Source organism: Triturus cristatus, chromosome 6 (genome assembly GCF_964204655.1).
Source record: "Triturus cristatus chromosome 6, aTriCri1.1, whole genome shotgun sequence".
Classification (NCBI taxonomy): Eukaryota; Metazoa; Chordata; class Amphibia; order Caudata; family Salamandridae; genus Triturus; species Triturus cristatus.
The window spans coordinates 1869503734-1869575822 of NC_140589.1; the positions used below are offsets into that span (position 1 = coordinate 1869503734).

General features: G+C 45.0%; 1 long non-coding RNA gene across 1 annotated transcript; it reads left to right on the forward strand.

Moving 5' to 3' along the window:
• Positions 1-11863: 11863 nt before the first annotated feature.
• On the forward strand, positions 11864-38110 carry LOC146822239 (uncharacterized). The gene is made up of 3 exons (XR_014962825.1): positions 11864-11993; positions 36539-36919; positions 37712-38110. It is a non-coding gene; the product is annotated as an uncharacterized LOC146822239 (long non-coding RNA).
• The last annotated feature ends 33979 nt before the right edge of the window (positions 38111-72089 follow it).

A 72089-nucleotide genomic window follows, 5' to 3' on the forward strand; every position in this document is an offset into this window, starting at 1 on the left:
CTCGACCGCTCCCAAGTTGGCTGGCTGAGCTCTTTGCCAAGGCCAGTTTTGGTTCCCAGTCCGGCCGTGCATCCTCTGTTCTGTTAATTTATCCTGCCCCCATCATAGATGAGGGTCTAGATGAGAAGGCACCCTCCTTCACCGCAAGTGAATTAAAAGCTTATTAGTAAGGGGGTGTCCTCAGCATTATGGACCCTGAAACAAAGTTGAGCCTTGCAGCCTGTGCCCAAATGTTGCAGGACAATATGCTCTGCACGTGGAAGGTAACGTTCTGCATTGCATGTGCACTTACTTCAGATAGGGTTCACAAAGCCTTACCTGCTAGTAACAATGCCACGCAGAGGGCTATATGAATCTCCTTGTATGCCAATGTGACCAAACATTTTTGAATAAAAACATTATATAGCGATGCCTTGCCTTACACCATGCAGCCCTTCAATTGGTACACCGGGTGTGTTCCCATGCATACACCCATCGATTTTGCTACAATCCCAGATTTAAATTTTCATGTCCATCTGCCTTGTCAGCAAGTATTTAATCATCACCAAACTAGGCAGGAGGGAGTAGAAAATATTTATTAATTGACATTATTTGTCATTTGCATTTGTGATGCATTCTGCATAACACACACCAATCCTACTGTTCTTCTACTTTTCTGTTTGCTTCACGGAGGAGCTTCTTCCTGCTGAGACACAATCTTCATCAGGGCATAGGATCACTTCCACCACGGTTCAAGGGTGCCAGCATTGTAGCAACACTGCCACAAGAGCAGCAGCACATAGATGTAGCATATATATAAAACTATCCTTCACAAAAATGTACCTTTGGGTTAAAATCCTTTCACACAATTCAGGAGAGCAAGTTCCCTTGTTGCATTCAGTTATGTAAGGGTATATTATATATGACCCTTGGAGTTTGCCAGAGAAGGTAATATGTAAGAACTGTGTTGTCTGAACCCTTTCGGAGGGCCACAGGGCCCACCCGTGAGGGTTAAGGCCTTTAACCTCTGATGTTCCTGGGTCCAATGTACCATGAATCCTGCTCAACAGGGTCAATTACCCCTTCTGTAATTGATCCTCAGTGGTAGCTGTGGTCGAACTGTTCAAGTCTCCAGCTTCTGCATTGATCATAGAGGCCTGTCTCAGTAGCACAGAGCTTCCAGCGCCTACCAAGCTTCAGTTACAGAGATATGGTTAGGCTCTAATTACTAGAATAAGCATGGAGACATGTATATGGCACAGAGCTCCTTGCTCAATTCCAGCCAAAGATGTTTTTGTAATCTGGTCCCTGTAAAATGGGACAAGATTATAAAAACATGTGTGGCTGGGATTGAGCAGCTGTGATAAACATGAATGGGACCCGGGGGAACCTCGGCGCGAGCCGAGTGTTCCCCTGGGGCGGTTCGCGCGATGGTACAGACCACACAGCGAGATAGGCAGTTAGGTAGGGGGTGGGGCTTAAGGAAATTCGCTCGTCAGGAGGGCGTTTGGGCGGGAATCAGTGGCTGAGGTAACGAGGTGATTGTCTTTTGTGAGCCTCCCTCCCACCCCTTTTTTCTGCTAATGTATTATAAAAAAAAAAAATTAAATAAAAAAAACCAAAAAAACAACAATTTGGATCTTAAGTCATGTTAGGACAGGTGACAGTTTGTTTCATTTCTCATGTGTGTTTTTAGGCGGTTTTTTGAGGGTTTGGATAGTCTCGAGTGGGCTTATCCTTCCCTCTGGGGCATGGGGAGGGTGGAAGAAAAGCTGGACAGGTAAACCAAAATGGTCAAAAAGGAAATGATGCCATTGGGCAGTACATAGGGTATTTTATGGAAAATCTTGGTTTGGATATTTTTGGACTTGTTTGTGGCAAAATATTTGGAAGCATTTTGATAATATGTATATTGTCTCAATAAGTGTGTTCTTGGTTACCTGTCCTAATAAAGTGACCTTTTTTGCTAAGTCAAATTTGTGTGGTCTGTCTTATTGCGCGACATACCTCAGGCATGAAACCAGAATCGTCAGACCTGAATGGCGAGAGGCAGGTTGGGCCAGAAAACCACGCTACAGACCCCAGAACTGCTTGAAAGCTAGAACAAAGCTTCCCAATTAGAGTTGATTATAGGTATTTCGAAAATAAAGACTGCCACGTAGAGAGAGGAGTCATTATTGTTATGATAGTCGTTCTGCAAGTGCAATCTATAAATTAAAGCATAGTGACCACACCGTCATCCGCTCCACTCAACACGTATGCACAGACGTCACCCAAAGATTACACTGACACATTCGTTATGGGTGAAGAACTGCTGTAGGTTTATTTCATACAACATAAGTATGACGATAGAGTGGGTTATCTTACGGGCGATCCAGGGCAAGCAGCCCCTCGCTGCTCCGCCCGCCTTGCGAGCCAGCACGCACGGTGGGTCGATGCCCGGCAGTGCGGCACATTTTTTCAGATCCTCCTTTGGATCACGTGATCTGTCTAATACTCCCGCCCGCTTTTAACGGGGGCGGAGCGTGTTCTGGCACACCCCCGGTTGGTCAGGCCCGAAGGACTAACGGGGCGCCGTCGCGGTCTTCCCAGAACCTCCTTCGGCTCCCGGACCTTGGCTCGGGCACCCTTACTGTGCCGGACAGGGGTACCCTTACTGTACCGACTGTCGCAGAGGTACCCTTACTGTACCCTTCTGCCTCCAGATCACCCTGTAACTCCGCCTGCAACACAAGAAAAAACATTATAACATTCCAGTTGCGCGCTGCCTACGCCGCGCAGGGTAAGCGGAAAGGGTGGGATCTCACGCGGCCAGGAGTGTACACAGGAAGCAGAGGGCGATCTACGGGGGCGGGAGGCATAAATAGGGCCTGGCCCCGCCCAGCCCAGTGGCCCGCCTCCCCCAGCAATGCCCATTGGGGCCTCCCCTCCCCAAGGCGCGGTCTCAAGAGAGAGATGGAACAGGGGGAGGGGAGGCTCCGACGGGTGGCCACTAGAGAGCTGCCCTGCTGATGTCCCCCTGCGTGGGATGCGGGCAGCGGCATAGTGACCACGCCGTCATCCGCTCCACTCAACACATATGCACAGACGTCACCCAAAGATTACACTGACACATTCGTTATGGGTGAAGAACTGCTGCAGGTTTATTTCATACAACATAAGTATGACGATAGAGTGGGTTATCTTACGGGCGATCCAGCCCCTCGCTGCTCCGCCTGCCTTGCGAGCCAGCACGTACGGTGGGTCGATGCCCGGCAGTGCGGCACATTTTTTCAGATCCTCCTTTGGATCACGTGATCTGTCTAATACTCCTGCCCCCTTTTAACGGGGGCGGAGCATGTTATGGCACACCCCCGGTTGGTCAGGCCCCCAAACCGCCCGAAGGACTAACGGGGCACCGTCGCGGTCTTCCCAGAACCTCCTTCGGCTCCCGTACCTTGGCTCGGGCACCCTTACTGTGCCGGACAGGGGTACCCTTACTGTACCGACTGTCGCAGAGGTACCCTTACTGTACCCTTCTGCCTCCAGATCGCCCTGTAACTCCGCCACAGCCCTGGGGAGGCTCCCATCGCTGCCAGAGCCCCCCTTCCTCCCTTCACTGTTATAGGTGCCCTGCCCCTGCGAGCTAGCTTTAGTGGGCTAAATTATGAATCCTGTTCCGTAACCCGTAAATAACATCAATAATTTGCAACTTTACTCAGAACACCAGAGCAGCCTAACAAAGGGGATTTCCACCAAAAGCGAATTGACGCAAGGATGTCTTTTGGCCCCATTGCTGTTCAGCTTATACGTGAATGATGTTCCTAACTTCTTTGCGATGCAACTGCATTGTAGAGCCAGAACTGAACCATAGCTTTTTTTTTTCTTTTTTTTTAAATTCTTCAATCCATCTATACCCTTCGTTCCTTGAACATAATTTTATAAACAATGGAAGAATATGTTCTCTGCAGGGAAGGTGGATGTATTACGGAAAACAGAGTATCTTTCCTGGCACGAAGAAGGTTTAATTTTCCACTTTGTCTAAAAAGGTGATGTATTGATAGTGTTTATGGTTCCCGAATTGCAGCCGCCTCGGGGTTTGCATGATTTCTAGGCAGGGCAACATATTTAAAGCTGACTGCTAACAGATGAGAATTTGCTTCTGAAGGATACATATCTTTCAGCTCGAGGACCAAAATTTGCGAACGTTTCAAACCCCTAGGCTACAAGGAAAGACTGAGCGAAGAAGGCAACACCTAAATCTGTTTCTCAGGCTGGAAAATATGGCATGTGTAACAAGGCATTGAAACTGGCGGTTATGGACATGAAATCCTATTGTGATTTTCAATTGGGCCAAATTAGGGCCCTTTGTGGCTTAGAAGTGTGTTTCCAACAGCTACAGCACAATAAAGCAAGATGAAGGTAACGTGTGAGTTACTGCCTTCCCTACGTTTATCAACACAAGCTGACATCACGGGTATCTAATGATGGGATGGGCACTTAAAAGCTGTGAACATCAGACAGTAGTGGGGCAACAGCCTCTGTCTTTGTACTCTCACCCAGCACACAGGAAACATATGCTCACTGTCCCTGGCTGCTTCATGACACTGTCTCTGAATGGTTAATGCCACCCTTAGCTAGTGACAGCATTCTTGGCAAGTGATTCGTTGAGACAATCTCACCTTCCTACAGTATGCTAATACAAATCAATGAAAAATAGATAAAACTGCTAACTCTGCCGTATTTACCTCTTTGGCCAATGCTCCCTACTTTTGCTTCCTTTCACATTGTATTATTATCCTATTGTTTTACTTCAAATGACCAATATCTCAGCAGCATCTCCTGGTTTTGGCCTCCCTACTGCCAATAATGACCTAGCATTCTGGGGATCTATCTTAACTAACCAGATAATTCGAGTTTTATTGCATATTCTTGCAAATGAAGTTACATTAAATTAGATGCTGGAGTCTTATTCTAGCCTTGTTCTTCAATAGTTCATATAAAATCAAACTAAGATAAATATTATTGAAATATTTCGGTTAATTCCTACTTTTTAATTTCCTTAAAAATAAAGCTTATTTCTTGAAGACGACATGTAATTTGAACTAATATTTATAGAAATCAAATCAGTTTTAATAATTGAATTGGCTCAGCACCTCCTTCCCTAATTCAAAACCTAATGCTAACCACAACAATCGGGAACCTATGTGCAAATGCTTTTTTTTTTTTTTTTTTTTTTTAATACAGGCACTGAAAATATTTACCGTTTGTGTAATGTTTGTTATATAATGTTGTTAGTTAATGTTATTGACTGATACAACTTGAACTGCAATTTTTAGAATTGATTTTGTAAAACGATGTAACCTTATCTCACCTTTAACCATAACTATTAGTCCAAAATATCGTTAAACTTGTTGACTTCCATTTAATTAATTTCAAAATAGTGTAATTTCTTTTTTATTAATTGTTTATTCCAACGGTATGGCTTGCTGTCACCTTGTGAAACATCCTGTGTGGTTCCACAAGCTCTGTTTTCGAATCTCTCAGTTTGTGCAATAAACACATTATGTCCTGCTCCTAAAAGATTATGAAAACCAATCCAACATTTGTTATGTTATGTTATACTAAATTTGTAGGGCACACGTACCAGGTTGGTTTCCTGGCGCTACTCTGAAACCTGTTAGGGTGGTATGTTACTCATGTACCTGTCTAACTAGCCATGTTTTAGGAGTTTGCGGGAAGTCATGAGGTCTGTGCAGGACCTAATCTCTAGAGGTGGGGAGTTCCAATATCTGGGACCTGGCATGATAAACCTTGTTCCACCAAAGTGTTTCCATTTAAAGGATCTCTGGGGAAACCACATGTAGTTTTAATCTTGGGGGTCGCGACGTGGCCAAGGTGAACATTTCACGTCAACACATTAATATCGTAGAATGGATAAAAGAGAGCAGTATTGTTTTTTTTTTTTGGTTTTTTTTTTTTGGATTCCATAACAAAATGACTTTTGAGATTTTGCACCATGACCACTTGATGTGCCATTGGCTTGCCTATTTGGCAATGTCCTTTTCGAAGGAGTACAGCTCTCAGATATCATTCACCCAACACAGGGCATCTTATGAGCGACACCAAATATTTACCGCTCCTTGTGCTTACTAAAATGGACCCGATCCTTAGTTCCCAGAACACAATGCACTTAAATGTCATCTGGCCCTGGTGCCTATCAAACAACTGTGATAGCATCTGCCACCGTCATAAAATAAATAAATGAACTCCAAAAGGTCGCAGAAGAGGCGAGCCATGCTAAGCCTCGGTAGACCATGTCACTCTGGGCTTTACCTTGCCTCCCTGTGGAACAGGGAGAATAACCTTAAAGATGTTATGTCTGACACAAACCCAGGCCTTCCGCTTGTCTCAAAACAGCTCAGGCTGATGACTTTCCTGTATAGACCAAGCTGCCACTATGACTGTGAGTCGAAGAAAACATTACACCAGCTGTTTCCGAATAGCAAGGCTAAAGATGAAAGGCAGCAGCATCTCTTGACTTAAGCGTGGATCTCACAATGATAAATACCTTCAAGATGTTATGTATGACCCACAAACCCGGCCCTCAGCTTGTCTCAAAACCGCTCAGGCTGCTGACTTTTCTGTATAGACTAAGCTGCCACTATGACTGTGATTTGAAAGAAAACATTACACCAGCTGTTTTCGAATAGCAAGGCAAAGATGAAAGACAGCAGCACCTCTTGACTCAAGCGTGGAACTCACAATAATAACCTCGGTATTCCAAATCCAAACCTTTAACCAATATTTGATCACATGTGACTCTCTTAATTACCATCAGCCTGGGCCTACTTCCTTAGTAAAATGGCGAGTGGCCCACAAAAGAGTACATTTGAAATATAAAGCCATGCATTTTCAACATGAAGCCAGGAATCGAAGGAAAGCTTGGGGACAATAGTGTGAATAGTGATGGTGGCCTCTGGTCTAGGGCTTTCAGGAATGAAACATCCGTCAAGTTAAGGGAGACCACTAACTCAACTCGAGCTTGGGAAACTGCCCCATAGGTTGCTTGCATGGATTGTAGTTCCACCAGCGTGTGGGCTGCAATAAGAATTACATTACAGGGACCAATATGAGCATGATGTTTGGACAACAATGCCTAAATATCTTACATCAGACTCTGCAACCCTGCTGTTTTGGCAAGCCGTTATGTTCGAGGAAGTGGTAGTAAAAGTAGCAAGTTTACTGTACCTGCAACTAACAACATGTATCTATACCAATACTTGTCTCATTCAGAATGTTTCCAATACCCCAGCTGTTTCCGAATAGCAAGGCTAAAGATGAAGGCAGCAGCATCTCTTGACTTAAGCGTGGAACTCACAATAATAAATCAGTATTCCGAATCCAAACATTTAACCAATATTTGATCTCATGTGACTATCTTAATCCCCATCAGCCTAGGCCTGCTTCCTTATTAAACCCGCGAGTGGCCGGCAAAGAGTACGTTTGAAATATCAAAGTCATGCATATTCAGCATGAAGCCAGGAATCGAGGAACGCTTGGGGACGATAGTGTGAATAGCGATGGTGGCATCTGGTTCAGGGCTTCCAGGAATGAAACATCCTTCAAGTTAAGAGAGACCACTAACTCAACTCGAGCTTGGGAACTGCCCCATAGGTTGCTTGCATGGATTGTAGTTCCACCAGTGGGTGGGCTGCAATAAGAATTACAGTATAGGGGCCAATATGAGCATGGTGTTTGGACAACAATGCCTATATATCTCACATAAGACTCTGGAACGGCTCCCCCGGCGCAGGGTGTGCGGCTTCTTTGCCGGCCGCACCCCCATCCCTTTATTGTGCTCGCGAGGGCCGCTGCCATCGAAAAGTAAGCCCCGTGGGCAAAAGGCCGCCGGACACCCGATCGATACAGTGTGTAATGAGCGCTTTAGCCTACAAGCGCCTTTTACCTAGTACAGTGTTTACCTTACCCATTCCGGCATTCGGTGGCATCGCATCCATTGCCCAGGACCACGCGGACCGCTGCGTGCCCCCCGCGCCCGCGCAGCCAAGGGGGGAAGGGGGGCAAATGCCTTCTCCCTAAAACAAGCATGAGGAGGCGACACGGGGGTCGGAATTGCCTTTGCACCTGATAAAGAAAGTGCATCTTGCTAGCGTGACTCGCCCGAAGGTGTTGGAGCGTAGTACATAAGCCCCGTGTTTACATAAATATTCAGGCATGGTGGATTATAGATTTGCCGAGAGTCCTCGCCCGAAGGTGTTGGAGCGTAGTACATAAGTCCCGTATTTACATAAATATTCAGGCACGGTGGATTATAGATTTGCCGAGAGTCACAGCGCGACTCAAGCTTAATGATATGCCCCGAGACCCAGCGTGACACGCCCTCAAAGGTATTGGAGCGCCATACATGATCCCATATCTATCTACACGTTCGTGAACTCGACGTTAAGCACGCAGTTCCGGAGCACCGTATTTACATACATCATCGGGCACGGGGAGATCCAGTGATCTGCCCAGGGTTACAGCATGACTCGCCCGAAGATGTTGGAGCGCCGTACATGAGCCCATATCTATCCACACATTCGTGCACTCGATGTTAAGTGCCCATATTCACCGCGCGACTCGACCCGAAGGCATTGGAGCGCAGTACATGAGCTCCGTGTTTACACACATATCCAGGCACGGGGCAGATTAAGTGATTTGCCCAGAGTGCAGTACATAGCGGACTCGGGATTTAATAGATTAGCCCCGGGTCACGGCGCGACTCTCCCGAAGGTATTGGACCGCAGTACACAGAGAATGGCAGCCCTCTCTGTTCGCCGCCAGCTATTGACCTTGCCCCCCCTCCGCCCATGGCAATCCGTGCCACAGGGCCCCGCATCAGCAACCCCCACTTTGACCCAGCTCGAGGCGGAGGGGGGGGCGATTAATTTGCCAGGATCACGCGGCGCGGGGATACTAAATGACTAGCCACAGGGTGGGTGGGCGGCTTCGAAGCCAACCTCACCCAAGGGATTACCTGCTTGCAAAACGTGGGGTGCGGGCATCGATCCCTTTTAGCACGCCATCAGGAGCTCTACCAATCGGGGCTATGTCCCTCACTACACCGATAAATTCGGCCGGCGGACCGCGAAATGATGGGAGCTGCACCTCTTTGAAAGGTTGTGAAGATTGTTGCCTATTTATATAGCGCGAACTCGACCCGAATGTATTGGAGCGCTTTACACGAGCACCGTATTTACATTACGCATTCAGGCATGGGGAGCTTAAATGATTTGGCCGGAATCACAGGATGTGGACGCGACCCGAGATGATTGAACCCTGGTTACCAGCACCAAAATCGGCAGTCCATCCGAGGCCCATCCCTCCGGCTTTCTACCTGACCTGCTCGTTCAAATCCCATGCTAACTGCACTCCCAAACCAATAAACTCTCCATTGGACGATAGGTGCACCCATTTGAGAGGCTGCAAAATTTGCTGCAAATTTATATAGCGCGAGCTTCGACCCGACGGTCTGGAGCGCTATACACGCGCACCGTATTTACCATACGCATTCAGCCATGGGGAGCTTAAATGATTGGGCCGGAATCACAGGATGTGGACGCGACCCGAGCTGATTTAACCCTGGGTTCCAGCACTAAAGTCGGCAGTCTAGCCTAGGCACATCATCCCTTCAACTCTCAATCGGTGCGAGTTCGCCCGCGGTGTGAACCGTATTTATGAGCACCGTATGAGCACCGTATTTATCTATACATCCCGGCACTAAGGCGCCCCTACCATAAGACTGCCTGACTTCGCGTGTGCACGAATGCACCCTCCCCCATTATACTGCATCTTTCCTCGGGCTAACGTTGCATGGGGGGGGGCGGTGCCGGCAACAGTGGCCTGCGAGCGCTGAGGTGCACACACACATCCCCGCACATCAGCTGTACACCGGACCAAGCGGCCCGCATCGCACCCTCGGCGGCACCCGTTGCCCAGGACCACGCGGCCCGCTGAGTGCCCCCCCCTGCCTGCCGCTCCCCTGCTTGCGCGATGTCCGCCGGACCTTAGTGAAAAGTAAGGGAATGCCTGTCACGCTCTACATAGCACCAGTTGCCATACAGCAGACACTGTATTCGTTAAGCGCGAACTTATCACGCCTAGGGGTTTCTACGCGCTGGGGGCCGTCGGGGACATCAAGCGAGCAATTGCCCAAATTCGCAGGTTGCTGGGCTGTGCAGCCCGCCTGTGCTGGAGATCGAACCCCGATCCCCGCGCTCGGGAGTCGGCCGCTACGAATGGGGCACAGCAAAGCCACTGTGAGAGCCTTTGACTCACATGCTTCTGAGTTTTCGCGCCCCTCGCAGTCTCAGCTGGGCGCTGGCTTTATGGCTTTCTAGGGCCTGAGGGGTGCTACGCTCACCGGGTGAATACATTAGTCAGTGTCAGTGGAGGGCCAGTAGTGATACAAATCACGGCGCCTACCGAAAACGAGCTTTGAAACCGTGGCTTTGACGCTGACGAAGCGTCCTACCGAGCCAGAACGGCCCAACTTGCGCCCCCCCCGCCCGTGGCCATCCGAGCCACAGGGCCCCGTCGACCTGGTACTGCCCAGGGACGGGGCCGGGGCGGGAAGGGTAGAGCAAGACTCACCGTTGTTCAAGATGGTGGAAGGGCCGGGATCGCAGCGACGAGGCGAGGACGACGACCGGAGACTGCGACCGATAAAAAGGCGAGGTGGGCGAACTCGCGCGGCCAGGAGTGTACACAGGAAGCAGAGGGCGATCTACGGGGGCGGGAGGCATAAATAGGGCCTGGCCCCGCCCAGCCCAGTGGCCCGCCTCCCCCAGCAATGCCCATTGGGGGCCTCCCCTCCCCAAGGCGCAGTCTCTCTCTCGAGAGAGATGGAATAGGGGGGGGGGTGGGGAGGCTCCGACGGGTGGCCACTAGAGAGCTGCCCTGCTGATGTCCCCCTGCGTGGGACGCGGGCAGCGGCATTTCTCCCTTGGTCACGTGCTCTGCGGTGTCATCAGATCCCCTCAATGACGCCAACAACGGGGTCTCCTCCATTGAGCGTCTCGTCGCAGATCTCAGCAGTCAGTTTGCTCAGGAAGGATCCGCGGCAGCCATGTTGAGGCGTACCTGGATATAATATTTGTAATGAACGAGGCTTTGAAATATTCCAAAACAGAGCGCTTTACTCATCTCACAGCCATAAGTTGTTTATTTTCTTTTTATCTCTCAAGCAAGGCTATAATGCAAAGCAATGTCATACTACAGTACGTAAATAGATGTAAAACAGGCTGTTAGCATATCCCCGTCCCTTTTCCTAACAAAATGGATTTATAACACTTCCCTATCCTCCCCCGACACTGCACAGAGAGCCACTTGAAGCATCGCAGCACTCACTCGCAGAGAGGGAAACAACACAATGTGGGGTTGATTACGAAGAGTCAGGTGCGACCAGCACCTGGCTATTGGGATCTGAAAAGATGAACACACAGAGATAACAGGTTTGTGTTGCGATAATCCGTATGAAGTAGTTCTCTTGCCACTGTGTAGGATTATCACATACTCGCACCTATGGCGAAGTTAAAGGTTTATTAAAGACATCAGAACAATCGGTCTGCCCACGTCCGATGACGCAGGGCATATGTCCTGACAAGTAGCCATGTCAGAATCAGGCAAATAGTTTGCAAGTCATGATCTTCTTTACGATGCCCGATCTTAATTTCACAAAGGGCACTCTGCTGATAATGCAAAAGGTGCACAAGGGGGGAGAAAGAAAGCTAATCACCCAGCAAACATGAACCCCTGCAACACCTACTACAAGCCAGTTAAAACAAGAGATCCGTCGCACAATCAGCGGTAGGAGCCGAGGAGGCGAGGATTTAGTGGTACACAAAGAACCGTTGTGATGACCAACCAAAAGCATCACTAGGCCAACTGCGTGATGTGAAGAATGTGTGGTGATGGACAACCAAAAGCATCACTAGCCCAATACTCCAGTGGAGGAGCAAGACCACGAGAAGGTAGGACATAGAAGCAAATGAGCCACTGAAAAGCAAGCTTTTCTGAGTGACTGTTAAATGAAGAGCTGTAGGCAGTGTTGCGTCAAAGTGGTGTTTTATTCAGGAATAGAATAACACCCACGACCACGGCGTCCAACTGCTGCAGATCCCACCATGAAAAGAAACGTTGCTTCGAAATCCGCAAACAGTGAACCGTCATGGAGGGTGGAACAGAGTCAAACATAAACATGTTTGTACACGAGGAGGTCGCATGCGCGTACAATGAAAGGGTGCATACATCCGACTCGTGCATCACAATGAGAGTAATTTTTTTTTTTTTTGTTTAAATCTGTTTATTATTCTTTATTTTAGTTCAAGAAAACATTAACCAGTGCATTAATTGCATTTATCCTTCAGATACATTAGATCACATCCAGTATTCTACATCGAGCTGAACATCCACCATTCCTGGCAAAAAAAATATTAAGAGTACTAAGAGTATCTTTCTAATACTTATATAACATATGTCAGGAATTAATTCATGCTAGGGTTACGTAAACAATCAGCCTTGCCACAAGAGTCCTATCATATTCACCACTAAATGATAAAAACTATAGAAAAATATTAATTAATAAACATACAAACAATATTTGGAAATGCACTAGGTCTCGCATTTGTTTGATTTTGAGCTTTTGGCGCTGTAAATAGAAATCTTTTTTACCCCTGTGTTATGGAGTTTATGTATGTGGTGTGTAGTGGAATTATGTGGGTTGATTTGGAATTGTTAGTTGTGGAGCAGCATGAAGCATAAGGAAGGAGAGTGAGGAGAAGAGCAGCGTGAGACACAAGGAAGGAGAGTGAGGAGGGGAAGAGCAGCGTGAGGTATAAGGAAGGAGAATGAGGAGAAGAGGAGCGTGAGGCACAAGGAAGGAGAGTGAGGAGGGGAAGAGCAGCGTGAGGGACAAGGAAGGAGAGTGAGGAGGTGAAGAGCAGAGTGAGGTACAAGGAAGAGTTAGGAGAAGAGAGCGTGAGGCAGAAGTAAGGAGAGTGAGAAGGGCAGCGTGAGGCAAAAGAGAGGAGAGTGAGCAGAAGAGTGGTGTGAGGCACAAGGAAGAAGGTTGAGGAGGAGAGCAGAGTAAGGCACAAGGACGGAGAGTGAGGAGGCGAGCAGAGTCAGGCACAAGGAAGAAAAGTAAAAGGAAGAGCAGCGTGAGGCACATGGAATGAGAGTGAGGTGGAAGGCAGAGTGAGGCATGCGGAAGGAGAGTGAGGAGGTGAAGAACAGCATGATGCACAAGTAAGGACAGTGAGAAGAGCAGCTGGAGGAACAAGGGAGAAGAGCGAGGAGAAGTACAGAATGAGGAACAAGGAATGAGAGTGAGAGCAGCATCAAGCACAAGGAAGGAGAGTGAGCAGAAGAGTAGCGTAAGGCACAAGGAAGGAGAGTGAGCAGAAGAGCAGCGTAAGGCACAAGGAAGGAAAGTGAGGAGAAAAGCAGAGTGAGGCACAAGGACGGAGAGTGAGGAGAAAAGCAGAGTGAGGCACAAGGACGGAGAGTGAGGAGAAAAGCAGAGTGAGGCACAAGGACGGAGAGTGAGGAGAAAAGCAGAGTGAGGCACACGGACGGAGAGTGAGGAGAAAAGCAGAGTGAGGCACAAGGACGGAGAGTGAGGAGAAAAGCAGAGTGAGGCACAAGGACGGAGAGTGAGGAGAAAAGCAGAGTGAGGCACAAGGACAGAGAGTGACGAAGAGAAGAGCAGCGTGAGGCACAAGGACGGAGAGTGAGGAGAAGAGAAGCATGAGGCAAAAATAAGTAGTGAGGAAAAGAGCAGCGGGAGGCACAAGGACAGAGAGTGAGGAGAGCAGCATGCAGCACAAGGAAGGAGAGTGAGGAGAAGAGCAACATGAGGCAAAAGGAAGGAGAGGAAGGAAAAAAGAGAGGCAATGTATATATACTCCCGCGAAAGACCTCAGGTTAAAAGAAGCTTCTCCTTGAAACCCATACAAAACACAAAATAGCATAAAATGTATAAGCAAGTATGTGCATTTAACTGCATTTATAGATGTTTCCTCGTACTAGGATTATCATGTGATGAATTGTGCACATTTTAACGGGTTTTTATGTATTGGTAACTTTATGGTTTTATAATGCTAAAACCGCATAAAGTCTTTTGAATTGAATTGTAAAAGTAAGTAAAGCAACTAGCTGCACACATATAATCAAGGAAAAACTCCATTTGTTCTCTTTATAAAAGTAGGAAAAAGAAAACAATATTCAACAGTCATTGAAGAAGGCAGCCCTTCACCTTTCCCATTTTTCGTTTCAAATTACGGCCCCCCTGCTTCTTTAAAAGGAAAAGGTAGGGCCAGAAAACTAGTTTGCTACTGAAACTTCTAACAGCCACATAAGAAGCAAGTAAGTAAAAACATTAGTCCTCGAATATAATGCATAAAAGCGCCCTAACTGGGAATCAGGAATTAAATGTAAGCCACCGCTCCTTCCTGATTCTTGTACCAATGCAGCAATAAATCAGGTTGTAAGGAAAGTTAAGGAATTATGGGTCCTCCAAAGGCAAAACAGCAGGCCGCCTGAACCGCCAAACGCAAAAGAAAAATGCTTCTATTTTCTGCATTTAAGGAAAAAAACAGCCCTCAACCACCATGCTTTTACAATAGAAAACAAGCACAGACATAGCCAATAGGTCTTGCCTTTGGTACTTTATAAGTATTTGGCCATGCAGCATGTTATCCTGGGTGCTACAAAATCTACTGGTTTTTAATGCGGAAGCTTTGACACTAATAGGCACATTATAGCACTGCACTGAGAAGTACTTATTTAAAGGTATTTTTGTGCAACTGGTAGTCTGAACTTGTATATCTGGACGTGCTTTCAAATGAGATAATGAAGAAAAAAAAGAGTTTTCATGAAATAAATAATTTGCCTGATTTTTGAGTAAAAAATAACCACTGAGTAAGGTGTAGCGGGTCCCCCAGGACGTGTGAGCCTAGTGCTGCTTCACCTGTTGCACTCTAGTGCATGTTCTGGTGCACGGACACCAGCCATGGTGTTGGAGGGCTGACTGTCACAGGCACCCCAAGCCCTGGCTGATGTGCATCAGGGGTTCAGGAGTAACAACTGTGGTGAAACACTGCTGGTTATGGTATAAGATGTGGCGTAGGAGTGATGACTGTGGTATAGGAGGGCCCTGACAGTGGTGCACTACCAGAACATTGACTGTGGTGAATGCCGGAGCCCTTAATGTGGTGTAAAAGTGCTGTCAGTGAAGCACAAATGCTCACTGTGGTGGTGCAGGAGTGCTGTGCCACTGGAGCACTGTATCAGCTGTAGAAGACTGTGGCTGTGGTAAATGACTGGGTTGCAGCTTTTGGGTCAGCGCCTCAGCTGTCTGCCATGAGCCCTTCAACTAGATAGGGAGCTCAGATGTTTGAGGCTGCAGGAACTGAGGGGCATATCATCAAGGACCGGCGATAATTATCGCTAACCGCACTTAGCGCTAGGATAATTATCGCCGGCTAACGTGGATTTTTATCGCTGAGATAGCGTGCTATTGGCAACGCTTATCTCAAAAGCGATAAAAATCCTAGCGCTAACTGCCTAACGTGAGATTATGGCTGGCAATCCAGCGATAATCTCATGAAGTGTGGCGTTAGCTTGTTGATAGGGACTCACAAACTTAGCCATGATATCCACCTTCCATAGGATATCATGGCTAAGTCAGTCCTGAAGCAGGCGTAAGGAAAGTAGCGATAACAGGGGTTATCGCTAATTTTCTTACCGCTATGCTTCTTAGCGTGGGGCTTGATGATAGGAGAAATGTCGCTTAGCGACATTTCTCCAGTCATGTCAGGGCAGGAACGCCCACTTTGCATCTCATTAGAGATTCAAAGCTGGGCGTTCAGAATTCAGGCGCTAATGCAAGGTTTCACGCGATAGCGTGACCTTGCTGATTTGGCGATAAAATGATCGACGCTTTTCGCCCGAAAACGGACGCAAAAGCGGCGATCATTTTTTATCGCCTCGTTGAAGATATGACACTGACTTCTTTTCATCACCAGTCTCTGATTCAAAGCAAGACAGAAAAAGGCCAAAGAGGAAGAAAGGACGAGAAAGAATAGGAAAACAACAAGAAAGGGATAAGCATTGATGAAAAAAGAACTTGAAAGCCTGAGATGAAGAGAGAGGATGCATAACGCAGCAGAAGAAAAATGCGTGGGTTGGAGCCAAGACCAGATGGCATTGTTCTTCAATGACGTGCAGTTAATCCTGTTTCTATATTTATGCATTACAGCTTCTTAATATCGGGATTAAATATCACAGTTTTTACGGTTCCTCTAAACATTTTAACAGGGATGGATGATGGCCTAAATCAGCCCTGTCATGTGAGGAATTCTTGAAACTTAAAGAGATCTCCCCGAGTAGGCTCAAACCCACAAAGTCCTCCAGCTTCGCAAGCACTGACTCCGCGTGCCAGCCCGAACATAGCCAAAAACGGCGCAGCCACTATCATGCCAGACCAGCCCCTATGGCTTTGTTCACTTTAGGAGCCCTGAAAATATTCCGCATAGAATCTTGCAACAAACATCACAAAGCTCCTGCACTCAAGTATTGATATGGTAAGTTGTCTTCAAGTTCAAGACCGTGTGTTTCTTTTGACCCACGGAAGCGTTATGCCTTCCTCCAGGGCATGCTGAAATATGCATTAAAATGAGCTTTAACTGACAAGCATTCCTGCCATGTCCCTAGTGGCAATAGTGTAGTGACGAGGATATATATGTATTTCTTTATTCGGATGCAAAGCAACCATAAAAGACACAGTACATCATATAATAAATAAGCAGTCAATTAATACTGATACACAATAAACATTTAAAACAATACAAATTAATAAAAACCAGCTATCCAAAATCAATCGATTCTGTATAGTCTAGATCTATAAGCGGCCCACAAAACAATTAACATGGCACAGGGTTTAAGGGGGTTGGGTAGCAACTGTAAATGCAAGAGGGCCACTTTGGCATGCCTAAACTTCAGGCTTTTTAACAAGGGCCGAAGGAAACGTTTTCTGGGGAATGAAAAATATTTACACAACAGTATAAAATGTAACGTGTCCTGAGGAGATCGAAGATCGCAGCCACAGGGACCTTGTTGATCTGGTGAGAGAAAGAAACCCACCGGGGATGCTAAAAGATGATGGAGCTGAAACGCGTGATTAGAAATCTATCGTGAATACTAGTTAGGGCCAATAAGAACCTATTTTAACATTACATATGCCCTTACTGAGGGTTTACTAAGCTCAAAATGTTATGGTTTGCAGTTAAAAATGTGTGGTGTAGGTCTTTTATGGTTTTAACGTCCACCTCACTTAAAGTGTCATGTGCAAAAAAGATATCTGGCCTGCCTAAAGCCTGAAAAGACTCCTTTACATAATGAACCCAAGGTATTTTGTTACCATGCTCCAATTTCAGGCAATCGGATACAATCATGCAATTTAAATTCTTATGATCGGAAGTCCATACCTTAATCCAGCACACTAAGGGTTTAATTGCCACTTGGTCCGCCAGGAAACCAACCCCTAGCTCTTCATGCACAGACCAAACTGGCGTACCTTGGGGGATTTGTAGGATCCGACGCAAGAATTTATTTTCCGTCACCTGTAACCTGTGTGGGGGCACATACCCCAAGATTTGGCTAACATATACTACTCTCAAGATGCCTTTGGATTTGTACAGTTTTACAATTACCTCCGGGGCCCATGAACCCAATCTGCATGCAAAACTAGTAATGGCTCCCAGGAATTTATTCAACTTGTTCAAGTTCCTTCTAAGAGTGGCTTTCCATTGTATTTTGTTATCAAATAGCACTCCCAAATAGAGAAAGGCCTGGACCTTTCCAAGAATATGATTGCCGGCTTTAAAACTTTTTGTGCGGAGCCCCCGTGGGCCCACCACTAGTACATAGTGTAGGAAGGTGGATTCTGACTGCATGGTTACCCCCACTTTTTGCCTGGTGTTTTGCTGGTTTTTGACTTAGACTGGGGTACTGATTAGCAGGATACCAGTAAAACTATCTGCTTTCTCCATAAATTAGTTGTTCATGTACTTTAGGTACATTCCAGATTGGATTCTGGGGTACCCTTATAAGTCCCTAGTATATGGTATAATACATATTCAGGGAATAGGTACCCCAGAGGCCTCTCAGGGGCTGCAGCATATATTATACTACCCCTGGGAGACCATTCAAAATGACACAATAGGTCTGCTATAGAAGCCTGTGTAAGGTGGTGCATGCACCCCTTACTTAGATATAGGTTCACTATATCTATCCTAATCACTGCACATATAAACCTATCTGTCACCCCTATGGCAGGTCTTATCAATCCTGAAGGCAGTGTGCTGGGTTTTATGTGAGAGGGTGCACATGCATGAGCAGAGCCCCTCTGCAGCTTTCGGAACCTTTATTCCGGGGTTGTCTGTGATGCATCCATACATATACTCTTAAGTACATTATAACCTCGTAGTGAATGCTAAATTTAAAACGACTGCATGGAAACATGTCGTGTTTGGTGTCAAACACCTTGGAATCATACCTCTACACCAGTAACGGGTGTGGGAGGTATGATTCCACCCTACTAGCGGGAGAAATATGACAGAACTGGTACAGCCGGTACCAACTTCACAGACCCTGGCATCACAAAATAGATGCTACCAGCCACAGACACAAGTCTGCCCTCCTGCTGCTGGACGAAACTCTGGCAGGGGAGGCTGGATAATAGGTTTCCTGTCACAGAGAGGTGTGACCACCTCCCAAACAGGCTTTAGTGTGTTGGGGCTGGGTGGGTGCACTCTCAGTGTGCTTTGATGTCTGCACTGAGGGCACATTTGGTGTCCCTGTGCATAGTCCAGCTCAAACCGGTTGCAGAGACTATCAACCGCTGCTCTGGTGTGAAACTGGACAAAGGACATGGGTCTAGCCACCCCTCTGTCCTGACCCTCCCATAGGTGGGTCCCCAGAGTTTTTCCCACCCCTTCCTTGGGTATAAAGTAGGAACCCCTGGCTACAGGACTTTAGATTTACCTAGACGAAACTCTGCTACAGAAACTAAGTACTTCAACTATCTATGCTACGTTGGATGACCGAAGAATCTCCCTTGGAGTAAAGGAGTTACTCCCCGGCAAGGCAGGCACCAAAGACGCATCTGACCGGTTTGCATCTACGCAGCTCCTGAAGGACTCCGAAGATTTTGCAACACAGGAGGTGGGTCCTATGCTTCCCCGAAGCCGACTGGTGCTCTCAGCAAACCTGAGACCCGCAGCCCTCGTGGGGACCGTGCAACCCGAACCCCTGGACACAGTGCACATTTGCAGCAGCATATGATTTTTGGTGGTCCCTGAGGCTGTGCTTTGGGCTACTTGTAGTCCGGATCCTGAGCAGTGATTGCACCGAAGATTACTTGCTAAACGTGTGTTCCGTGGGCTGGTATTTTGTGTTTCCTCTCGAGGTCCCTATGCTACCCCTGGTCTGTTGACCTGTGGGTCCCTGAGAAGGGTACTTTAACTTTCAGTGGGCCTTCCTGGTTGCTCCAGACGTGCCTTGACTCTCCATCACTTGGGGAGTCCCCAGGACCGTGCTGGTCCACACCGAAGTATCTTTTCTCTGACCGCTTGGGTTGCAGTTGCCAAGTCTTGTTGGTCTCCAAACTGGACACTGACCCCCAATACTCGACATCCTTCGTGGTACAGCTCGCCTGCGGACTGACGTCTACTGGTCCCCGTCACTGCAGAGTCAAGCTTCACCTCTTTGCACCTGAAAAACCCGACATCGGTGGGCATTCGTCTACCGAGCCCCTGGCCACCCTGAAGTGACCCAGACTCTGTCCCCTCTGCTTTCAGGTTCTTCTCAGCTCTGATCCAGGCTTGGATCACACCGGACACTTCTCACCTTCACGGCAGCAGCACTTTGTAGCCTCACGCCATTGAAAATGACAAAGATTCCTGACACCATTTGACACCTATGCACCCAGCTTCCCTGGGTTAGGTAACACGAGTACTCCGGTGCTCACATGGGTGCTGGCCTTAGAACCTTCTAAGTTTGAAAGGGTTTGGTCAAAGTCCTCTCCTAAGTGTCCTTAATCTTTAAAATTCCAACCGCAACTTTCCCATAGGATTGTACGGAGCTCGCGGCTGTGTTCTCACACTACACGCATCCCCCGTGGGTCCCCTGTGTCACTACCATGGGTGGTTCCTTGGGGTCCCAGCGATTCTACATGCTCTAGGCACTGTGTCTAGTCAAGTCGTGGTTGTTATACCACTTTCTTAATATATGGTTTGGTCTCCCCCTGGGGCCCACTGTGTATTGTGCTATTTACTGTAGTTCTAGTGCATTAACATTGTGTATCTTGTGTTCTAATCTCATAAAAAGGTTAGTAGAGAGTGTTTAGAAATAAATACATATATTTTATATATACCTTGTGTGGTTCTCCTTTCATTTGGTCATTCAGTAGGTTATGATCTGGTAAACCAAGTGGTTTTACATTCCTTCGAGACTTAACCTGAAGGCTGCTCTCCATAGCTTTCAATAAAGGTTGTCTTTAACCTAATCATCAATAAGGGTCGTTTGGACTGGTGCAAGGTGCCCGCTATAACTAGTGGACAGCATATACCAGGCCAACTTCTCGCACATAGGACTTGGTTTAATTCACCAACAGGTCCAGCCTGTCCATAAATGCCACAAAACCGTGTATTAAGACCTGCATAGAGTAGGCCTGGCAGAACTCTCCTACCTACTCTAGGGGAGTCTGACTGGAGGGCCAAGAGGGCCGCCTCAAGGCCGTTTCTATAGACCGAAAATAAAAAAGGAGCTAAAATGCACCCTTGGCGCACCCCCTCGTAGACAATTAAAATGATTGGAAAGTTCTCCCTCGTGTGAGACTCTCACTGCCGCCGATGTGTGGGCATGGAGTGATATAAGTAGATGTACAATACAAAGATCCACTCCCAATGAGGTTAATATGTCCCAAAACTTAGTCCAGTTTACCCGGTCAAATGCGGACGTAAGGTCCATGAAGGTCAAGTATATGGCGCCTGGTTGGGCCACAGTATATTTGGAAATCTGAAGGTTGAGATTGAGACATTGATCCGATGTTGACAAGCCTTCACGAAAATCATATTGGACTTCCAATAAGATATGGTTATCTGTGGCCCAAAAAGACAGTCTAGATAAAAGTACCCTACCCAGGACCTTAACTAGCATCAATAAGGGAGATTGCCGGTAGGATTGCGGCTTATCCTTATCTCCTTGGCACTATGATGGCAGTGGACCAATAGTGCAATGTCCCCTTCAAGGCCGCCGCATTTAGGATTTGGATTAAAAGGGGAGCCCAGACCTCAAGGTTGTCACAAAAGAGATCCGGGGGAATACCATCAGGGCCTGGGGCCTTATTTGAAGTCAAGAGCTCAATGCTTAAGGTTACTTCCTCCAAAGAGAAACTAAATGGGGGAACCACCACAGAGAAGGGAATGTCTACACTACACTCGTCATTTCAGGCAACATTGTAAACTTTTTCATAGTGGGACACCCACTGATCTGGTGTAAATTGGTGGCATACCGTCGGATTTGTAGGTTCTGCAAAACAGGGACTATTAATAATTTTCCAAAATAAGGAAGACTCCCTCAGTTTGCCTGCTTTAGCTAGATCCTCTCATACCTGCTTTTGGAGATGACTCCTGCACTCTCTTATCGATTCTTTATAAAGGAGTCGACACAAGGACTCTCTAGCTTTCACCTGTGGCACCTGTTTCAGGGCTGCTTTTAGCCTCCTTAAAGCCAGCGAGCACCTCTGGTCAAACCATTAGGGGGCGGCCTGAACCCGCCCCCCAGCCTGTATAGTTAATAGACCAGAAATTCTCCGAGCGATGGAGGAGAACGAGCTTAAAATCTTCTCACTTGGGCTGCTAAGATTCAGACAAGCACCTATCTCGTTCTGAAATGAAGAAAAAAGACTACGATCGAAAGCCTTTACATCAATGCTCGCCCATCTAGTGGCAATATTGTTGTGACTAGAAAGCGAACCCATGTTCCATCCTATGTAGCATAACATTTTAGGCCATTAAATCAAAACAGAGGTTCTTAGACCAGCGCACCACCAGAGCCCAAGCATTTGAAAGTTCCCACCTATTTGAGAAGGGACATGAAATATAGCCTTGCCCAGGATCACACATTTTTGTTGAACAAGGGAGTTGTGACTGATACATGACCTCCTGCAACGCAATGATCAGGGGTATGAAGTGCTGTATCAATGCAAACCCTTTTCCCTCTTCCATCCCTACACTATCCTTCTCAATCCAAATAACTGACTAACATATGGAACACTCAAATGACTTTCATATTTCTCAAAACTAATTTACCATTAATCCTTTATGGGTTCTGGAGTAGCATGCTGCTCGATGGAAAAGGGATCCGATGCCTCATCAGGGGTAGTAAGTGCTATATAAATGCAATTACAATACAATACAACACAAGACAATGTGCAATTAGCCACCAGATGGGTATCTCTTTGGACTGCACATGTCAGGGTTTCTCTCAGGATTACATCAGAGTGAGGGAGACAGGCAGAACCCGCATGTCATCATGATACGTTTCACATATCGGAAGCGCTGCCAAGAGCCATTCACCACAGAAACAGGCTACGTTATATACATATATATTTCAAATACAACTACAACTACTGTGCTACCTGCATTCTTATCTAAATGTGAGGAGCGGAACTTGTGAAGCAATTAGCTGATACAACATTACATCTGTGACGCACATGCTTAAGAGGTTCTGGCGCCAGGCTGGTCAGGCCAATGGTAGCCAGTGTCTATCATCACTTTCACTCCACCAGGATACATCCCTGTTGTTTTTTTTTTTCAGTGTGGGGATGGCTATGCCGTCTTCCAACGGAAAGGAGAAAGGGATTTGAAAGGAAACAGGCAAGGGCCATAGTCTCCTTTCCCCAAATCACTCCGACTGTCTGGAGTTTAAGGACTGCTTTGCAATGGAAACAGACCCAGGCATTTGGAGTGCCTCTGAATGGTTCCCAGAGGCGACATCTCCTTCAGACCCTAATGGCCCCATCCCTGCCCAACAGCCCTACTAACAGTCCCCCGAATTGCTAATTTGCACCTATGGGTTACTGACTAAACCCGGCCGTCCACATGAAATGATATTAATTAATCAAGCATGAATAAAGAGATGAAAATACAGTCCCCCCAATGTGGGGCGGAGGGTGTATGGGGTCTTTCTGCCTGATCCTTGTGTGTATATGTTTGTGTGTGTGTATATATCCTATGTGTGTGAGCATACTGGTGTGATATGTGGGTGTTTGTCTATATTTGACCATGTTTGCATATGTTGCATGTGTGTTTGAGTGCATGTATGTATTTGTGTCTGTATGTATATGAGTATAGGGGTACATGTTTTGTACAAGTGTGGAGCCTGTGAATGCATTTGTACAACAGTGTCTGCATGTGCGTCAATAGACTTATATGGGTGTGCGCATGCGTCAGAGTGTGTATATCTATGTAAGCGAGTATGTGTGTGTGAGTGTACATGTATATGACTGGACTGGGATGTAAGTGGGTATGTGTGTGTACATGTATATGGCTAGACTGGGACATAACATTGTAAGGTGCAGGAAGGGCAGTGAGAGTGGACAGGTATCCTACTGGAAGATTAGCACCAGGGCTGGACTGGCTGTAGCAGGCACTGGACATTTCCCCGGTGGGCCGCCAGGGTGGGGGCCGGTTTTGGGCCCCTGGGAGCCATTTTTGTTACCGGGGCCGTCAATATCGGCCCCCTGTAACAAAATCGGCTGAAACCAGCGCTTGCAAACAGCTCGGCCGCACTCCCTCAGCCCCCCCAGGGGGGCTGGCCGAGCAGTTTACCAGGGCGCGGTTACGGTTCACAGTCCGGCCCTGATTAGCACCCAGAAGGATAACCCTTCAAAGATACTATAATCCATTCTCCTCCTCCGTCCATGCCAGCCCCTAATGCACACGATGAGTTTTGACTGCATTAATTTTTTTTATTGCATCCATTATTTGTAATAATGTCACAGTGTGCTTAATAACACACTTTTATGGCTTCTACATGCTGCACATAAGAGGCAATTACAATGATATGGACCTTGGCTGAAAGAAAGAAAGAGCAGGCCTCGCCAATATTCTAATTTGTAAATTGTGACGTGCAAAATGAAGCCATGTATCTGAAGTAAGCATTCCACTCACGGAACCCCCCTGCTTCGCTTTGTGTGAAATGCGGTGGGGTTATTGACTCCGATGTAGGCGAGTATTGTGGAATCATTGGTTTGTGAATTAATAATTGAGGGCCAGGGGCAGGATAACATATACGACAATTACCAATTTGCTCCCAGCAAATGTATTGAGAAGGCACGGACATCAGTAGGGAGGCAGGGAGGGTGGGGGGTTAACGAGGCATGGACAAGGGGAGGGAGGGTGGGGGGAAGAAGGCATGACAATGGGAGGGGGGTATGAGGCACCAAAACACAAATTTACCTGGTCTGTCTCCTGTGGCAGGATCCGGATCCAAAAGGAAATAGTACACGCCCCGTATAACAATCAAGTAAAGGGGCCAGTTGCCATGGGAGGGTACAAATGACGACATGGCTCTACTAAGGAGGGATATTCCTTGGCTGAAGTATATACAGAATTTATGTTGTAGCATGGGACGGCAAGACCTGTTTACCTCTCATAGCACTGCATTAGCCAGCTCTACTAGGACTCTGAAGTATGCGTTTTTAGAGGGATGGCTGGAGAATAGAATGCAGAGTGCTGTAGACAAACCAATGGTCCAGACCTATATGAGGATTTGTCCAGTTGTAAGTACTGTGCCATAGTTAGTATTGGTGAGAAATTTACACCACAAATTTTTAAAGACGAGACTCTGCACAGTACACTTTCTTGCTGCTTTTCCGTCACAAGGCACGCACTTTCTACAACTTCCTTTATGCCCATGTGATAGTTGCATTTGGTAAGATGAAATATGGGGCTTTATTAGGTGTGAGTCTCTTACCATGTCTTTCGTGCCTAGTGTGACTCCTGCCGGAAAGTACCTGTGGCCCATCTTCTCTCTCTCTCTCTCTTACCTCTCTACTGCTGCTCCCTAGATCCTTGGTCTGTCCATAAAATAAACCTAGATTCCTGAGACCTGATTGGTGGACAGTAGCAGATCCTTCTGAGGCTGTTTTGTCTGAAAATGTTTGGTATTTCTTAAAATACCCTTTTCCTTTATTTATGGATTGTACTTTCTTGGCTTGTTTGTAGTAATTGTCAATAAGTGTATGTCTGAAGTTTGTGTCTTATTTGTTGATATATTTGGCTGGTTTGACCGGCTTATGGTGTTGGGTAAAGTGATTGAATTATGATGTAAATTTCTTTAGGGCAGTGGCATAACAAAACCTTAGCAGGCCCCCCTGTATGAAATGATCAGGGGGTCCTCCACAATGCCCATTCCCACATAGTCCCCAACCACCTTGTAGAAGTACTTCATCTTTACCTGCAACGTCAACATAACATCAGCAGGAGTTTACATGATATGTTCAGCGTCAAAGCGAAAAAATGCATCCTTGTGGGATGAGCATGCTCTAGATACATGCACACTAAAAATTGAGTAATGTCCACATGTGTTAAAATAATGTTATTATTTCTATTAACAAAATGTAACTTTAGGGGCTGAGGGTATGTTCCACTCACTGATGCTTAAATAGTGGAGTGGGTTTGAAAGGGTTATGCAGAGTCAAACAAAATCTAGTCACCAAAAGGTGAAGATTAAGCAAGTTATTTCTATTCCGGCAGAGTACATTAATCTACCATAAATTTGCGGGGCTCTCATTCTATGAGATTGACAGTTCCCCTTTCCATTTAATTCCTTATTCTGAGTTCCAAGGTGTAGCACCAGTTTATCTGTGACTTAATGTGTGCCCCCTCTGAAGTTCTCTTCTAGCGACAGCAATGATAGTCTGGTCAGTGATATTTTAAAAATCACATATAATAAAATGCATAGAGAACATAATGCAAATGTATGTAATGGCCCACGCAGGCATGAGTATTATGGATAATTGCTGTTTTGGGTAATAGGATTTTGTGATTCTGTATCTGGGTGTTTTTCCACATTATTATGCTAATCTGTATATACATTACAAGGATGCTTTTTATTATAAATAAATAAGCATTTCCGGGTGTTAGACAGAGGAGACACTTCTGTTGAGATCAATAGGTCCCTGCATGCTGAAACTTCACCAAGCAGCTGCCGAACATCTTCGTGTGGGGTGTCCAGTTCGTGACCAAGACAGGGCCCTACATTCTGTCCTGCTAGATAATGAGGTTGGATCATCCCGTGGGGTGATTCTTGGCTAGATAGATATACATATCTACACAAACACACAAACCCTAGACACACGTAGAGTAGGGGTTTCATAGAATCAGTATGACTAGTTGCCATATTGTTTTATATGCTTGCATATGTACATTGTGCTTAGCACCATGGTGGAACTGTCATATAGTTCCTAGGACCACCCTGGACCGGCGCGTTTTGGATGACCTAATCTCAAGGCTCAGTGTAAAGACAGACTCTGGGCACCCCCACAGGATGAGTCAGCCATTAGACCTACTAGCTCTACAGTGCCACTACCACCGCCCTGTATTATACAGAGGTATATGTAGTTTCTGGCAACCACTGAACATGACAGGTATCATTTAAACAATACGGTATCTTTCAATCTGTCACTCGTGCTTGTTTTTCTCAGAATACATAGAATGACGATTTGAAACGGTTTCAATAATCATTTAATGGTCAAGCGTCAGTCTAGTATGAAACATGTTAGCTGCGACAATCAAAAGACAGAAGCAGACAAATGTAATCGCTAGTAACAATATCGTAAAAAGTAGATACATTTCTACCATAGTGCTAATAAGATTAATAAAAACATACTATATAAAACTATAGCATTGACGTACTCCTACAATGCGTAGCCTAGCTAAATGTACCTAGCCTAGATATGTAGGTGAATCATGAATGTGTAAGTGCTAGGATATGTCCTAATGGAACCTAACTGAGCCAAGAATTCCCCGGGGAAGTGTTAACTTCTCACCTGAGGGTTCTGAATGAAGGATCCCGTCTCTGCTTCGAGAATGGCACCCCGTAAGGGATATCAAGTCTCTGCCTGTAAAAGGATCAGCCTGCAGAGTCTTGGTCCAGCCTGGAAGGAATTCTCCTCTGTGTAAGGGGGAGTGACGGTTTTTTATACTAAAGTAGTCACTCCAGGGTTTCTCCTAGAATTGATAAGTTTTGAAAATATTCGCTAACCCCATGTTAATCCTTTTCTAAACAAACACGATGATGCACAGCTGGCTGTTGGCCATGGATAAAAAAAAAAGTGGTGGCCCTTATACAGAATAAATCTGCCGTGCCTGGGGACATGTTTATGTACGTCAGGTACAGGGATTAAGATATTCTACCAAGAGCCTGATGTTGGCGAGACAGAAGTAAGCTACTAGGTAAAAGATCACCTGTGTAAGACCGTTATGTCGTGTGGCTGGGACAAAATGTATATAATCGGTATGTATATGATGGGACTAACCTAAAGGACATGACAGAAATGTGCCGGCTATTTACAATTTTGGTGCTTGTAATCACTTTCATATGCTTCTGTCTATTGATTATCGCAGGACATATACTCTATACAAGAATAACTTTGGTTCAATAAATATATTGAATAATGCCCCACTGTGCACTCTCTGCATACTTCTCTGAGAACAAAAGTGTATGAGGGACTGAGAGAAAGGGTTCTAGATCTGTTACTACAATTGCGCTGGATCAGGGTTATCATGTTTAGTGGTTGCCAGAAACCATTCGCTCCCTGTTCAAGATTGGGGGGCATGTGGTGGCACTGTGAGCTAGCTGGTCCTACGACCAACATATACTGTGGTAGTGCATGGAATCAGTTTGAGCAGCTCACCCAAAGTTTATGTTGTCCACGAACGTGCAGAACTTACAGGTTAGTGACAACTAATTGACAAAGTTACACAATTGAAATGGCCCTGGTAATACATTTAAATTAGTTGATAAGGGGTTCACATTCAAATGCAGGGTCTGGTGGCTCAGTGGACTAATGCATCCACTGCAGGAGCCTGTGTTCAACCTCATGGTCACAGGTTCAAATCCCAGCGGCTCCACTCAGCCTTTCATCCATCTGAGGTCGATAAAATTAGTACCATTGAGTTGGGTAACAACAAACATCTGTTATTCAGCGCCAAGATACCCGTAGTGGTGAACGTGCGCTTTACAAATACACCTGTTATGTTATTCAATGTAAAAGATGTGGTCCCATTTTCAATGCATCTCCTTGGATTCAAATTGATCCATGTCCCTAAGAACTCCTCCCATTAGTTTATTGCACATGCAGGGGACAACATGAATACATCTAACTATGTCAAACAGGGCTACCAAGTTTAAGTCAGCTTATGTGTGACATTTCTTGTTTACAACAGCTAAAGTGCAACATTTTAAGGACTCATGTGTGACACTCTGAGTAATACCTTAGGGAAACGTTTGTCTTTGACCCAAGCAGGTTATTTTTATGCACACAAAGCAGGAATTCTCCCTGATGCATGATCAAGGGTAACTCAATGTTAATTTTGTCAAGAAATGTACGTAGCAATGTAATGTGACTTCATTTGGACCTCTCACAATATCATGACTCCCCATTCAGCAATAAATCCCTTAAGGCGGCCTTACACTATCATCACCTGCCCAATAAAATCATGTGCTTGTTCCCCTTTCTTACAGCCCCTTACACACTGCCTTGTATCACTGACTGCCTTCTTATACTCAAGCAAAGGCTTGTATTTTGTAAACTAAAATAACCAATGCTGCTGTACATTCCTGCTATGGGGGCTACCAGGATGAAAACACACACATACTTTGTGGAAATAATTAAAAAAAGGTTTCCAAGCTCCATTTGTCTACAAGAAATTATCAATTAGACCTTACACCGTGAACTCACATTTGTCCATTTCAGCTATGAGTAGTTGATGCATTTCATTCTTCTACTTGAAGTCCTGTTGTTAATGGGAAAAGCAATTTACCAAGAGCCAGGTTTAAAAAACAAGATAGATATGGCAAGAAAGAGATTGAGACCTATGCTCTAGAATCCTGCAACTTGATGTAGATATTGAATTTACAGAATATTTTTATGTAATGCAAAGGCTTCACTTTGGTTTAAAAATAAACAAATACATATATCACTTGTAAATATTTCAGTAAAGCTGGTCACTTTCCTTTTTCAATGCTGTGATGTTATTGGTATATATTTGTCAATTATGTTTATACTATATGTATTGCAGTCCTAATAATCCCTGCCTGATAGTTTAATTAAACAAAGACATAAAGGTGTTGGGATGCACATTTAGCTAGCAATGTACATTGTATGAGGATGGTGTGCTATTTGAATGTGGGAAGATATGGAACTTAGAACGAGGGAGAGTGACAGCTTGCTGGGTGGTGGAAGCAGATCGACGGGTGAGGTGTCCTGCTGTGATTCAAAATAAACTTCACTGACACTTACCTGAAGTCTCTGCGTCACAATATTGGCGAAGAGCTGGCCAACAGCTGGACGTCCCACAAGTGAACAATCAGGCTGTGTAGGCTTTCCTGTGCTGCGACGGACTGAGAAACCTTTTCTGCACTGCAATGGCTTTCTGCATTCAGTGTGGTCCAGGTGGTGCAAATCAGGTGGTCTATTCCATACAGATTTTTTTTCCGACATACTTTATGGGCACAATAAGACACAGCCTTTGTTCCTAGCGCAAGCATGTCCAGTGTTTGGGCGTGCGAACTGGCAAACCTCGCAACTGTGAAGTTACGTCATTTGCGTGCCTCACATCATGTTCTGGCAGCCATTTTCTGTTGGGTTAAATACAAAGGGCCCCATTAGGATGGCGGGCAGACTTTGGTCTGCCCACCACCCTTTGGTCTGCTTGCCACCCTAGCAGTGCTGGGACCAGCAGCCAGGGGTGCAGCGGTCCCACACCGCCAATTAGGATGCAACCGCCACCTTGGCGGTCGCATCCCGCACCTTTGACATTGCAGCGGGTGGTGCTGTAAGGAGCACCCGCCGCAATGCCCAAGAGGCATGTTATGCATTGCCATGCACTACATGACCAGCACCGCGCGGTGCCTGCCACCTTGTGCATGGCAATGAAGGGGGGTATCATAGGTATGCCCCCAGTGCAGCCCCCCACACGCCCTGGGGGTCTGCAATGGGCCCCCAGAGTCTCTGCCATGAAAAGGCATGCCACCGCATATACCATAATATGGATGGCGGTGCCTGCAAGGCACTGCCACCATATTGTGGGCTTTTTTCCGCCTGGCCGGCAATCTCTTATGATTACCAACCGGCGGAAAAGCGGCCAACGGACTTTACGTCCTTCACGGTACCCCCCGCCATAGTAATATGGCGGGGCGTAAATTGTGATGTGATGGCGGCCAGATTGCCACCGGCGGCCGGGCGGTGGCATTCCGCCCACCATCATAATTGCCCCCAAAGTGTGGCGGATATCGTGGCTGTGCAATCACATCATTGGCATGCTGTGCAACTCTAGCTGGCTGCCATTCTTCGTTGGAGGAAAATAAAATGTGCATACATCAGTGATGTGCACACCATTATAACTAAATTAATGCTGGAACACATAATATGCTGCAAATTAGAACTAGTGCATTTCAATCAGTGATACTCACACCCTTATCTGCATTTTAGGACGGTCTTCATCTTTTGAGGCCATGAAATGTGCATTAACCAATGATGTGAACACCATCATTGGCAGAAGTATAATCTGCAATTAGTGTGCTGTTATCAGCATAGACCTGCAATATTTAGTAGGGTACACACCTTGGCAATTCTTCAGTTGGTGATGCGTACAGTTTATATTAGTGTCATTGCATAATTAAGGCACCAGCAATTAAATAACAATCTCCTGCATTTCCAGTGATGTACACACCTCATTTTGAGTGCAAGTGTTGGATTTCATACCATTTGCAAGCGATCAAGAATGTAACCGTCCCCTGCAGTTTGACATAATCTACCATCACCGAAAGCTGATTGGGAGCAGGGGAAAGAAGCATTTGAATTGTATTTAGATGCTCCTGATGCAGAATCATATACACACAAGAAGAAATTCACCCTTTTAAAACACTGCTTGGGCAATGAGGGCCTCAATCATTTTAAACCATATTCCCAGAGAAGTAGTAACTTTAGGGGAAAGACATAGTGGAGAGGATGAATATGCTTCCGACATCAATCCTCCGAGTGTGAGATTTAAGGCATAAAAGAATGTCATAATATGGAAAGACATAAGTTTTACAAAAGAGTGCAAGTTGCAGGTGAATCTGCATTGATTTTTGTTGGAACCTTAAGGATTCTAGCTGTATCTTGTCAGCATAAAGCTTTTGAAGAAGAAATGATTGGAGACCAGATAGTGGAAAAAACTAAAAACAGAAAGCTGCACAAAGCCTTGTTATCCACTTCTAATTTAACTCTACAGAAAGCAACAGACATTGTGGACAGAATTGAAAGTACAAGATCCTAAATTGAACAGATCTATATATCTTGTATTAAGTCACAGTCACTTGGGGGGAATATTATCAAAGACGGCGTCAAAAATTATCGCCGGTTTAGCGGCAGAAAACTGCCGCTAAAGCGGCGATAATGGGCTTTGTTAATATCCTACAGCGAATTCCCATAGAAGCCCATGATCTGGTGTCAACATGGGCTTCTATTGGAATTCTCTGCGGCATATTATCAATCCCATTATCGCCGCCTTAGCGGCAGCTTTCTGCCGCTAAACCGGCGATAATTTTAACGCCGTCCTTGATAATATGCCCCAAGGTGTTTTGTCTGTTAACAATAAATATAACATGGGGAAAAGAAGTATGAGCTAGAGAAGTCGAACAAAAGTGAAAAGGTGAACACAAAATCATACTTTATGCCGTTAGAATGTTACATCTCATCCAAATTATGCTCGTGTGTGCCCAGCCATAGAGAGACTCTGAGCTAAATGCATGAAAATGTGGCATTTTGCAAGGGTGTGTAGGTCAGATTTAAGGCATCCTCGAGCAAGATGCATAAAGTTGAATCAAGCAAACTCAATGAGAATGACACTTCGTCTAGTGAAGAAAGTGAAGTACTAATGATTAGCAAAATGAGTTCAGACCAGCATAAGGAGGATATATGGCGTGTGGCATTATGTGAGACAAAACAAACATTCTACGTGTTAACTATAAATGTTGAGGACATCAGGCTAATGGCAGATTCTGGATCTCCGTTCACACTACTGAGTGAGTAAATGTTTATGTTTATGTTTCGGTAATTTATAGGTTTGTAAAGCGCTCGAATGCCGAGGCGTCTTGGCGCTGAGGTGTGATAGTGGGGAAGCATCAGAGAGTCGCTCATAAGGTGTCAAAAAGGCGAGTTTTTAATCCTTTCCTGAAGGCCTGGAGGTCGGGTTGTAGTCTCATGGCTAGAGGCAGGTTGTTCCACAGGCTAGCCGCACAATATGTTATTGACCGACCCCGCCCAGCGTGACTTTTTGATTTTTGGGACTCTAACAAGCTCCTGCGTAGCTGATCTAAGGGGGCGTTCAGGGACATAGGGTATAAAGAAATTCCCTAGATCCTCTGTAGCGCCGCCATAAATTGCCTTATGCACATAAGTGAGCGCCTTAAATTCCACACGTTGTTTGATGGGCAACCAGTGCAGGGATCTCAATGCTGCTGAGGTTGGTTGTCCTCTGTTAAGACCCAGCAGTAAAGATGGAAGGAAGCATTCAGTGGACGAGCGATTCAACTGAGGAGTTCTGCTTTTCGCCCAGTTGGTTATGGGGGTAAACCCACTGAAGTGTTGGAAGAGTTTAAGGCAGTGCTAGGTTTTAAAAGCAACATTTCACAGAGGAATGTGTATATGGCTAAGGATGATGCTTGTTTGTTGGGGGTTGTATGACCAAGGAAGTGTGGGCATTCTGCTGGATACCAACAATTCTGATCATGTGATTCTTAAGATGGTTCGCTGACAAAATATTGCCTCCAAAAATATCGTGCTACAAAAATATTGGGACATAAATATTGAAGTAAGTAGGAAAATATTCTAAAATAATATCATTGTCACTAATATAGATGTATAAAATATTGTTTAACAAATATATAAATTGAAATTGTAAATATCAAATACATTTAATAATAACATTACTATAATACAAATAAAATACATTTAATATTTATTTAGACAAACTATTACACGTATTTAAAAAAAATAAACACACATATATAGTTCGAAAAGTATTATTAAAAGAATACTTTTAATTTATATTCTAATTCAATATTTTTTTAAATAATTTAATAATATAATTTGTATCAATATAAAATAAACAATAACAATTTACATTTAATACATGCACTATTCCCACTACAATTTATACAAAAGTAGGCAAAGTGATGGACTGAGGAGGGATTCAATTTACTACTTCCACTTCACACAATGCATCTTACAGGGGTAAAATGTACTATTCCCACACCATTCAGTGTAATAGTAGGGTAATTCTTAAATTGCAGACAGGTATCTTTTTTTATTTCTACTACAGTCAGTGCAACAGTAGGGAAAGTATTGGATTGTGGAGGGGTAAAATATACTATTCCCACTCCAGTAAGTCTAACAGTAGAGAAATTGTTGGACTGTGGAGGGGTTAAAATGTACTATTCCCACACCAGTCAATACAACAGTAGGGAAAGTTTGAGATTTACAGAGGAAAACAATTTACTATTCACAGTCCAGTCAGTGCAACAATAGGGAAGTTATTGGATTACGAAGGGGTACAATTTGCTATACCATTCCTACTCCAGTCAGTGCAACAGTAGGGAAAGTAGGGAAAGTGTTGGATTACGGAGGGGTGAAATTCCTCGGACTGCCAGATACGTAATCAGGCTCTTAGAGTTTATAATGTTCAACCCCTCAATTGTCAGCAGTTTATTTGCCTTTTGCATGAACTTTATGAAAGGTGCAGTCACTTTCATGCAGAAAAGTAGAGCATGGCGGCAGGACCTCATGTTATGTTGATTAAAGATGTGCCGCAGCAAGGTCTTATGTTCTGTCAGTAGAACAGGGAATATGGATAGGATCTGAGACAGGGATTCTTAATTCTGATGACAGAGTCGGCATTTCGTTATTGAAGGATGTGGTTGCCATTTTGAGAGGCAGCCATTTGTAGAGAACACCCCAAATCGCAGATAGAGCAGCTTGATTTCATAGAAGTGTTTACATGAGGCTGCTAAGTATTCCTGCGGACGATCATATTTATAGGTGTTGATGGTCTTTATGAAGTAATGCGCGGCTAACTTCACTAAAATTATGTTGTGCTGCTCCATGAAACCCTCTATTTGTTTATTCAGGGATAATTTAAATGAATTATGAGGCAGAACTGTCTCCACATCTGTAGTGCATCTAGATCCTTTAAAGTGGAATCAAAGGCCAGTTGCCAACTGTTCAAATTGGTCTGCCATCCTACTTGTATTTCCTCCCTGGTCAGTAATGACATGAACTTTAGCAGTGAACCTTTTTGTGCTAGACCTTGATTGATGAGACCAAATTCCAAACGAATCTGAGATGGAGGTGCACTTTGTGGAAGGTGAAATAAGAGACAGCAATCTATTTTCATGAAGGAATCATACTTTTCAGAGGTTTCCATTCCAAAGACAATTGTTGGAATATACTTTGCCTTTATAACTTTTACAAGTGGGTACAGAGTTGGGCTGTGGAGTTTACATTGAAAGGACTGGAATGCTGCAATCAATAAAGTGATTCTTGACTTATTAAGTTTGGGTGCAGATGATATGACATATGGTCTTGTAACCAGACCTTAAGGTATTTATAATTTGTACTTCTGAAGACGGGCTTTCCATCCAGGAGCCAACTGCCTTTCTTCTGAATTTTTCTCCCAAACCACTAAGATTGACAACCACCTTGTTTTCTGTGCAATAAGTGTGAAGTTTATTTAATATCCTCTGCAGGCATTGTCCCATTAAATTGATAAGGACCTCAGTGCCCGCATATTGCAAAGAGGACACCTTGCGTTGGCCCAAGCCGGCTGGTTGAGATTTGTCTATGTCCAGATGTAAGGTGATATCTGAAATAAAGAGGTTAACAAGCATTGGATCCTCCTCTTGACGACATCCCTTGCTTCAAGTCGAGTTTGACTTTAGCTCACGTGTTGGAATATTATAGATGGATTGCACATAGCAGTTTGGATGGGATGTTCCAGCTTGCTAACTTTCTCCAGAGATGATTTCTGTTTACTTGGTAGAAGGCCTAAGGGCCAGATGTATCAAGCTATTTTGCAATCACAAACAGTGAAATTCGCAGAATTTGGCAGTTTGCGATTGCAAAATCGCAATGTGCAATGTATGAAAGCCAAACACAATTGCAAAATAAGAAATAGCAAAAATACAATTTCCAAAATTTGCAATTTCTAATTTTGCAAATCTGAACTTTGCGAAGTCAAAATTGCGACTCGCTATTTGTGAAATCGCAAATAAGAAATTGCAAAGAAAGGTATGAATTCATCCAAAATCGCTATTTGCGATTTGCAAATTACCACCAACTCAAGGCAGGTGGTAACCAGGTGCACACTATTTAAACAGGCCCAGAGTGCCTCAGAATCTTTCACAATGGCAGCCTGTATGTCATAGCGAGGAGGATGCGGATACAAGCAGCAGCACAGAGAGGGAGGAGGAGACAGTAACGCATTTACGGAGTGCGCATGACCTAGTTTTGTCAGACAGAAGGAGAAATACATGAGAAGTATAGGCTAGACTCAGCTACTGTACTAGACCTGATAGATGACCTACATCCAATACTGGAGCATCAGACCCGCTGGACCCAAGCCATACCAACACATGTGCAGGTCCTGTGTCCACTGCACCTACTGGCATCAGAGAGTTACAAGGGGGTGATAGGTGTAGCTGGAGGGGTCTCCCAAAGTTGCACTTTTTGAAATTTTTAATTCTTTCCTGGATGCGATGGTTGAGAGAATGCACCATTACATCAGGTTTCCCACTACGCAACTGGAATTGCAGAAGACAAAAATGGATTTCTATCAAATGGCACAATTCCCACATGCCATTGGGTGCATTGATGGGACACATGTCGCAATCTATCCCTCCGCAGCTAATGAGTATGTGTATAGGAACAGGAAATCATTTAATTCCATCAGCGTCCAGGCCATATGTAATGTCTTACACATCGTCACTGACATTGTGGCCAAATGTACGGGTAGTACGCATGACTCTTACATCTTCAGGCACAGTGGAGTATATACACGTCTCACCGGGGGATCATTTGGTGAAGGATACCTGCTAGGTAAATGTATGTCACTCACTCGGACGGGCTCCTTGAGTCCGTTGTAATTGGCCAGTGATTAATGTTTTTTCCTTTCTCATGTAGGTGACAGTGCATATGCAGTGCGTGCATTTATACTCACATCATATCTCAATCCAGCAACCCCAAGTGAAAGGAGATACAATGCTACCCATAGGTTGACAGGCAATGTGGTGGAGCGGAAATTCGGACTGCTGAAGAGTAGCTTCCCTTGCCTTTCACAAAAGTGGAGCTGCAAGGCAGTACAGGCCAGAGATATGTTGTAAAATCATTGTTGCCTGTGCCATGCTACACAACCTAGCAACAACAAATGCCATCCCATTGAACACCACAAATTCTGACTCGGAGGAGGATGAGGACCCACAGCCACCTCGCAGAGCAGCAGGTGGTGTAGGTGCCACAGATGGGAGACACAGACATGATGAGATCGCATGGAACTATTTCTAGGTGAGTAATGAGACAAAGCAAATCATGACTGTTGCACAACTGTGTTTTGTTGACCTTGACATCAGGTAATATGTGTGCACACAGCCTCCAAATCCTCACCACTGTGTGCCTTGAGTTGCTCATCATGACATATATACACTCCATGCACATTTACAACCCTTTTAATCTTATGCCATGGGTTACCTCACCCATTTGCATGCCTCTGCCACAGCACTAACTATTTATTGCGCCGATGCGCAGCACTGGAACGGTCAATGTTCACACTGCCCTCTCTTGATGAGGGTTCTAATGCTGTCCCTTGCCTTACACTCTGCCGTCTGGGCTCAGTTACCGGTGGAGTGATGCTGCTGCAGCTGGAGGCCTCCTCACTGTCCCCAGCACCTAGTCTGCCTGTGCCAGCTATGTTGGCTGTCTGTAGCTGTTTAACAGCATTGGTGACCCGCACCAATCCCTGGCAACATCCTGACTGCAGTGGGCCATTTCCACCTGCATGGACACGGTGCGTCTGGTAAGGGCAGCTGTGGCATTGCACTGATGGTTGACTGCCTTTGTGTACCCATCCATACGGCTAGATAGGCGTTGCTTTTCACTGCTCCTAGAGCCATGTTCCCTCTGCATGGTGGTACATAGCTCTTTGATTGCTACAGTCATGTTCTTGATACTCTCTGAATTAGCCCTATGACCCTCTGCAACAGTTTTGTTCAGCTCCCTATTACCATCCTTGATGTCCGTCATGTTATGATTTAGGAACACCAGCTGACTTTGTATTGATCTCATGCTTTTAAATTGCAGCCGCTGCACCTTTATCATGGTGCCATCCAGCCCAGAGAAGACAGTGGATTCCTCCCCCTGGTCAGCGACATGTTGTGAACTCGCTCTGCGTCTGAGTCTACTGCTGCTGCTACGCTGCACAGGAGACTGATGAGTTTGACGCTGTGCTTGCTCTTTGGGCCTTGACTGTGGATCATCCTGGATGTCTTCCACTCCTCCCTCCAACTCCTGTGGTGGAGCCACAGTGTACCTGCGTGGTCTTGGTGCAGGTGTTTGTGTTCTTGTGTCTGACTCTTCCTCCCTTGCCTGTTGCTGTTGCTCAGGTGCCTCATCAATTTGTGTGTCTTCTGCCTGTGAATACAAGAGAACTATTTACTGTGTGTCCTGGTTTCTGTTATTTTCTATTAAATGTACGTGAGTTGGTATACCAAAATACTGTGCTTAGCTTGCTCATTGACTGGTGTGAGTACACTGCGGATATGTTTCCCTGTGTCACTGCTTTTCTATCTAATGTTTTGGACTGCATTTCCCATGATGCATTTCTAGGTGTTAACAAAATGTGGACTGGAGTGGCAATCTTACTGGGTCATTGGGTCATTTAGGACTGGGCAGTTTGGTGAGTGCTGGCTCAGGGGGAATTTAGCATGCATCTTACCCTTTCTGGTGTTGTCTGTGGCTGAGCTGTCAATATCTGCTATGCCACTGATGGTTTCTGGCTGTAAGGTGGACTCCACCAAGTCCTCCGGGGTGTTTTCGCTGGCTCTGTCGATGGTCCTCCACCAGTTTTCTTTGCGTCCTCAAGCCTTTTTGCCACCTTCTCTTTTGCCCTTGAGCGCAAGTCGTACCAGCGCTTGTGTAGGTCCTCAATTGAGCGCTGTGTGACCCCAATGACATTTACTTTGGCTTATATTGCCAGCCAGATCTTCCTCTTCTCGTACTCTGGTATGTGCCGTGATTTTTTGCTAAAGAGCTGTTCATGGCTCTTCACCATTTCCTCAATGAGGACCTCCAATTCCTTCTCACTGAATTTATGTTTTCTTTTCGTCCTGCAGGCTCCTTTCCCTTCTCTGGTGTGGCCATGATGTGACTTTGTGCCTTTCTTAGCCCTCCTGATGGGCTCCTGAGTGGGGTGCTCCTTCTCTCAGCCTCTCCCACAGCCTCAAACAGCATGGGCAGTCTCCCTTCCTGCTTGTGATGTCATCAGACTGCACCAGAATTGCAGATTTGCTAATTTGCGATTTCTTAATTTGTGAACTCGCAAATACCAAATCTCTAATTGTGATTCAGTATTTGGAATAGCAAATTTTACCGAACCGCTAACTGTTACCAATTTTTTTCCTGCATAGCGTTTTGCGATTCTCAAATAGCGATCAGTAAAAAATGCTATTTAGGAATCGCAATTTGGGTTTTTGATACATCTGGCCCTTAGTGAATTCCACGAAACAGGCACACAGAAGCCTTGTTTTTTGCATGTATTTCTCAATTATCATGGAGAGGGCGACCAAGTGATCCATTGAACTGGACATATCTCTTAACCCTGTTTGATTAAGTGGGATTAAGTTTTCCCTGACTGCCTAATCCCCCTGTTCTGCTTATAGCTAAATTGCAAAGTATTTTCAATCTGTGTCTAGAAGGGCGATCATGCGATAGCTGTCTGGGTTAGCATACAGGCCTTTTTTTATAGATTGTGCAGTCTTGTTTGTAAATAGAAGCTAGTAGCCCAGGGCCTGGTGCAGCATCTCCTCTGCTTTTTTGTATCTTGTCTTCAAACTGTCCCTGTGTAAATTGCAAGGGGAGGGCAGGTTGCGCCCGAGGTGGGATAGAGTCTGAGCTCTAATATAGTTAATGTATATGGTTAAAGAAACTAAGCTCTTGAAAGGCAGCATTTCTAGCTTTCTCCAGTGCAGGAAGAACAATTTGGAACTTGTTCACAGTCACAATCAGAAAATCAGACTTCTAAATGACATGTTCGTACAAACTGAAAACTATTATATTCATGATTATCTACACACTACCTGCTTGTACCCTTGTATCTTGCTATCTATCTTTCTTTTCTAAGCCCCCAGCCCACCCATTGCTGCCCCAAATTATAGGGAATGTTACTTACTTGAACTCCTGATTCTGCATCATAGTGATTGTCACTGAAGTCATGAACTTAGAATGTACCGACCAGCTTAAATGACTCCGGAAGAAGTAAGTCAAAAAATGTTCAATCCCCAAATAAGGATCAAAGCTCCATAACCCTAGCAGGCTTTCATTTTTCACTGAAATCATTGTATCGGACAATTTCCAGGATGGAACTTTAACATTGTGCTGCCAAAATGAATCCTTTACTCATAGGTGAAAGAATTAATTTCCTCTTAAAGTAGCTAGCAACGTCCATCTCCCAGCATGCATTTTAATGTCTGTTGCCTCACAAGCTCAGTTGTTTTTGAGGATTATTGAATATATATTTGTTCTTCAAAATAGGTTGGATTGGGGAGATGAGAGAGTTGTTTATGACTTCAGTGAAGATTCATACAATGGAGAACTAGGATTAAAAGTGAACAACATTTCCTACTGCATCATAGAATCTTCACTGACAGTCACTGATCTCAAAGTAGATTGGCGAAACAATTGAGAAATTTGGAGGTACGCAGAACCCCATCATAAGAGATTCCTTAGATTAGCTTGCCTGACTACCTTATCTGCATCTAGACAAGCATGCAGATAGCTGGTATAAATAGAACTAGAGCTTTCTCAACCATGCAGCCAGCGATGATTGTCCTTCTGTGGAATGAGGCTTTTGTACCCAGAAAAATGGCTTGTAGGCTAGATGATAACATAAGGAAATTCAAAAATCTATCCGCCTGGAATTTGTTTGCATGTGCGAAGCAACTGCAGTTCGAAGCTGACAATAGTTAACAAAGGGATGGTTAAACCATTTATCTCTTTTGTACTAGCTAAATAAATATCCTAACTGCTAAGGTGTGATAGGACCTTTCTGCAGGAAATGTAGGGCTACTGAAGAAAAAAAAATACATGTGTTTGTTACTGTGGAAGGTAGAAACCACTTTTGGCGTGAAGGTGGGATTTGTTCTCATGATCACTCCTTTTCCATGAAAGACATTCTACAGTTCAAACAAAGACAGAGCTTGATGGTCACTCACCCTATGTTTGCAGATGTAATGGTTGTCTAGAAAAGCACATTTCAATGTGAGATGCTGCAATAATGCCCTCTGTATTTGTTCAAAAGAAGGAGCTGTCAGATTGAGGTCCCATGATCATATGGCTGCCCTATAGGTGGATACTTTCTTTTTAACACCTACTGAAATTCTTTAAGGCAGATTGTGAAGAAAGATCTTTGAGCATGGCCCTTGTTCATGCTGTAATAAACAGAAATGCACTTTAATGGGAAAAAATTGAAGATTTGATTGTGCCAGATGATGTAGATATGGAACTATCACATCCTACTCATGTTAGACACTATAGATATCTCTCTCAGAATATTCATGCTTTGCTGGTATGTTATGTTATGTTAAAATTATTTGTAGAGCACATGTACATCGGTTAGTTTCTTGGCGCTAAATATAGGAGTAGCCTGGGTCCTTATAGGTTATTCACATGCCTGGATAAGCAGCCAGGTCTTAAGAAGTCGCCTGAATGTCAAAAGGTCTGTACCGGACCTGAGGTCAAGGTGGAGGGCGTTCTAGATATGAGGGGCCAACACCGCAAATCTACCACCGCCTAGTTTCTTCAGTTTGTAGGCAGGTGTGACCAGGAGGTTCACCAGGAGGTTCAGGTGGACTGATTGTAATTTGCGGACAGGTCTATATCTCTGGATCAGGTTGGAAACACATTTCGGACAGGCGCCATGCAGAGGTTTAAAAATAAGACACCCGATTTTAAAAGCACAGACTTGTGTTATGGGGAGCCAATATAGCTTCCTCTTGGTGGATGGCCGTCATGTTGCCATCTGGGCTGGTGGCCTGATTTTGCACCAGTTGCAGTCTTTTGATGAAATATGACGAAAGACCGAAATAAAGTGAGTTGGCATAATCAATGTGTGAAATGACCAAAGATGAGACAACCTGAACCAGTGCTTACTTGGTGAGGTGAGCTGAGGTTTAGAGTACTACCGTTCCAATCTGGGACTTCATGGATAAGTCACAATTGATTGTAACCCCAAGGCTCTTAGCTGTAGAAGATGGGACTGGGGGAGAGCCCAGCTTAGTTGGCCAGAAATTCGGGCTCCAGGGGTTCTGGACGCTGCCTATCAATATCAGTTCCGTTTAATCTGGATTAAGCTTTAGATGGTTACTGTTCATGCGGTTGTGTATGTGCATCATTGTGGATTGGAAATTGAAAATAGAGCCAGTCATTTTCTCATTGGTAAAAATTGGTTGCAGGTCATCTGCATAGTTAAACATACACATATTTCTTTCTCTTGGGGATAGAATCAGAGGGAGTAGATACAGATTGAACAGGTGCAGCGATAATGAGTACCCGTTTGGCACTCCGCAAGTTGATTTAACATTAGACACTGTAAAGTGAGAGAGGCGGACAGACTGGAAGCGGTCCTCCAAGAAGGACGTGATTCATCTGAGAGTCGAGCCTTTCACTCCTGCATTCTCTGACATGGTCCACTAGAATTCCATGGTTGACCGTGTCAAAGGCTGCGGATAGATCCAAGAGCACTAGGGCCTGAAAGGTGCCCTTGTCGGCTTCCTTTCTTAGTTCGTCCAGCACTGTCAGTATTACTGCCTCAGTAGAATGAGAGGGACGAAAACTTGCTTGGTGGGGATCAAGTAATTGGGACTATTCGGTAAATGAGCAGAGGCATTTCACCACGTGAGATTCCATTACCTTGACCAAGAAGGGGAGCAGAGATATGAGGCAATAGTTCAGTAGGATCAGGGGGTCTGCTGAATTTTTGTTTTTATAAGGGGAACTACAATAGCTTTTTTAAATGCTCTAGGAACACAACCCTGTGTTAATAAATCATTCACAAGGGAGAGAGCAGGGTCAAGGGTTACAGAGAAAGCTTCTCTTAAAATATGAGGGGGACAGCTGTCGGCAGGGGATCCAGACTTAACTCTTATCAATAGTTCCAAAAAGGCTTCTCTGCTGATTACAGGGAATTGATGCAGGGAGTAGGCTTTGTTGTCCATTTTATATTATTTCAGAAGTCATGCTGCTAAATTGAAGGACTCCACACTGAGATTGTGTACTTATTGTTGCATCCAGGTGAAATTTGCTTTGCATGGCAGACTCAAATGACTAGGCTCTGAGAAGCGTCACTGTCTTGACCCTTCTGGGGCAATAATATTCAACCTTGCTTTGCCATACTTGAATTTTACTGGGACTAATTTCAGTAAAATTTCAGTAAAATTGGAAGACATTGTACATACATTTCCCTGACCAATCTATCAAAAGGGGAAGCCCGTAATATCGCTTTGCTGACACTTGCCATTTGCCGGTGTTTCACAGAGGGAGCGGGGTAGGACTACACGTCCCTGACTCCTCGAGGGCTCCAAACCGACGCAGATCCTACGCGCTCGGAGGCGCTTTAAAACAGCAGGAGGGCTCCCGCAGCACGGGACGCGTGCTGGTGTGCCCGGGTCGCGCCCGGGCAAAGCCCAGGCCAAGGGCGGGCCCGCCTGCGCAAGTCGCGGCAGAAGGAGGCTGGGCTGGGCCAGGCCCTTTTTGTTTTTTCCATCGGCTCAACCTACATTCAGGTATATTGCCAGGCTGGAGTGACTCATTAAAGGGCAAGATAAAGGTACTGTGCGTGCTTTCACTGCTTAGGGGATCTACTTTTTATTATTGTGTTTGAACCTTGGCTCATATACTTGGTTATTTTCTTTTGAATCAGGAAGTACATTTTTAGCTATGGTGAAAAGGAAACTGGCCTTAGGACAAGGGGATCCGCAAGGGATTAATGTAGTGGGCTCAGCTGGGACAATAGATTCCTTCCTAACCAAAGCAGCTAATGTAATCAAGAAAGAAATAGCCTTAACTGAGAAAAGGCTGTCCTTGGAGTCTGAGAAATTAGCTCTGGCATCAGCAAGGGAGGGGGACAGAATGAGTGCGACAAGTTTGAGGACTATCGGGGTACTGGCAGGAGAAGGGATTTTGCCTATGTCCCGAATGCCAACGAGAGCAGGACAAAATGCGAGGCGGAAGAGGTGGAAGGACTAATTTGCAACCAGGCACCCGCTTTGACTTTGGACGAGGACTTAGGCTGCCCTCCCACCAAAAGAAAGAGAACTGGCGGCAAGGGAGCACTGAGGAAATCACTGCGGCCCAAAACCATTACACCTCCTCCTAACTGTAACATGGAACTGTTGTTGGACAGTTTTGAATTAAGGCTAGAGAGCTTGACTAAAGACCCGTTAGCACCTTTATTTTTAAAATTGGATGAGATTGAGCTGAAAGTTAATTCCTTTGTTTCCTTGCCCACAATTTGCCCCACTGGAAGCAACACTACAGCTAGGGGTAGGGGGGAATCTGGCCCGGGGTCTGGTGGCGTGACCTTAGTTCCACAGACGAGTGCTTCCCAAGAAGTGACAGCACTAGCGTTAACTAGAAAATCAAACACTAATCATATCAACCTCACTTCTGGGGAATCGATCATTGCACCCACTATTGCCGACACGGAAAGACAGGAAAATTCTAAGGAGAGTCCTCGATCTATATACCCTCCTTCAGCTCCTAATAGGGTTATGGATAAAAATCCTAGTATAATTGATTCCCCCCCCACAATCAGTGCCTTTAATGGCCATTTTAATAGTGGTCCCCACTCTTACATCGGGCTCCAAGGAAACCTCTTTGGATCTCATTCACAAGACCATTCACTGGTGCAACAGCAGTATGATTAACGGTTCTAAGATCTCATCTGATATTATCATGGCTAGAAGTGTGGGGTGGATAGGCCAAGGGACCAGGAAAAAAGTTGAGGGAGACTGTATGATCGTTAACTTTAAGAATTCGACGCAGGCCACAGCACTGACGGGTTGCAAGTTAAGGATGCCATTAGGTCTAGAATCAGAATAGTCCCCCTACAGTTCTTTTACCCACTTAAACGGTCCCTAACAAATCATGAATGGCCGTTTAAGTTGGTTAAGTCCACCCAAGAAAGAAATGTGAATTTAGGGCTATCTCTGAATAATCGCTATCTACCTCTAGCCTGTCCCATGAGCCTTGACGAAAATGATTGACCATCAACGGTGGATGGAAAATCCCAGGTTAAAATGTTATCACCAAACATTTCCATCAAGCTATGCGCATCTGCGCCTATACTTTCAGTACTGCTGGACAATCTTTCTAATTCAATCTCTACCTTGGTCAATCCAGTAGACCCTTTCGTGAAAGTATTGTCCTGGAATATAGCTGGCCTTTGGTCTAAGCAGAGCAATATTTTGTGGGAACAGTTTCTAGGTACACATTACATCATTGCCTTACAGAAAACATGGAAGCCTAACAATTGTTTTTATTTGGATGGTTTTATCACTTTTTCTAAACATGCTATCCCCTCGAACACGGGAAGATTTAGGGGGGGTCTTCTTTTAATGATTTCACTTAAGCTTGCCTATAAAGCCAAACTAATTGAATGCCGGTCACCCAATGTTCTAGCAGTAGAACTTTCATGCAAGAATCTCCCCACTTTGTTAGTGGCTAATTTTTTATAACTCTTTCACTAGATCTCAGGAGACGGAACATTTATTAGCCTTAGAGGATCTTCTAGACAATTTTGGGAAAAGAAGTCAAGTTTATCATGATACATTCATTTTAGGGGATTTTAATATTCATCAGTGCTGTCTCAACTGTACCCCCAAACTGGAGGTGGATGATGGCCCTGATTTGCATAATCACTTTGAGCATACACCAGCGGGCATTTGTTGAGAAAGTCTTCTTTCAGCCTACAATTTGCAATGCCTACAGCAGTCAGACGCCTCGGTCAAGGTTCCCACCTTTACAGGCAGTGGTAGCCCCAGTGTAATTGATTATATGATGTTATCTGCTCTTTTAGTGCCGGCTGTTAACAAGTGTCATTTGGCATAGCTTTAGTGACCATAATCCTCTAATTCTGGACCTCTCGTTGATGGGCGCCATAAAAGGGGGGTCTCGAGCCCAATTTCTAACGCAAATATTTGTACTACACAGCAGGAAAGGAGATTGAAGTGGGAAATGATTATCCGGGAGAGTTTTTAATTTAATTTATACTCTATTTGCGCTCTTGAGTTTCAAGTGTGCATGGATCCTCTCTCACAAGAAAGAGCCACTCTTGAAGCCTTTGAAAGTATAACTAAGTAGGTAGCATCTGATCTAACCTTAAAACAAGAACCATATGCCAAAAAGCCAATAGGTGGTTTGATAATACATGCTGGGTTGCCCATAAGGAACTGAAACAGGCCCTTAAGCAAAACCAAAGGGACGCAACACTAATCAGGAGCCGGAGGAAGGCCTATAAACTAGCGGCCCTGAACAGGAAGAAGCAGATAAGGGAGCAGGCCTGGTAAGCACTCAACCAAGCTAGTGTATTGGCTGATAGTACCAGATTTTGGTTGGTAGTTAACAGCTCGCTTTATTCAGACACCACAAACTCTGGCAGTGACGATACCTGCTGAGCTCTGGGTCCAGTATTTTGGTGACATCTATAGTGACGTAAATTTGGAATTTGCCGTGGGACAATCAGTTCCCCTCTTATCCAGCAATCCTCTCCATTTTAATATAGATGAGGTCTACAATGCTATTATTTCAACCTCAGTAGGCAAGGCACTGGCCCAGATGGGGTACCAGCTGACTTTTATAAGGCGGATCCCAAAATTTGGGCCAAGATATTAACTCATGTTTGTAATGCAGCTTGCACCTATGGCTTCTCTCCCTCCTGGGCCAAGGCAGTTATTATCCCCATATTTAAAAAAGAAGATCGTGCGGATCCCACCTGTTATAGACCAATCTCCCTCTTAGATTCTGCGGCTAAAATATTGGGGAAAGAAATTCTGGATCGCCTAACAGGCTATCTTGACCAGGCTAACATAATTTCTGATCTGCAATATGGCTTCAGGCAGGGGAAAGGGATCCTGGACCACTGTCTTAACTTGCATTTGGTCATCGGGAAGTACACCATCGCCAAGAGTGGAGTCTTACATTCGGCTTTTATGGACTTAACCTCGGCGTTCGACTATGTCAACAGGTCTAAGCTTTGGCTGGTGCTGCATGACCTGGGGATAGAACCAGAGCTGGTCTCTTTTCTGCAAACCGCCCATGAAAACACTACTGCAGCCACAAGGTACAACACAGATGGCAGCCTGACAAGCTCCTGGGATGTAAAAAGGAGTTCGGCAGGAGTGCATTTGCTTGAAGAAATCAAAACCTTCTCAGTGGTTTCACTGATACACCTGGTCCTTTTAAACCAACAAAGAAGAGATTGGCACAGAAGCTGTAATATAAACACAATGCATTTATTAAACCTCACATGAGGGAGATTGTGTCACACAGTACCCTCAAGTCACTGTAGGAGGCATTCTAAGAAGTACAGAGAACAGGGGCCTTATAGACCCACACAGGGGCTCAAAAGAAGGACAAGTACAAGTACACATGAGAAGAGTTACACACATAGATGGTCATACAGAAAATGCACAGTCAACAAGTAGGAGGAGTAATGAGTTGCTGACATCAGTTAGAACAGCCTGACAGTTCTATACTAGGAGCAGGTGCATTCTACTAGCTAGGCCCTTCTGAGCATGTGCGAGGTTCTGGAAGAGGGAGAAAGCAAATGGCTAGCACATAGCTAACTAAAATGGCTGCCAAGTACAAAATGGCTTTCAGCTCATGCTAACAGATCCCTGCAATCTTTAACAGCTTGGTCCTTTTAGCATGAGCTAAAGACATTCCTATGATCTAGTAGGAACATAGAAAATATTTTGCACATTAATATTCATAAATTCATCAATATCCTAATCAATTGCTAGGTGGGCATTTCTCATTCTGAATATTGTTAAGCGGGTATATATAAGGTATAAGCAGGAGTACAAAGGGAACAGAGCATTGGGTCATTCAGATAGCAGGAGAGAGTATTGACTGTTTTCACAAACAGAACTACCAATATTTTTAAACCCTACGCAGAAATCAAATCCTAGAACCATCTAGTCCAATTCTATGTAAAAAACATTTTCAATAGACTTTTCCAGTGTTCTTTTTATGAGGGCTAGAGTATCAATCATTATAGTCAAGGAAAGGGTAAAGTAACATTTCTCAACTGCTCAGATGAACTTTCCTCTCGCAGAATAAACATTATTCCTAATGCAAATATTAAAGCAGTCAGACATATTATTACAAAAACAATCCTGGTTCCAGGGGACCAGGAGGACCACACAGGGCCATGAGAATTAGAACGAGGAGCCGCAAAGGGCTGCTCCTCCTCAAAAATGGGACGACTAAAGGGGGACATTTTTAACAAAAAAGAAGAAGTCCTTGGGAAATTGAAGCCGCTGTACAACCAGCCAGAGGTGAGTCTTCTCCCTGTGTCCGTTTGAGCCTCACAGGCAGGCTCTTGTTGTTCCCACGGTGGAGCTGCACAACTCGCAACTTAGGAATCACTGCCCAGTTTCAAGGGAAAAGTTTCTTCTTTCAGGATAGGGCAATCACCTTCCGGGGCAAATGCCCTCAGAGATCCTGTCCAGTGTCTCAGGCAGTGCACCAGTTTTCTTCACTTCAATCTAACAGGCACCAGAGACACAGCACCTGTACCCTGAACTCAAGTCCTTCCCTAACTCCTGTATTGCTCTGCTGGCACACTGCTCTTTCGTTGGGGCCACAGATTGTATCCAGTGTGCCCAGGTATCTCTTAATCAACAAACAAAGGTGCAGACTTTACAGCCAGCATTCAGGAGCGTGATGCTGAAGTACCTGAAGCAACCCTTGTTTCAAAGGGGGTCACCTCAAGTAAAAACAACCTTGCCGTTCTGGTCGGTCTGTGACTCTCAGCTGGGCAACAAAAACTTGATCCACGATTTCTCCTTTCTGATTTGTGACCCCGTCTTTCGCCCAAAACAGTGGCAGGGGTACACACTTCACATCCCAGTGCTTCCGGCCTTCTACCTACACTGAGGTCCTAGTTGCCAGCAATGCCTGTGCTGGTTACATTCACCTTGGCTTCAAGCTGGACTGGTGCTGACTCCCCAGGCTGGATCTGATGTCCGGGCCCCTCTGGCAATTGTTGTAAGGCAGCAAATATCTATTGGTGGACAGATCAAAAGGTCTTTAGACAAGGCATTCAAATAATGTATCAACAGAGAGGATATTCTCAGAATACTTCCTAGTCCTGGTGCACCCCATATATTGGCAAGGCACCCAAGAACCACTTCTTCTATCTGAGAGTAAAAACCATGGACCTAGTACACTATTCGAAGCAGCTAAGAACATCTCTGTTCATTTACTAACTTCTGAGAAAAAGAGAAAAACAATATAGACATACTCCAAATCCTTACATCTGTGTATTCCTATATTATTCATCTGAAGACCCTCAAGAAAAAAGGAAATGTTCTACACTATTACTCATAGACTTTGCATTACTTGTACAAGACTGCAGACACTTCTAACATGATTTCTCTTAATAAAAGCACCTACATTGTACGCTTAGGACCATGCTCTCATGTTATATGTGCAGCAGGAAAATCTAAAACTGCTAATTTAACAGGGATTCTTATTACATAAAGAACTAAAAACTTCAACATGGTGGGAACATAAATTTCTCCAGCAGAACATGTTGTGACAAACAAACTCCTATAAAACAATATTTTCCTCAAAAATGTTTGCTAAGGATCACATGGGCGTCTTTTCTGCATTCTACTTTTCACGATCCACACTATGCAACATCAGCTCTAGTAAGGACTGTCAGTTTATTTACACAGACTAGCTAATAAAAGACTAGCAATGCCCTTGCAAAACTGTATGTAGCATGAGAATAACATAAACAATAATGGTGTTATCACCTGAGAATTGTAGAACAAAAACTACCCACATCTAGTTCCCCTTAAAGATCAAATAAGGGAACAGCAATCTAGTCTACTCATCCTCTCATAATTTCATCAGACAGGATGGGCAGTAACATAGCATATTTATTTATTCATTTTATTATATTAATGGTAGCAATTTGTAAAACAGTATTACTGAACAACCAATTAAATGTCTCATTGCTATTTCCTAGACAATTTAGACAGGCTAAAAAAAAAGTGAGAAAAAGAGAGAGAAAACATACATTTGCCTACCCTTAATTTGTAGAGAAGCTAGCCTCCTTCCCCCATTTCGACAATAGGAAAACCTGGAACAGGTTTTACTTCTGTCGACACTATCAACTTCTATCTGTGGCAGCTGAGCACAAATACTCTTGTAGGAGGTAAATAGCACATTGAGCTAGCTAAAAAATCATTAATAACCAACCATCAATTCCTTTAGCAAATGTACAAGTGTAACATGAGGGCACATGAATTCAAACTAAATCCCATTGCTTCCTTAACTCAGCCCTAAAAGCATTAGTGCTGTATACATGGCAGAGCCATTCTCTTAATCAGAGTTCACATACACCATTATATTTCCCTCTGTTCATATGAGTGAACAAAAACTTGCTGTTGCCAAAAAAAGTAAGCAAAACTTCTCTTTCTCTCCCTGCCCTGCCATCTCGTCTTTAAAAAAGTTTCAAAGGTCGAAGTGTCAAAGCAAACCTTGCTCTGGGCCTTGCTAGGCTTCTAAATGTAGAACTTGACCTTTAACCCTTTACCAGCTGTCCTATTTTGTGTGCAAGGCAGTTCCATGCGGTTTTTCAATGCAAAGTGACTATGAAGAATCACCACTGAAAGGCAGTCCTGTTAGTCCTGTTTTCCAGTAATTTAGAGGTAAGAGAATAACTTCTGCTGGGTTTTTATATTCATTCATATTTGTAAGCAGTGTGCGGAGTGCTTGTCTAGCAGTATAGATGTCAGCTACTCATTCTATACTTACATGTGTGCATTTACTGGAGCCTAAAAGCAGTTTGAAAGCTGCTCTGAATGGCAGAACTGCTTTTAAATAGTGAATTTTTCCCAATTTTGACTTTGGTGTTTGGGGCACTTAAAAATGAATATCCTACAATTCTTGGGCATATTAGTCATCCCCAGAATGTCCTCTACATATCCCAGAGATGGGGATCAAAAATGTATAAGGTACACCCTTATAAAAATAAGTTTTGTACGCCCGGGTAAAGGGACATTTTCTATATTAGTTGCCCCATTGCTGTAAAACGCTGCATAAAATCAATATTAATGCTAGGAGTTCACAGTATTATTATTAGGCATTATAAAGATTAAAAAACGAATTTAATTCACTTATTTTTAATAACATTTTTTTTATATGATCAAAATTCCCCTTTTTTAATTTTTTTAATAACTCCAACCGTTTTGATGGTTGCACATATGAAAAGCAAGCGTCATTCCTTTCCTAACACATTCATTTAAAACCCTGAACACAGAAGCCTTACTTCAAACATGAAAGTCTGCGCCACTTTTTAAAGGACAATTTATTATTTAACATCAAAACCACGGATGTGCTTATTTAAAAAGGCATTAAGAAAGGAAATCCCTTCTTATCTGTTCTCTGTTATCCAAAATAATGAAACTGTATTTCTAACTTTTAAAACAGCAGTCTGTAATGCAGGCCTTTATACCAGGTTTACACTGACTTAAAATCTAGGCATTTTCCTCTCTGTAGCCTGCAGTCAAAAATGGCCATGTGGTATTGACACAGCTGTTACTTGTGATCAGCAGGCGTCAAATTCTCACGCTTTTCAAGCCAGCACAAATCTATCGTTCTGTACTGTGTGTTTAGTTCAACAACAACCAACTCACTCATATAATGTGAATGCCTTTTAACACCTAACACATAAGGATAAATGTTGTGACATTTTGTATCTTAGTCCAAATTTTTGTAAAGCACACAATTTTGTTTTTTCTTCCTTTCTATGAGGCCTATTTTATTCCTATTGATTGTCAATTTTAATTTGATCTTTAGCATTGTGGCAATTTTCACACATGTATAGTGTCTTACTCTGTCAATTTTAATGATAGCGTGCAGCTATTTAGCATATATTACATAATTCATTGCTGGATTATTTTAAAATATATTTTATTTTAATGATATTTTGCACAACAGAATGATGACAAAAAAAAACACATTGAGCTCATTCCGGACATTTTCAGAAGGGGGTCATACACTCAGAACACACAATATAGCGCGCTTAAGGCTAGACATTCTTACACAAAGAGCGCAATCGCTACTTACACACACAAGTACCACCAATGACAAATCACATAGACATTTAAACACACATTTAACCCACAAATCAACATTTAAGACAGAAACAAAAGACAGCCCACAGACTGTACTGAAACCAAACCATTTGTAAATATTAATTGTAAGTCATATTTACAAACAAAACCTCTCAATAGTAGTTCAAAAACAGCCCAAAAGACTGTTCCATTTTCAAGAAGCCAAAATACACAAAATTCGCCAATTTGGCTGGCAGAACACTAAAAATCGCTCCGCATATCACCAATTATGAATGTTACTAAGTGCACAGACCAGGATCCTTTTTTATGTACATATTTAGTTCCTTGGGGTACTAGTCACCAAGGAAGAAATACGTTTTTATACCTAATCCTAGTTAGGTATCCCCTCTAGGGGAGCCGGCTGATTTCATACAAGTTCCAAAATGGTACCTCCAAGAAAGAAACTCATTCTATGATGTGTGCTAAGAACAGGCATGCCAAGAATATTGCAGCATATACAATATTATACACAAAGTAGCACTTAACTCAAAGTGTGCTGTTCAAGTTTTCAAAAGTTTCTCATTACCTGCCTACATAAATTGCAATTTATATATTTCCAAAGTCCAAATATTGGCCAATTTCCATACAATTCCAAAAAGCATCGCAACAAACGACCTTACCAAGCACAAAAATCTCCAACCTCTCAATGCCAAGCCTGAGTGACCTAACGGTCGTTTTTAGAATACTCACGCCAAAAAGGTTCTCGGTCAGGAGTGGTAAACATTTGGAGGAGTCAAATCAGGAAGACCAGAAATATACTGGGCTTCAGAGATAGAGAATCTCAATGTAGGGTACCTCCTTAATAGAGTCCTGTCCTCGCCTCCTCAGTAGATTCCTGTCTCCCATCAAGACCACTCCCTTGAATAGCCACTTCTCTGATGAGGTCCACGTTGAGCGCCAATTACCTTCTCAGGGGTTTCACTGATACACCTGGTCTTTTTAAACCAGCAAAGAAGAGATTGGCACAGAAGCTGTAATATAAAAACAATGCATTTATTAAACCTCCCATGAGGGAGATTACGTCACACAGTACCCTCAAGTCATTGTAGGAGGCATTCTAAGGAGTACAGAGAACAGGGGCCTTATATACCCACACAGGGGCTCAAAGGAAGGAGGTACAAGTACACATGAGAAGAGTTACACACATAGATGGTCATACAGAAAATGCACAGTCAACAAGTAGGAGGAGTAATGAGTTGCTGACATCAGTTAGAGCAGCCTGACAGTTCTATACTAGGAGCAGGTGCATTCTACTAGCTAGGCCCTTCTGAGCATGTGCGAGGTTCTGGAAGAGGGAGAAAGCAAATGGCTAGCACATAGCTAACTAAAATGGCTGCCAAGTACAAAATGGCTTTCAGCTCATGCTAACAGATCCCTGCAATCTTTAACATGCTATTTACAATATATATTAACAAATTAGGAGAATCCCTCACAGCCTGTTGTAAAGATATACCCAGAGCTAGCTCCAAAATGATTCCAGCACTCCTGTATGCCGATGACGAGGTTCTACTGGCAAGAACCGCATTGGGGCTTCAACGCCTTTTAAATTGTTTTATACATTTTATGGAGTCATTAGATTTAACCACAAACTTCAAGAAATCCAATACTATGACCAAAGGATCTGGAAATGTGGCTAAGGCCAAATTTTATTGCAAGGGCGCTGAGTTAACCAAAGTGCCAACGTTTCCTTACATAGCGGTAGTCTTCGATGATCGAGGATCCTGGTGCCCGCAACCTTTACTTAAAAATAATATCTTAGTGTGAGCCGGGGGGCCACCATCAATTTCACTAAAAGACTTGGGTCAAAGCCTCTTCCGTACTCCTAAAAGTCTATAATGCAAAATGTATGCCGATGGCCATGTATGGGAGTGACATTTGGGGACATAAGGACGTGAAGGGGATTCAGGTGGCTGAGAATAATTTTATGCGAAAACGTCTTGTGGTCCCCACTGCTACCCCTGTATTTAATTTACATGAAGAACTTGGAGTGGGCTATATATCAGACCATATTGCGGTAGCCCCACTGTTGCGCTGGCTCAGAGTTTGGGCAAGTCCAATCCCAAATCTAAATCAACTCATAATTACTGACTTCATTGCATTGGAAGGGGCACTATCAATTCCCTGGCTGAAATACATAATGGAACAGACCAGATGGCTCGGTTGCCCTGATTTATTCCTGAAGCCTGGGGTTTGGGGTAAGTCTGCTATTAGGGATCTTGAGAAGCAGTTTCTGGACAAGCGGCAGAGCCTAGGGGAAGATGTGGAATTAACCAAACCATCTGTGAGAAGATTTGCCATATTGAGCCTGGGCCCACAGATGCAGCCCTATCTATCTTACGTTAACAAAGCACATCACCCTTTGTTCTGACCAGATTTCTTTTGCACCTGGTCCCCTGGTTCCTGGCATTTCCCCAAGGCTATGCCAAACCCGGTTCACTTGGACCCTGCCCCTGTGATAATTTTTCGGAGCAGGACACTCTGCATTTTATGTTCTTCTGCGCCTATTATGATTCCCTGTGCAGAAAATATATCTTACCATTGCTTAGAGACTGCCAGTTTGTCCAAGTTAGGCCGGTCTTGATCTATCTTCAGATGCTATCCTCCCCCATGGTTTGCCGGGGTGTTGCAAGTTTTTTTAACAGCGGCCATTAGACACACGAAAACATTGCCGCCGCTGGGACAGGTCTGTTCTCTTACCTAATGTGCTCTTTATGAGGTATTCTTCATAACCTCTGGTTCTATATTTAGCATCCTTGCACTTTATATTGTTGTACCATCTATAGATTTTTACATGATTGTTGAAATAGTAAAGATAGATGTCTTGTTATTGTTTTATATAGGCATTTTTTTTTTTTAATGAATTGTTTTCCTTTTAAAATGTTTACTTTTATGGCATTTGGCTGCAGAATAAAGTATCTTTGACTTGACTTGCATTGCCGAGTCATCTCAATTGCCAAACTATAGAGAGGAAACCTATGGATTTTTGCCCAACTCACTAATGTAAATATCCCAGCTGAGAGATCTGCACACATAGATCTTCATCTAGGCTTAGGCAGATATCTCTGCATAGATGGAATACATAATTTCCATGTGGATTGCTCCTCCTGGTCGCAGACATATAAGTCTCCATCTCCTCACAAAAGGGGATGGAGTCTCTACAACTGGACTTTAGAATGTAAAGGTATTAATAGTAATAGGTCACAGGTTATGTTCTGCCTTCTTGGTGAAGATATCCAACACTGGGGGGAAGAACGCATGGTTGAGATCTCTGCAGTCACCAAGAAATATACAGTTGGAAGAGAATAGGCAAATACAACACACCTGACCCAAATTACAAACACCTAACACACATTCATTCAGAAAACATATAAATACATACCCCACCCTAGGCTCAGCACTATTCCCCTTGGAATATGTGATTCTTCAGAACGGATCCTGCGTCCAGGATGCAAACCACAACAGTTAAAAGGAAGAGGAACTGCACTTAAGGCCTTATAACAATATTTGCCTAAATGTTTGCCTATGTAGTACAATGCGCAACAATCAATTATTATCTTGCATTCAAGTAGTTTTGAGGAATGCAGACCCCATCCCCTGCATGGTTGAAGCATCTGAAATGCACAATAAGGGTCCTGAAAGTGCATTCAGTGATGATTCATGTACATATTTGCGCCCTTTGAAGAGGCTGTGCTGTTGGACAACAAAAGAGTGCGAGGAGTTGGGGCGAGAGGGCATACCTGACATCAGCTGCAAAAACAATATGATATTTGTTATAAAGATTCTACAAAATACATTCCTGCAGGAAGTCACAAATAGGATTATGTATGCCTATAGCAGTGTAGTGATGTAATTCATTCCTATGTTGAAGATGCCATCTCCTAGATGCACTGTGGTGTTGAAACTTATATATTAGCCACATTTCACCAAAATCCCCAACTAACAACGGCCATGCAATCGGTGACTGATGAACGATTCATTGGCCATGTCTACCCCAGGTACAGCAAGGAAGACATCAGTGAAGCAGACGAAGGAATCACAGACAGCTTGCATGTTGATGGAGTGCCAGCAATGTCAGTTGTGGAAATGCTGTTCCATGTAGTCGGGTGGCTGCAGTGCCACATGTCACAATCGCTGGCACCTGATATCCAAGGAAATGGCAATGACCTAGAATTCCCTTGATATCTGGTGAAGTGACTGCAGCATAGTAAAAAACCTCTGCACTAGGCTGGTGATGCATCTCAATTCTTCTCAGTAGTGTGGAATGCTTGCCTGTGAGCTGCCCATGTTGCCTGCACAGACCCTCTAGAGAAACTCAGTGACCATGAAATGTAGTGCAACCAATATGTCGACATGTGACGGTATGGCCTGAGAGTGGACTGTAGGTAATTCAAGCTCCTGCCCCCAGCCTGTAACCATGTCAAGGATCACTTCAGGTAAGAATCGAATGGTTGCTTCCTTGGAAACATCAGAGACACTGATCCCTCTGTCTATAAATCCTCCCTCCTCCTCAAAATGAGGGTCAAAGCAACACAAATATTTACAGACATAGGGAAACCAAAAAGATTTTTGGGTGTGCAAGTCCATTTCTTTTGTGCCCAGACTCTAACTCGTTGGCTGATGGTGTACTAAAGTACAGGGTCTCTTTTGGCTTACAAAAGTTTCACTGCCAGGACACTTTTGGAGTTCACTGCCCGAGCCTCCCTATCTGCTCGTAAAAATGCTTTTGTTTACATTCACAATGACTAAGGTGCTTCTTGGGAACCCCTTCTCATTTGCAAATGCTTACCACCACTTTTTATTTGGTGGTAACAAAATCATGTTTTTGGTTGCAAAACATTAATACATAAGCTAAAGAATATGTGTTTGGAAGGGACGCCCTTTACACTCCCCTTCCAAATATCAATTCTGTATTTAGTCTAAAACCTAAATTGGGATTAGATAACATGTCACCCAATTGAAGTAGGGGTTCGATACATTTGAAAAAAAGGTTGCAAAAGTTTAAAATGGACCCTTGTCAACGTAAAGTCGCTTAATACATCAGGCCATGGCCCTGTAACAAGGCATTGCATATTACCATATTGCGGGCAACAAAATATATTAAATAAAATGTCAATAGGTACATATATAAATGAAAATGGAACAGCATTAATGTATCTAATTTTTAACATATATGTGAATATGACATGAGTTGTGACTTTTATTAATACATATTTATTTTTGTAATTATTTTAAATGTTGTAAGTTTCCTAAATAGTAAATAGAATGGGTTCATGTTATTAATAATAAGTAATACAAAATATATTTAAAAAAACGTATTGACTAATAGAATATTTCCATATACATCCTTCTGGATCCTTCTGGAACCAATGATTATCTTTAGAATGCCTACAGATGTATGACGGATAGACACTTCCTGGATATTTTGCTACAATATTACCGAAATAGTGAATCCACAATAGCTTGCACCTTGATGGAGTAAATGAGCTTGTAGAGCACATGTTTCATTTGGGGGAAACATCCATTACAAAGCAGTCATTACATCGCACTGCTTTTACAACGCAGCTGTTACAACGCAACTGCCTTTACATCGCATGCAATTACAACGCATGCATTCCAATGCATGTCACTACAATGCATGCCATTACAACGCATACCGTTACAACATATGCCATTACAACGCATTATAAGTTAAGTAATAGGGATTTAGTGTTAGGGTGGGTATGGGTTTTGGGATAGATGGGAATAGTAATTTCCACCCCTACACTATCCAACACTTACCCTACTGTTGCCCTAAAAGTATTATGCGTTGTAATGGTATGCGTTGTAATCATATGCTTTGTAATGGAATGCATTGTAATTTAAAAACTGCATTGTAATGGCATGCGTTGTAAAATCATGCGATGTAATGGAAGTTGCAATGTAAAACTATGTTATAAAAGCATGCATTGTAATTGTTTGCATTGTAATGTCATATATTCACCCTTTAGATGTTTATAGCTCCCAAAACTTGTGGAAATTGTGCAATCTGATAAACTCCTTGCTTGGTGTCAATAGGCTCTGCAAGAGTATTTGGAAAATGAGGAAACAAAGGAGTGATCTTGATAATAACATCTAGTACAGTTGGTAAAAAGAATAAAGTGCACTCTGGGAAATACCAGCTATCCTTACACTAGGGATTTGGCATGATCCAGATTCTAGCAAATTGAGTACTGGCAGTAGCTTCACATGTGGTGGGCTGGCATGTGAACATCCAGTGCTGGATTGTGGAGTGGGACCAGTTTTGTCCAGTGAAGCAAAGATGTTGGTCTGTTATATTTGGTCAATGAGATGCATCCATGTTATAGTCTGTGAGTCTGTGTTATATTTGTAAATCTCATTGCATTGGCTGTGCTAAGGTTTTGCATAGGGACACCCACCTTGCATACATTAAAAATGTTTCAACACAGTGGGTGTGGCTTGGGGTTGAATGGAGGTGGCCATTTGAGGACCAATCTCCTGAGAAGAGTCCACAAAATCAATAATCCTGAACCCCACCTCCCCCTGGGGGCCACCGTTGGTTGTAGCTGGGATACTGCGGAGGAGGACCAGGCCTGTGGGCTGGAATGTACCAGACGGGCCAAGCGGTGCCGGGACCACAAAGGGAAGCAACAGCTGGAGGCAGCCAGGTCAGCTGCAATTTTTGCTAAGTGGTGGTGGCCAAGAAGTCTCCCAGTGGTGAAGGAAAACCAGGGGAGTGGTGGCATGCAGGGTATGAGGTTTATTCCCACTGATTCTCGCAAGCTCGGCTGGGAGATGACTAAGGACAGCCAGGGACATGACGCCAGGCTGGTAGAGGGCCCTGCCCTGAGACCAATGTTGTGTTGGAGGCGACCAGCTCCTCATGCCTAGTGAGGACCAGTGGCCCGAAGGAGACCCACTGAGCTGGGGGCCCAGCAGAGCCAGAGAGAGCTGTGCAGCTGAATGAGAACTGGGAGGACTCCGGCGGGTGATTGTGGTGGAGTTTTGGCAGCCTGAGAGCAGCCATGCTGGCAGCTGCGCATATAGGCTAGACTGTGGCCAACTGGATGCAAGACCGCAGTTCCTCTGCTAGCGTGAGGTCATGCTACATAAATGCCGACAGGACAATCTGGGGACATTTAGATACTACAGGGCAGAGAGACCACCAGCGCAACAGAGAGGATCCAAGCAGGCGCTTTTGCTGAGACATCGATGGCCCCTTGGAAGATTAAATTGAAGGACGGGCCCTCTCACTTCCTGAAACCCTGTGGTCTGCATATGAGGTGTGGGAAACGGCGTGGAAGCTCAGGAGTTTGTTGGGTGCCCTATGCGGCTGAAGATATGGCTCCCTCTGTGACCACCTGTGGTGGACATCATAGACAGACCCTCTCCACAGGTAAACTGGGAAGGAGTGAGCGCACCAGCTCGGTGCACTGTAGAGGTATTGCTTGCACCGAAGGGTTGTACCGTCAATCCAGCCACATACTGAAGGAGACTTTTTACCCCTGATTAAATTCATAGCGGGCTGAGGGCACAAGCCTGTGGAGCCTGTCCATGGCAGCACCTGGGATGGTACACTGTGGCTCACACTAAGACTCCCAAGATGGCGAAGGATAGCACTGCATGCATGGAGGTTCAGGCATTGATAACTTGTCCCCACGGCTGGGCTATGGACATGAATTGCACATGTCTGCTATTTTGGCAACCATAAAAGAGACCAAGAAAAAGACTTACCTGCAGGTCAAATTAGATTCAGTTTCTCAAGAGGTGAATTTACTCAGGGACAATCATAAAAAGCTGTCGGACAGAGTGGCAGAAACTGAAAGCACTGTGGCCCAGGTCCACCCGACGGTGACGGAGAATAGCACCAGCTTGCATACCTTGGAGGTGGCCATTTTTGTGGATACACTGAAAGATTTAAAGGGCTGCTCTCACCACAATAATGTCCGCATAGTGGTGGCTACAGAAAGGATTGGGGGCCCCAATGCTGAACTTCATTTGGAGGAGTAGTTTGGTTCGGTGTTATTGAAGGGGAAAACTTGAAGTGGTTTATGGTGGAGAGGGCTCACAGGGTGTCTGAATGGCTACCTCCTCCTGGGGTCCCAATGCATGCCCTGATGGCCAGATTTCAGAATTTTAGGGACAGCTACATGAAGAACACAATACTGCCGGTGGCAGGGACACAAGGCTCATGGACGGTGCACAGGTGAACATCTTCCCTGGTGACATGACAGTGGTCCTGCGGCAAAGGTAAGCCTTTTGGGCAGTTAAACAACACCTCTTCAAGCTAGTTGTCATATATGCCCTCCTTTTCCCCTGCAAAGTTTTCCATCCTGGATCAAGACGAGACTCGATTTTTCACAGTGTTGGAGGCAGTTAGGGACTGGTTGGAATGGTGGGTATCAGCCACCTGACAAGGGGGACTGGTACCAGATATCAAAAGGGCAGAAACACAAGCAACACCAAAGGGTGCAACAGCGGAGGCCACCAACTACCCCAACAACGGAACAGGCACAAATAGACTAGTAGATTAGTGGCGGACCTTCAGTGTATGATTAGTGGGCCACGAGCCTAATGATCTCTTCGTACTGGAGGGTGGAGAAAAGTGCTACTGGAGATGTTGCTCGGGTTTTTGATTGTGTTGGGCGATGGGCAGATCATGCAGTTGGGTGGTGGCCAGTTGAACGACCACAGCTTGGTAAGGTAGGGTAGGAGGCGATTTGAGTTGTTGTTGTAGTTCTTGTTCCAATATTTGCAGCCATGGTTAAGTGTGAGGGTTGGGACCTCCCAACCCGGAGCTACACCCTCCCAGCATTAAGGAGACTAGTAAGCTGCATAACAAACACACACACCCTCACCAAACTCACATGAAACATTAATCTGCTGGGTAGCGCTATCGAGAGGGGACTAGTGACCAAAGCTCTTACACGCTGCACTGAGTATTTGGCCTTTCTACAGGAGATTTATCTAAAGGAGACCAACTGAGCCCCCTGCGCAGAGGGCGATACACCATTGCATGGTTCTTGGATTAATTATCAAAAAGTATGTTTGGTTGCAGGTGACCCAGACCAATTCAGATAAACGCAGCTGCTATACAGTAGTAGAGGGCATGTGGGAAGGGGAATCATTGGTGCTGATTAATATGTATGTTCCTCCAATACTACAGGCGAAAGCTCTGCACTTCTTGGGCCAACTAATCTTGGACCTTCTGCAGGCACTATCTATCATTGGGGAGACTTCAATATTACAATGCATCCATGGCTAGATAGGTCCACTCCCCTGCATTTCGCCAAACCAAATGTGGGGACACTGTCAGGAGCGGCCTGTGCAGGTAAGAGTGATGGGGCTGGACAGGCGACGATGAGGGAAAATTCATTATTTATTTTATTTTTCCTCATCGTCGTCTGTCGAGTCCCCCCCCAACCCACCACATAACTTTTACCTACAGGGGCCACTCCTGGAAACTGTGAGGATTTGCAAAGGCAATAGGGCTGGGAGACATAAGGCGATCACTGCCTGGTATGGACTGGGGGTACTCCTACTACTCTGGGGCACATAATACTCATTCTCGCCTCGATTACTTTCTGACACCACTGCCGACGCTTCATAGGTTTGTTGAGGTATAGTTTGAGATCATTCCCCATTGAGTATTACTTTGGTAACGGCAAAGCCTAGAGGCAGGACAGAATAGAGAAAGGTATTGTGGCATCTCTTAAATGAGGAGATGGTGGAACACCTGGACAAGGCAATAGAACACTATTTTAAGGAAAACTATGGGGTTCAGACAGATGCACTGATACAATGAAAGGCACACAAGGCTTCCTTGCAGGGGTGATCATTGCTGATCATGTGGGGGAGAGGTGGGAATGGTCCCATAGCCATTTAGAACTGGACAGGAATTATGAACCTGGAGGCAGACTATCATTTAGCATTGTCAGCCTCTATATAGCTGGACAGCTTGACCAAAATGGAGGAATTTTGCTACTTGGTCACAAACGAGGACACAAAGCCAAGCAGTACTGCATTTACGAGACAGGAGATAAGATGGGGAAACTGTTGGCATCGCTGAATGCGGGCGATCGGGAATAGGGTCATATTGGTGGCGTTATTGCAATGGTTGAGTCGACAGTCATAGGTAGTGAAGCCATATCAGACACCATGGCTGCCTATATGGAGAATTTGTATGAAAATCTGATGGGGGTACCAAAGGTGGAAATCAGGAAATTTCTAGGTGCCTCTTGAGTTAGAGGCTGATCTCATGCAAGAGGAAGTACTCATGACTCTTGTTCAGCTGCACGCTGGGAAGGCCCAGGTCCAAAAGGACTCCCGGTGGAATTTTATAAGATGGCAGGGAGGATAGTAGAACTCCTACACAAAACGTGTCTTGTAGCTAATCAAGAGAGGAGTACCCGGTTGATCTGCGCACAGCTGTGATTGTTCTAAGTCCCAAGGCAGGTAAGTACTGAGACCATGGGGACTCGTACAGGCTGATCTCTCTCTTAAACGTGGATACAATAGTTCTGCCCGAGGCCCTGGTGAACAGAATGCAGTGTACTATATCTGATTTGATCCACGGGTACCAGAACAGGTTTGTTCCTCATAGGTCAACCAAATTGAACTTCTGACGCTTATATAATGGCATACCGGCAGCAGATGGGCTGGGGATTCTGTTGGCAATTGCATTCCTGGAGGCTTAAAAAGGCTCCATCCAAGGGCCCTTTCTGTTTGCCATTGTGTAGAAAATATGTTTTAGGTCATGTTCTGTATACTTATTTCAGGGCCGGGATTCGCGGTAAATAGGATCATCTCTCGGGAATTCCTCATCTGCAAGGGAACGCAGCAGTGCTAACCCCTCACGAGGATGTTGTTTTCCATTGCTATAGAGGCATCTGCGGAGTGGATCACAATGGATGTCCAGGTGTGGGGTTGCTGCTGGAGTGATTCATAGGAGGACCAGATATCATTATATCAGACAACATGCTTCTGTATGTAGCTGTTCTGAATTTATCTTTGAGGCGCATACATAAATTGTTCAATAGTTACAGAAATTACTCAGGGTTGAGAATTAATTGGGAGGAATCCCTGTTTTTCCCAATTTGGGGCAGGATGACAGGGGCACTGTTGCCCCTCCCGCTAAAGGTGGAACCTTGGCAATTTAAATACCTAGGCATCGGGGTTTCAAGAGTAGTATGCATTACATGGACAATATAGGCCCCCTGTTGTGGCACTTGGAGACAGATATACATACTGAACGGCCCTACCAATCTCTCTCATGGAAACATCAGCACTGTTCAAGATGATTGTGTTGCTTAGGTTTACCCACACCTTGCAGAATAGCCCCTTTGCTCTCCTCGCCACGTTTTTTTCCAGGAAGCGAATGTTCTGCTGCAGTCTGTGGCTGGATGGTCCAGCTCAGATAGCACTAGCCATGATGCGGAGATCAGTCTTCAAGGGGGTAATTGTGCTGCAGAACATCCTGAAGCATTATGAAGCAGTACAGGTGCATATCATCAGTGGGAGGGTGTGTGCCCCACTGTTGGACCCTGCATATCTGATAGATCAGGAAGTGCTGGGTCAAAGGGGTTACCTTCACATGCTGTATGGGCAGACATTGCCACAGAAAGTCTCTGGCTACAACCACGGTCATTTTTCTGTGGTGCAAAATGACAAGCGAGATGGGGGAGAGTGGTGGTTGACACCCTGCTGGGTTGAGACAAGGCGTTGTCCCGTACTGGACTTAATGGGTTTACAAAATGGGACTTGATTGACCTTTCAGCCCTGGCAGACATGTTGGATGCTAACGAGATGGTCCCATTTGCACATTTACAAAGGGAATATGAAATTGCCCCCTCACAAGTATTTAAGTACTTTCAATTGAAACACTCCCTTCAGGCCAAGATCCAGAGAGATGAGGAAACTATGAAAGACTCCCCAGTGGAAGTACAGGTGTTAGAAGACCACTCGGATACCAAGGCCATTCCACTTATATATGGTACATTGATGAGGCACACACGGGGAGCTCGCATCCAATGATGGAAGGGCAAGATAGGAGAGCAGAAGGACGAGGAATGGGGGGATGCTCTACAATTCCAAACTTTTGACCATCAGGGCCAATTTCTGTCCCATTCAATTGAAACTTTTGCACAGGACACATTATACCTGGGTCCCTCTCCACAAGATTGGTAGGGCTCCAGACGATTGTTGCATTCAACAGTGTAGACAGCAGGGTACTTTCATACGTAAACAGTGGTACTGCCAGATACTTGGGCCCTTTTGGGAAGGGGGTTACATTGTCCCTGGAAGAGGCCGCAGGGGTCCCCTTACCTTCATTCACATTGAGGGGGTGTTGTTGGGGGTCTGGACGGACTCTGAGGTTACCTCTTATACTAAAGAATCGATCAATCTGGGCTATCTCGTGGCTAAGAGGGATATTGCCAGACACTGGGGCAGTCCTCACAGCCCGTGGCTAGGGAAGAGGCAGGAAGAAATTGAACTGTGCAGGGTTAGGGGGGAATGATCTATGAGGGCTGGCATAAATTAGAGAAATTATGGCAGACATGGAGGGGGTCTAGGAGCAACTCGAAGGGAAATATTGCATGCAGGAATTATTGGGTACATGGGGACTGAGGGGGAATCCCTATGGCTAGTGCATAGCTGGTAGTAGGATGGCTGACTAGCGGGGTGACGGGTTATTGTGGTGCAACTAATATGTGTAGGTAAAGTGGGCTTGTCGTGTAGGGGGGAGGTCAGTACCGGGTTGCTCCATGCTGCTGTGTGTGCTTTGTTTTTGTGTTTTGGTTTTAGTTTGGTGTATTCCTTTGCCCATTGGAAAGCCAATAAAATGTGTGGTGCAAAACAACTCCTGCACCACAGTGTGTCTGTAGATATATATATTACCTACTGGCTATAGTTAGGACCAAGTTTCCATAGGAAGAGCATTTTTTGTTTTGCTCATAACTTTGGTGTTGTTTGATGAATCTTCATGACATTTTCCAAGCTAATTCTTTGTTCATATCAGCTCCTACGTTGAAAGCTTTGGGGGTGATTCGTCAATGGGGTGCCGAGAAAAAATGGGGGTCCCAAAACGTGTTCTCTCATGTTAATTTCCATAGGAAACTTCAGACAAGGCTACAGGTCAAACGGGTGAACGGAATTACCCCACATTTGGCAGGGAGAAGGGTCTTAATCTAGAAAGCACGCTTTTGTTTATTTGGTGTAAATCTGTTAAGTAGTTTTTGAGAAATATCGAAATCACAGATATCGATATTTGGGAATTCTGCCATCTGGTTGGCTGAGGCGTTACGAGCACGAGCTTGCTGCTTATTGGTTGTGAGCTCTGCAAGCAGTTGCAACTAGGAAGTGTTGGCCACCATTTTGTGATTCTGTTGAAGCGAGAAAGGGGAAAAAAGGGTGAAAAAGTAGGAAAGAGGAGGGTAGCAGCACTGTAACCTCTGTGGGTTGTTTAGGGTGTGCTATAGAGGGGGTGCGAAGCGAACTACTCATACCTACCGGTCTGAAAGTGCTGGGTACGGAAATTAAGTGAGGTATTGCGTAGAGTCTGATGCTGCTAAGGTGAGCTGCTGCAGGAGTCGGGGATGAAAGCGTGAGCCTAAACTGTGTGTCTTATGGTGTGAAGGCATGTGCCCTGGCCGCTGCAGCACACCTGTGGAAGTAGTGTCAGCATGTGTTTATACCTACTAGGACGAACTACTGACTCCTACTGGTCTGAAAGTCCTGGAGTACGGAAAATATGTGAGGTATTGTCTAGAGTCTCATGGTGCTGCTGGACTCGGGGATGAAAGCGTGAGTCCAAACTGTGTGTCATATGCTGTGAAGTCATGTGCTCTGGCCGCTGTGCCACACCTGTCAAGTAATATCAGTATGAAGTTATACCTACTCGGAGGAACTTTTGTTTCGAACATTGTAACTTGTGTATGGTGCTTAGGGGGTGTTATACAGGGAGTGCGAAGGTAAATTTGCGCTTATCAAATCAATATGGTATTTGTAAAGCGCAAACTACTCACCCCTATGAGTCTGAAGGCCCTCGAGGCAGGCGTGGAAATCATGTGAGCTATTAAGTGAGCTATTGCCCAGAATCACATGGCGCTGAGCTGAGGTGTCCAAAGGTGTCCTTCATAAGCATTTCCAAACCTACCCCAGTCAATGTGCCTAGGTCATTTCCACCACAATGCACAATCATGAGGTCAGAGTGTGGAAGATGCAAAGAGGTTTTAACCAAAGGTAGCAATTGGTGCCACTTCAATCCTCTCTGAGCAAACCATTTAATGTCCACATTTTGTAAACCTAGGTCTAAGTCAATACGTCTGTGTTCTGCATACCTCTTGCACCAGAAAATATAGCTATGTTCTACGATCCACACTAGCATTTTGAAGGTATGGCTGGAAGGTATGGAATGATGTCTGTAGCTCATGCAGTTCCTTGGTAGAATAAGAGATAAGTTTAAAGATGGGGAACAAAACGATACGTGATTGGGAGATGAAAAGCTTTCTATTTTAAAAGAGGGGTGCACATTCATTTTGTGGAAAAGCATCTTTGAGATTGGTCAAGAAAAAGCTATTTCAACGTGGAGTGTATATCATAGGATAAAATGTGCTCAACTCAACCACACCTGCTACTTGCATTTGGAAGGCACGGTTCGAACTTAAAACAATCATGAACTTTTAACCTGCACGTGCCGTTAAATGTTCGAGAAAATGTTTGAATATTAAAAAAACAGTTTATATGGAAAATTAAAAAGAAACCAGTAGAGAGAAGTTTTGAAACCTAAAAGAATCAAGGAACTATTCTAATTTGTTCTTTACATGTATTTATGTGTGGAGCAACAAAATTATAGACACAACAGCACCAGGAAGAGGAAGAAGCAGGGAGAGGGGTAATGGGGGGAGATGGGCAGAATGGCAAACATGCGCAATTAAGTACAGCACAAGTATAGACAACCAATGGCCAAAATGAAATACAACAACAATGAGCAGAAGTCACACAACCTGCCAACATCACACAACTGAACGAGCATAGAAGTGAAAACCACGCTGCATTCATAAAGGATGTGTACAAAGGCCAGTCGTTGGTGTTTTGGGATGTCTGCGACCGTGGTCATCATGGATGAGATGCCCAGCACGTGGCACATGGGCGAGTTCACTGTCTGTTATGTTGCCAAACAGCTGCTCCTCCCTCCCACGAGCGCCCACACTTTTGTACGGTGTGCTGTTGTATCTCGTGCACTCGTACGGCACACCATTGTAATGCGTATTCGCGCATGTCCTGCTGCATTCCAACTACACCATCACAGTGCCGTTTGGAGGTGGTGCATGCCACTTTACAACATTGACTGCTGCGGCTCTTGTGGCATGCCACACCAGAACAAAGAGACACACTTACCGCACTTCCTGTACACGGACATGTCCGAGACACCCCGTTTCCCTTGCCGGATAGGCACACCCCTGCGCTGACCTGTGTACCCCGGACAAGCACACGCCAGTTGTGCATGCAGGAGGATGCGTGCATAGCTACATGTCCAGGCTCACTGCCAACGTTGAGGTGACAGCAGACTGTGATGTTGCAGGGTTCGTGCCTATCATGCTAACACAATGACCACAGGGACACACTTGCTCAGATGTGGGTTTGGGGGGCGTTGGCGGTCCTGGAGTTGTTGCGATGAGTCTTGTGGCCCTCATGGGTATTCCTGTATCATGCTCATTGACTCTATGGCACCTGTGGGTGTTTTGGTGGGGCTCTTGGCTGTGTTCCCTTTCATGGTGCAGGTAGTCGTCCTGCTTAACACCAGCAGAAAGCAGGTGTAAAATCCCTGGTGCTAACGTGGCTTATGGCCAGAATTTGTTTCGCACTGCAGTTGGTGTGAAAGTTGTGATGTGATTTTTTTCGTGTGAAGAACAATATACAAACTGGGCAGTGTATCTCGTCAAGATCCAGTACATGACACACTATTCCCAATCAATATAAATACAATGAGATTTCTTAATTGATTTTGTGTGTACACTGTAAGTGCATCCACTACCTCAGTGCAATTCAATACAGGATTTTAGTATTTAGAATAAATCGCAAAGGTGCACCTCGTGTCTTTTTGCACGGGAACGGCTAGTCTGGATTTCAATATCAGCACTTTAATGGAAGTAAAAATTTGATAAATCCAACACACTATTCAGGCGTTGGTGCAAACTGCAGACATCTGCAGTATTCCCGCGATAAGTGCCCCAAAATTTAACACCATGGTGGACTCCTTCAAAGAACAGTAATAAAAGCAAGAAAGAGTCACACAGCAGTTAAGAAAACAACCAAAAACGTTATTAATTGTTTTTTTTCAAACTTCATTTTTTTATAAACATATATATGTAAACGATAAACTATTTTTAAACTTTCTTTTTTTATTAACATATATATATGAACGATAAACGAATAAAAAAAATTATCCAAAAATAATACAAAACAACAAGGCGTAACACTCTTGTGGGGACCATGGATGTCGATTACAGAGCCTGGAAAAGAAAGCACAAAATAAGGATGTGTGTAATGCACATATCAAAGGAGAGAGACACAGAGAAACAGAGAAGGAAAAAAAATCCAGAGAGAAAAGAGAGGGAAGGAAAGAAAGGGAGTGAGAAAGGGAGAAGGAAGAGAGAGAGTTAGATATATAGAAGAAAAAGAAGGAAGAGAGAGAGAGAGAGAGAGAGAGAGAGAGAGAGAGAGAGCCCAGCAGTGGGCACTACACGTGCCCGTCAAAACTCCACGCATCCCAGATATGTCGCTGAGTCCTGAGTCATGAATGGCAGAGACCACATCAGCTTCTCCGCGGATCTCACAGATGTCGTCTGAGTCCTGAGTCATCAATGGCGGAGACCACATCAGCTTTTGGGGCCTGTGGGACTCAAGTCCATGCCACATGGTGGTAGGCCCCTGATGGCCATATGAGCTTCGGGTGGAACTAACCCTGTGCCTCTGAAGTCCGCGCCAAGGGGGTGGTAGGCCCCTGACGGCTATACAGATCAGGGTGCGACTAACCTTCTGCGCAACTTTTCAAAGACTCTTTATGGTTGAGACACGTGGAGCGTCTGCCATCTAGTCAGCACCGGCAATAAAGGATGTGATGTTGTCGATCTATTATAGTTGCACGGTCACATGGCCTGTGACCCATGTGCCGGATGGATGTGGTGTGTGTGCCAACCTGCCCTCAGGGAGTGGCCGTGAGATGCTGAGAACTAGACCACTGACCTGCACACCAACAGCGAGTACCCCTGCGACAGGTAGCTATGTGGGGCCAACGTCAGAATGGAATCAGAGTGGCGTGGCATGGCGTACGACAGAACAGGGCAGGGATAACTACAATGACGCGGACGGCTCATAGTACTGCATCTGTGAGTCGAGCGGACGGGCCGCAGCTGTCCCTCTGCTAGCCTGGGTGTGAACTGTTCATAACTCACACTACATAAGTATTGAAAAATGATTTTGTGATTAAGTCCGTCAGCTGGAATTTGTCCGAGGCATTTGTGAAAGCATATTGGAGTTCTTTCTGTGATAGATACCCCTTTGACGCTGTCTCTCCCCACATCAGCAGGTAACGCACCCTATTCCCACATTACCATCATACCCCCAACAACCTTCTTGGGCCCGGAAGTGTCCCTGTGCGGTTGGACAAAGAAGAATATTAGTCATGTATAGATTTAAATATATAAAAAAATAATTTTTAGGAAAAGAACAAATAATAAGACTGAAGGGAGTCTGGTGCTGTGGTCGCTGCCACAAAGTTGGGGTGACTGCCATTCAGGACTCAGGACACAGTTACACATGTGGAATTGGCTTGTGTTAAAGAGGGTTAGTGGGACTACGTGTCGCCGGCCTTGCATATCAATCAATCAATCAATCAGAGTACTTGTAAAGCGCGCTACTTACCCGTGAGGGTCCCAAGGCGCTGAGGGGAGGGGGAGTGCTGCTACTGCTCGAAGAACCAGGTCTTGAGGATTCTTCTGAAGGCCTGTAGGTCTTGGGTCTGCCGTAGGTGGGTGGGGAGGGTGTTCCAGGTCTTGGCGGCGAGGTAGGAGAAGGATCTGCCACCGGTGGTCGTTCATTGGATACGGGCGGACAGCGGCGAGGGCGAGGCTGGCGGGTGGGGGTGTAGAAGCTGAGTCTTCTGTTCAGGTAGGCTGGTCCGGTGTTGTGGAGTGCTTTGTGTGCGTGGGTGAGGCGCTTGAAGGTGATCCTCTTGTCGACGGGGAGCCAGTGTAGGTCTCTCAGGTGGGGGGTGATGTGGCTGCGGCAGGGAACATTGACGATCAGTCGGGCGGAGGCGTTTTGGATGCGTTGTAGTCATCGTAGGTGTTTGGCTGGGATTCCTGCATAGAGTGCGTTGGCGTAGTCCAGTCTGCTGCTGACGAGGGCCTGTGTCACCGTTCTTCTTGTTTCGGTCGGGATCCACTTGTAGATCCTGCGGAGCATGTGGAAGGCTTTGTAGCAGGAGGAGGAGACGGCGTTGACCTGCTTAGACATGGAGAGGGAGGAGTCGAGGATGAATCCTAGATTGCGAGCATGGTCGGTGGGTGTTGGTGCCGTTCCCAGTGTTTTCGGCCACCAGGAGTCGTCCCAGGCTGAAGGGGTGGGTCCGAGGATGAGGACTTCCGTCTTGTCCGAGTTCAGCTTCAGACGGCTGCTCCTCATCCAGTCGGTGACGGCCTTCATTCCCTTGTGGAGATTGGTTTTGGCGGTGTGTGGGTCCTTGGTGAGGGAGAGGATGAGCTGGGTGTCGTCGGCGTAGGAGATGATGTTGAGGTCGTGAAGGCAGGCCACTTGTGCGAGGGGGCCATGTAGACGTTGAACAGCGTAGGGCTGAGGGATGAGCCCTGGGGGACACCGCAGAGGATGTCGGTGGCTTCAGATCGGAAGGGTGGGAGGCGGACGCTCTGGGTTCTGCCGGAGAGGAAGGACGTGGTCCAGTCAAGAGCCTTCTCTTAGATTCCGGCTGCTAGGAGGCCTGTCTTTAGAGTGCGATGGCATACCGTGTCGAAGGTGCTGACAGGTCCAGGAGGATGAGGGCTGATGTTTCGCCGTTGTCTAGTTGGTGCCTGATGTCGTCTGTGGCGGCGATGAGGGCTGTCTCAGTGCTGTGGTTTCGTCTGAATCCAGACTGGGATGGGACCAAGATGTTGTTGTCTTCCAGGTGGCAGGTCAGTAGCATGTTGACGATTTTCTCGATGGCCTTTGCCGGAAAGGGGAGCAGAGAGATAGGCCGGATGGGGTCCGATTTGGGCTTCTTGAGGAGGGCATTGATTTCGGCGTGCTTCCAGCTTTCCGGGAATGTCGCTGTTCCGAAGGAGATGTTGATGACCTTTCGTAGTTGGGGTGCGATGGCTGCGTCTGCTTTGTTAAAAACGTGGTGTGGGCACGGGTCAGACGGAGATCCCGAGTGGATGGATTCATGACCTTGCGTGTCTCGTCATCGTTGACGTTGGACCAGGAGGTCAGGCGGTTGGCGCTGTTGGTGTTTACAGGGGGGGTGGAGTCTGGCATAGTCGGGCGGTCATGGTGTTGAAGTTGTCTTGGATGTCGGCGATCTTGCGGTGGAAGAAGATGGCTAGTGAGTCGCACAGTTCTTGTGAGGGCGGGATGTCGTTGGCGCTGGGGTTGGAGAGTTCATTTACGATGCTGAAGAGCTCTTTGCTGTTGTGTGCGTTGTTATCCAGGCGGTCTTTGAAGGAGGATCTCTTGGCTAATCTGATGAGGTGGTGGTGTCTGCGGGTGGCGTCCTTGAGGGCTGCGTGGTTGTCTGGTGTGCGTTCGTGGAGCCATGTCTTCTCCAGTTTCCGGCATGCGCGTTTGGAAGTCTGGAGCTAATCGGTGAACCATGTGGCTCTCTTGTTGGCGTGGCTGTTGGAGGGTTTCTTGAGCGAAATATGCCTTACTGATCGAAGGGAGTGTGGTGCTGTGGTCGATGCCACGGACTTGGTGTCACTGCCATTCAGTACTCAGGACACAGCTACACTTGTGGGATCGGCTTGTGTTAAAGAGGGTTAGTGGCACCAGAAGCATTG